Genomic DNA, 60,948 nt, shown 5'->3' on the forward strand with positions numbered 1-60,948 from the left:
TCCCCACCCATCTTTGTGGGACTGCCTTTCCTGATGGCCTCTGGGGACAAAATTAGGACTTTCTACATATTTCTGTAGTTAGTGAAGCACAATCACAATAAAGCCAGTTGCAATGATTGGTGTTCTGATAACTACTTTCTATCTGTGTGTTCTGAAACTCTAAGACTAAGAGGCATGTTGTTCTGATATAAGGAAATCAATTCAAAACTGATAAACATACATATATATCTCTAAGCATATCAGACATCACCCACTTCTTTCATTTGTATTGTGCATGTGGTTTTATGAGAAAGAATATGCTGAGAGAAAAAGAATAAAATTAAAATAACTTTCTCCTTGACCCTAACTTTTAGAAAGTGGGTTATTTCATTCCCACTGCTCTGCTCAAAGGAAGGGCATTTGAGAAAGCATTCAATCAGGAAGAAAATTACTTTCAAAGACTAGTCCCAGGCTTGTTTTCTCCTTAGACTATCACAGCTGATATGAATCTAAAGATTCACTTACAACAGAAAGAGTTACAGGGCAACCTACTTTCTACCTCTTGGCCACCAGCTAAGACACCTCAGGGCTTGCAACCTAGAAACTCCCTACTGCACTGGTGAGGGACCTCTTGATCCCATGCTTCTCTTCAGAAATCTGACAGCCCACACAAGGCTACCCAAACAGACATAAGAGCTTCCTTACTTCAGAGTAGAGGAAAGAAGCTCTCAAACCTGGTGCTTCACATGATAATCTCAAATGTAATGTGTACTCTCATATCACAACACTGAACCCCTGATTTTCAAAATAAGATCGGCATTTGATAGTCAATTGCTTTCATTTTCATAGCTGATTAGAGCACACTACTAGTATGGTAGCTAGTAAGTTACAATAAAACTACACTGTTTTGATACATGAATCCTACTTTAGTCGAGTATGAGAAAAAGCTCAAAATAACTCATCGTAGAGAAAGCAATATAGCTAATGTAAAGGAACAGAGCCACTAAAAGTTCATCATCTGTCCCCAGGTAATATCCTAAGATTCTAATAATCCATCACAAAGAAAAGGTACATATTTATGTATACAGTGGGTGTGTGATGACACATGCCTTTGAACCCAGCACACACACACACACACACACACGCATACACACACATGCACTGCAAGCACAGCACAGCACTCAGACACACATACCCAGCACAGACACATGCATACACACGCCCAGAACACATACAGCACACAGACATATGCACACACATGCACACACACCAGACTTGCTATATTTAATGAAGACACAATAGAGTGAGTTGTGGGTATCTTGTGATCCATTCCTTGGAAGGTGAACCACAAAAAAAATTGTACTGAAACCAACAGTGATCAAATATCCATCTAATTCTTAATATTTCACTATAGTTCACAGCAGATCTAAGATGTTTCTACTTATACTCACTTCTGCCACCACCCTACTTAAATGATTAATACATGTCAACATACACAAATCATGACTGCACAACTTTGTTGACAAAGATTTCTGTCCCACCTGGTCCCAAAGCCATTCAGTCCCAAAAAAATGCACAAAGGTCTACATTAATTATAAGCTGGTTGGCCTATTAGCTTCGTATTAACTAATTCTTAAATCCTAAATTAGTCCATTATTCTTGTCTGTGTTAGCTATGTGGCTTGGTACCTTATTCAGAGAGGCATTCTCATCATGCTTCTTCTGCATCTGGGTGACGGCTCTTTCCTCTTCTCAGAGTTCTCCTGTTCTCATTTCCCAGTCTCTACTTCCTGCTTGGTCGCCCCACCTATAATTCCTGCCTGGCTATTGGCCAATCAATCAGTGCTTCATTAAAAGACCATTGTCTCACAGCACAACTTGGTGTATTTTCACAAACTGGGAACATCCACGTAGGAAGGACATAATTCAGCAGTAGTCTCTTCTCACAAATGGTCTGTACAATGTGTTCTTTGAGCACTTAGCTATTCTCATCCAATCTTACATCTTAATCAATGAGATATTTCATGCTGTTTTGTATAGCAGCAAATCATCCATTCTCATTGCCATCTAACATTCCTTTGCATGACTGGGCAGTATTCCTTCCACTGTTGATGAGCCAGTGATCTTTTTTAAAAATGTAAATAAGGCAAACAGAGCTGTCCTGCTTGAAACTCTGCACTTGCTTTGCCTCGTAGATTAAAAATCACAAATCTGCTGGGTGGGCACAGTGCACACCTTTAATCCCAGCACTCAGGAGGCAGAGGCAGACGGATCCCTGAGAGTTCAAGGACAGCCAGAGCTACACAGAGAAAGCCTGTCTCAAAACACAAAACAAAATAAACAAACAAAAAACCCAACAAATCTTTCTCCGTGCTGGCCCGTCACTGTTCCACGCCAGTTTGCCCTTTCCTGCCCTATGCTTTGACGACGCTACCTTCCTCTCTGTCCTGTCTCTATCTCTGGTACAGGCTAAGTGCTTTGTTATCCCTGAGATGTTCTCCGTGACTGCTACCATCCCATCCTCAACATTCGACCACTGCTAGTCTTCATCAATGACACTCTAACGTACTTCACCTGCACACCTAGAAGGATCATAAGGGGATTCATGGTTTATTCTATTGTTTCAAACCTGTGAAACAACCCAGGGCTAGTTGTACTTCCTGCATTTCACTCTGAGGTCATCTTCTCAGCGATGGATTCATCAGTCTTTGTCCTCCAAATAGCCTTCCACTCTACTTCACAGCGCCTTGTTTGTTTGACTTTCCATTTTGTCAATGACAGGGAAATGTTACATACAAAACACCAACATTATTGGTAGCAGAGAAATATAATTTGATTCTTTTTCAAGCAAAGTTCCACCCAGGAAAAAGGGGAGATTTGGTACCTAGGGTGCAGCCAAACCTCAATTCATTGAATCAAGTAAACCAATTTAATAGAAACATCACTCTAGCTGGTTATACGGTGTAAAGTTTTTACTGTTTTTTGCATGGTTAACATTTCTTCACTTTTTAATCTGTTGCATTGGCATTATAAGCACCCGGTGTAAGACTCAAGGGCTCCAAGATGTTCCCAATGAGAGAAACATTAAGAACAAAGTCATCTTATTTGATTTCCAGACAGTTAACGAGATTTCTAAGGTGTCCTACAGAATGACTTGTGGGACTGTGGCCTGCAGTGAAGTGACACAGACTTCTCTGAAGACCATAAAGAGTTCCACGCACAACATCACGTCATCTGAAGAAGGGACGGTTTTAGATGGAGAGAATTGCATTGTTCTACAAGGTACAAAATGTTTCTGCGGAGAAAAATGAAACAAATTTTACTCTGGTTTTCAAAACTAAGCCAGAGTTTTCAACCAAGCAACCAAAGAAAGTAAACCAGCATGTTTAGGCAATTTTCAAGTTCTGGACATTTCTAATTAAGCAAAGAAAAGTGGTATATAAAAAAGTAATGTGTTTTTAAAGCATAGTAGAGGAATTAAATGTGTTCTGTAGAGGTTAACTTCTTGATGAAATGAGCTTCTTATCCTGGCAAGAAATGGGTCACAGCAATAAAAGTATGCTGTAAATTCAACTTGACAAATGAGAAAATTAATTCCGGAGGGAAAGGCCTATTAAAGGAATATTTTAATTTAATCATGCAATGAATATTTTGAGTCACTTATATACATGCAAGAAACTGCCCTGCATATTTTAGCAAGGCAGGGCCTAGCATAAGTTAATACAGTACTGATGTGTTCTATTGCTAACATCTCAATCATGAGATAGATGAAATCTAAGAAAAAAGGGTTAGTTCCTATACAGACACGCCAGCTCCTAATATTTGCTTATAAACTTCACATTGCAGTGTGGTCTTCCCCTGACTGATGACATGTGCAGAACATTATTCACTTTGTTGAGCAGAAAGACTGGCTGCTTCTTCAACATAAAATGTGATATGATGCCATCTTATGGCTGAAAAGTAAACCTGAAGGTTTGGGATATGAGCACTGATGACAGTGATTAAGATGAGCTCCCTCAGACCTGTGAAGAAAGATGCTGATTTCTACCAAACCTGCAAATTCAAAACACTCAGAACCAACCGAATCCTGGGGAAAAAATACAAAGCAGCTGGCTGCAAAGCAACGGTGCCACCCCTGGTTTACAGCAGCAATGCAGGGGTGCCACGCCTGGCTTACAGCAGTAATGCAGGGGTGCCACGCCTGGCTTACAGCAGCAATGCAGAGGTGCCACACCTGGCTTACAGCAGCAATGCAGGGGTGCCACACCTAGTTTACAGCAGCAATGCAGGGGTGCCACGCCTGTCTTACAGCAGCAATGCAGGGGTGCCATGCCTGGCTTACAGCAGCAATGCAGGAATGCCACGCCTGTCTTACAGCAGCAATGCAGAGGTGCCACACCTGGCTTACAGCAGCAATGCAGGGGTGCCACGCCTGGTTTACAGCAGCAATGCAGGGGTGCCACGTCTTGCTTACATCACAAGCCTCCAGCAGCCATCTGTCAGGAAACTACTCATTCGCTGGGCATCGCAGGACTTTTCACAGCCCTCGTCAGTTGAGCTTTTAAGTAGCTATTCTTGAGGCTGGTTGTTGTTGTTTTTTCTTTTGTTTTGTTTGATTTTATTTTATTGGGTGTTGCATCAACATTCATAAAAACAACAAAAATTAAATGTGCTATCAAATTAAATTTTTGGAATTAACTATATATAGTTTACTAAGTTTTATGTTGAATCATTTAAAAGTGTGATTCTTGTAGGCCCAAAGTTATCAGATTTTGAGGTTTTTCTTTTTGTTCCCTTTATAGTTACCGTAAAAGTAAATGTCACTTGGGGCTAGAGAGATGGGTAAAACCTATACGGATCTGCTGGAGGACTCAAGTTTTGTTCCAGCACTAATGGAGAGCAGCTCACAACCTACTGTTACTCTAGCTCCAGGAGATCAAACACCATCTTCTGGCACCCAAGGACATGGCAGTCACAGACACACACACACACACACACACACACAGAGAGAGAGAGAGAGAGAGAGAGAGAGAGAGAGAGAGAGAGAATTAACAATAATAAAGAGAATTAACAATAATAAATCTTTTTAAAGAGAATACAACTTTTTAGGAGTCAGTCAAAAAACAAAAGTACCAAAACTCGAACACTAAATAAATATAAGGGAAGCATAGTCTGACATGAACGTCAACCCCACCTCACTAACAAAGCATCCAACATTCACTCAGTGCTTCTCAGTGGCAGGCTGACCTCTCCCAGGGCACCATTTTCCCTCCGTTTGTTACTCTGATGTATGATTACTGTCTGTTTTGGTTTGGTTTGATTTTGGTTTTCAAGATAAGGTTTTTCTGTATAGCCCTGGCATTGGGTCTAAATGCATCAGGACAACGTGCAGAGCTGCCGATTGGCTGTGAGATTTTCTACTCTACATGATCTATTATGATCTGCCTACCTATTCAGACTGCTCTCTTTGTGCCCAGTTCCTAAGTGCCTAGCAAGCAGTTGCCTTTGTTCTGTCCTGGAACTTGCTGTGTACATCAGGCTGGCCTTGGACTCAGAGAGCTGTCTGTCTCTGCCTCCTTAATGCTGAGATTGAAGCCATGTGCCACCTTGTCCAGCTTCACAATTACTTTCATGTAAGGAAAGCTGAAATTTCTCTCAGTTCCAACTTTAAAATAAACATCATCAACCAAATTTGTGTAGACCTGGTGAATTCAAAAAGTTAAATCATAAATGTTAACATTAAGACAAAATGGATGAGGGGTATATGGAAATTCTGTATTGTCTACAACTTTTTGTGCATCTAAAATTATTCTTAATAAAGGGCTCATTTTTTTAAAAAAAAAGTATTCTTTGAAAAGTCAAAAAGAGCCACATGCATTAATTTTTCTGCCTTCTGACAGCTTACTGGATCAAGGTCTTTTGCACACTTATTATACATTCTATGCAGGGAGGCTTTCTTATGTCCTACGGGTCTGATGCTATCCTCTGACTGCTGTGGAGAAAGACCAGCGTGATGCTTCCCAGATTGAAGTTCCCTGCTCAAATACCAGTGTGGATGGAGACGCGCTTGCTCTGTGAGTTTAGCCAGGTCAACTCTGTCTCTGTGCTTTCCTTCCATCTCTTCATCTCACCCTAGAGAGACTAAGGTGCTTACCTTCCACCTCTGCGAGAAGAACAGGAGGGGTCAATGTAAATCTGGACATGATTTTAACTGCCTGTTCCATTCACAGTACAGAATATTTATATCAACTGTTTGGATCAGTCTTAGAAGAGAAGGCTCCTCAGGGCAGAACCTGCACTTTGAGTTGCAATAGACACACTGGAGCTCCTTCATAAATAATGACATCCTTCCATCATGAATTCCAGTTTCAGCCGTGAAATTTAGGATGTGTATAAAGCAACTTATCAGTTACTAATGATGACAGTGGTGCCAAAAATACACCCATTCTCTTTTTCTAAATGTTTGTTTTACTTTTGATAGAACACAAAGATCTAAAAACCTACTCTCAGAATACTGTTTACAGCCCGATAGAGGACTTGTGCCTAACTATTCAGGGGACGCTCAGATGCTCCCTTTTCCCTTCGGCTGCCATTTCACTCCTGCAGCTCTCTCTGTTTAACCTTTTGGCTCCTGGAGAGAAGTAGTCAAACCCACAGCATGGGAAATGGAGGTTCTTAGAAGTTGCTGAGATCAAAGGATCCAGCCTGCATGAACAGCATCCTCTCTTCCTCGGTGGTAGTTTTTGCTACTGCTCTCTGGTGGGGAAAGGAGAGAGGTTTTTGCTTTCTGTTGCTTTTTTTTTTCTTTGCCTCTCCCCCCTCCCACCCCCCAGCCACCGAAAGCTGACAACTGCAGAGGAAGAATTTAGAAGTTTTACAACAGGAAAAAAAAATGCCAAAACCTTAAGCTTTTGGCTGCTGGTGAGGTATGCATCTTCTAGGAGGACGACTGCATTTCTTGCAGCAAATGATGCCCCCAGCCTGTGTATGAAGAAGAAATCTATTTATCAAATGCTACTTCTCTGCCTTGCTCTTTCTTCCTGAAGGTTTTTCACCCTTAGGAAATGATTGACTTTTTCTTTGCTATGGGCCTAGGGTACATATTCTTGAAATTCAAGAAATCCCCACTTCACAACTCAGAGGCCCTCTTGACCCTCAGAACGCCACAAAGCAAGTCTTTCCTACATTCCTGAAAGGATAGATACCAGCCCCTCCTCAAAGGACCCAGAGGCAGGAAGGGCCTCTTCCTCTAATGCAGGAAGACATCTGGGAGTGCTCTACCCCTGTTTCCAAGACTGCCTGTACAACTTCCTCATCGAAAACTGAGCGGCACACACTGTGTGGAAGTTTACTATATTACACTGGATTTTATGAGTGTATATGCTTACGACATGCTAATAAAAATGATTGAAAATTCTAAAAATATTTGTAAAGAGTTCATTGGAAACCATCAACATATTGAACAACCAAAATTCCTCAGAATTTAAAGATCTTGCCAAGTTTAAATGTATGGAAATCACTATAACTACCAGCTGCATGTAGCTATTAAAACTGAAGTTAATTTATCGACAATGAATTCGATAGTAGGTTCTAAGTCCCACTAGTCACCAGTAGGGTATTTTGGTGGTTGCAGAAAGTTATACTGGGTGAACTGGTAGAGATAGTACATGGAGGTAATTCATACTCTGTAGGTCCTATTGTGTAGTCTTTAGTTCCTTCCAATGAACATTCATGGAGCATCATCTTCATGGGAGACATCGGACAAGGAGCAGAGGTGTGTCCAACGACAATAGGACAATATCTGGGCATCAGAAATTTGTGTTTGAGATTTAGAGATAGACATGGTCTTCTGGGCACAACATAGCCACTGCTCTCACAAACTCACTGCAGCCATGATGAGACACACCAAACTAACAAAAGGTTGGGCTCATCAGTATTTCATTATGGATGAGAGGCGGTCCCATGAGGCCCCACCCCTACCAGAGACACTATCAGTTTGTTGGGGGAGGGGCTTCATTTCTTCAGTGGTGTAGCCACAGAGAAGTTGCCCTTTCTTCATGGAATCTTCCCACCCTCTCCCAGGCAAGAAGAAGAAGACATGGAGATAGGAGGGGACTTATTGAAGAGCTTTGCCAGTGGAAGAGGAAGGAAGAGGAGGGAGGAGAACGGGGTGGGCACAAAAATAGCTAAAATTCATTATATAAGTACATGAAGCCGTCAAATAATAAAATCTCGGGCAGGGGGAGAAGCAGACATTTAGCGATGGCGAGATGACGCTGCAGGAGCAAGCGCATCCTGGCGCTCACAGGACTAGAGAGGTTTAGAGGTCACTTCACAGTGACCTTTGACAGTCTGGGGGGTCCCACGATAACAAGCGTGGTCCTGATTGAGAAGCCGAACATTTCCAGACTGTCAGCCCCGTGGAAGCAGCAGTTGGATGATTGATGCCAAAACTGATTGTGAAAAGCGCCTCCAGTAACATTCACTTTGGGAAGAAGGAAACACAGACGAAGAAGGGGCACCATGAGCGGTGGAAAGAACATAGCCCTCAGGGCGGGCCTATGAGGAGCTGCCGCTATACTGAGCTGTGTGCCCTTGACAAAGCCACTTAACTTCTCTGGGGCTTGGGGTCCCCATTTTCAAAGTTAGGAAAAGAATCCCTTCCCCATCTGCCCTGTAGAGAAATTTTGAGAAAAATAAAAAAAGAAAGAAAGTACCTCAGAAACAGTAACCGGTAACGTGTTGTGCTATCATTATTGTTCAACCGTGATGTGAAACTTTGGAGGATGTGGAAGCCCATGCAGGCATAAAAGTTCTGAACGGCATTTAGCAGACTCAAGTTCTGCACAACGGATGCGATCAAACTCCTGGTCTACAAATCTTTGTTTAGATTTGGAAGCAAAGGGACATAGTCTATCCAGCCCAAACCTACTCCATGTTGTTCTCAGAAGACAAGTTGCCCCAGGCTGGTTCAAAAGAGGTTGTGATGTCAAGGGTGAACTTAACTCGAAGGACAAATCATTTCTCATTTCCTGGGGAAGATAAGTTGACCAAGGATGGGAAGAGACATAGGTCTGTTTGGTACAAAGAAGAAAGCTATTCTGTAGTGCTATGGCCACAAAAAGGAAGGTGAATGGCCTCTAAACAAGGCCTATCTGTATATTCTGCTGATGTCATGGAAATTTTAACAGGAATTGCACACTTTGTAATCACAGGTTTTGGAATACACCTATGAAAATGTTAAATGGTTCTGGAAGTGTGAAATGGCACAGCTTTTCCTTCCTGCAGAGCCCAACAATGGCATGGGCTGATTTCTTTTTCAGCAGTGGAATTAAATTGATTTATTTTGTTGTTGTTGTTCTTTGTTTCTTTCTCAGATTTTTGGGAAATGGTGTCAATTTCCTGGTGCCATGCCTTCATTTTTGAGCACCTCCACAAACCCTTGGCAGTTCCTACAACAGAATGAAAATGTGGACGGTGGGGCATAGCCCTCTGAGCTATGGTTTCACCATGCTCGCCATGGAGCTGGCACAGACACACATGGGATAGGAGGAAAATGCGTGTGCTGCGGTGTGAGGCACCAAACAGCGTCAATTTCCAACAAAGAGGTCTAAGGTTAAAATAATAAACTCTAAATGAAGTGTGCCACATATGACGCTAGTTCCAGATGTAACTAACCCAAACCAAAATCTTTCCTTGACAATTTCGAAACAACATTGCTCTCCTAGGCTTCTGACTTTGATTTTCCCTCAATTGCTCACAGATTGCACTCTGATAACCCCAGAGACGGCACAGTGTTGTTTGAAACGCACATGCCGGGAAACCTGCATGATGCTCTGCACTAAATCATTCCCGACTCCTTCGTTACTATGGCCACTGGACCATTTCTACAAACAGACCGTGAACCTTTTCTTTTAGAGAAATATTTTAAATAATCACTATAAGTCAGTGGTGCACTGAATTCTTCTCCTCCTGGAAAAAAAAAAGAGACATTCTTTACACTATAATTGGCAATCTCTCCCAGATCTTAGCAATTTATAGCTCAATTGTGTAAAATTGAAATTGTAACATTTTAATGGCAAACACAGGCATCAGTTATGGAAAATCCAGAAATTGACTCCCAGATGCCCATATTTTGGTATGGATTTCATAACTCAGCTGAATGATCCTTTAGTCTTTTCATTATTTTCTATTTTTGAGGTTGTACTTTAAATTACTTTGAAAACTTTGAAACATGTATTTTATCTCTAAATGCTTTAACCTTAATGTCCCTGAGTTCCAGAACATAAACAACCACGCAATTAGCTATGACTCGGTTTCTTCTCTGCCACCATATCTTTGTGAGAAAGTTAAGTTTATCAATAGCCTGCCCTGACTATATTATAATAAAGTTTGCAGAAGATTTAAAATCACAAATAGGATTAATAAATAATGGAACAAAAAAGAGTAAATCTCTGGGGACCTGAGGTCCAGAAAACACAAAAATACAGTGATAGTTTATTTTATACTTTAAGCTATAAAATGGGCAAATTTTAAATAAAAATACAATATAACACAATAACAAAATATTAAAACAGCAATGAGGAGAAAGTCAACCACACTATTTGTAAATCATAGTGTTTTCTCAATGTGAGGTAGATAAATGGTAGCTTCCCTATCATTAGGATCACTAAAATCAAAATAATATATCTTCTATTCGAAAAAGTTATAAGGAATCACACTATTAATGATCTACCACAAAAAAAGAATCCTATGGTACACATAAGTCTGTGTATAAACATGCATATGCAGTTTAATCAAAATTTTCTCATCTGGTGTGAAAATGCTTTCTCCAAGAGGCAAAGACCAACTGAGCAGACATCAACACCAGGCATGAGAGCCCCCTCCTTTGAGCTGTCGATCAAGATTGTCCGAGAGACTCCTCAAACAATATATGCTACTGCTATCGTCAGTTCCCATTGCTGAAGAGGCTATGCACTTCAGGAAAGGGCTCAGAAGCCCTGAGCTGGACCTGGAATTCCTTCCTAAGGACTAGCTTTGGTACCAGGGGCTACTGTGCAAACATCCAAAGGAGGAAAGCAGCCAACAGTCCTATCCAGCTATGACACCTATGAACCATAGCAATGGCCACTATGACACAATAATGCGAAGGTTGCAATAGTAACACTCATTCCTTGGTGGGAACCAACAACTCCCTAATAGGACTTGAAATCTGCTTCACATGAGGGAACTCATGCCTAACAACCGAAACCCAGCCATCTACCCAAGGCTGGTGACATCGTGGATCATGGAGGAGAATCTGCAACTCCCACTTTACTCAATCAGAATAATCCCTAACTGCATTCTAAATATTTGCCCAGTCCACTGCTTTCATCAGATGGTTGTGCAACACCATTATATAGACAATTATCACAATAAAGTTACACACTCAAAAGAATAAAGAGGAAACATCAAAGTGGTTTGTTTTTCAGAGATTATTTGAAGTAACAAATGGGTAGGAAATTCTCAGAGCCCAAGGCCCTAAAGAAAACTAGAGTTTACTAACTCACAGGACAGTCATAAAATAAAGATGTTTTATTTTCTTTCAAATGTTTTGCCAAGCTACCCAAGTTTAAATGATTTTGGAGAAAAAAGGAAAATCATGGCATCTAAATTAATAAACATTGAGATTTTTAAAATAAGGAACTGTAACAAATCTGAAAGCATGAATGGGGGGATTTTTCTTTGTGTACTTGCCATAGTTATTAATGATACAGGCAATATCATTTGCAAGCACAGATAAATATTCTTCATTGATGCCAACAAACATCTTTGCCACCAGAAGTTACTAATGAACACCTTCTCACCAGTGGGTCCCTACTTCCTACAAAGAAGAAAAACTAATTATTTTGGAGAATTTTTTTTCAATTTTACATCATCTTTTTACAAATAAAAAAAAAAGTTCCACATCTATGTGGCTTTAAATCACCCAGTCTACTGCAGGAAGAAAGAGAGCATCTTTTAGGATGTCTTTATGAAATATGAAATATGCTAATACATGATCACATCTCATTTCAAATAACAATTTAGAACATTAGCATAGAAGTAATGTATTGGCATATTTCAAAGGTTATACATGATGAACCTATATTAATGAGAATTCTTTACACATAGGAAAGTCATGGCCCTTCTGATCTTTTAGGAACATAGGAATGAGCACAGATATTCTCCAACTCTCCCATTTATTATCAGTGTAATCAACCAATGGATGGTTGAAAATCAAATGTGATTATAAATGAGTTCAGAAGTGGGCCCATCACACAGATCAATGTGTTATGTGTATGCTCAGAATCTTAACTACACCAAACACAAAGCCACAAGTTCTGCTGTAGCTCTCAATGAATTCATTTATCCCATTCCATAATGATAGGCAGATTCTCTAGACCATACACAGCACCCTACTCAAACTGTTAGTCACAGAAGAACCTTGCCAAGACCATTAGTAAATGTCTTAACCACTCTGGTACTGAGGGGTTTTCTTTTTTGTTTGTTTGTTTGTTTGTTTTTCCCTTTCTTTTTTTATTTTTATTTTTCCATTCAATTATTTACACTTTCTTCCCTCCTCCCAATCCCCTCCCGCTCCCCCACACCCCCTCCTTTCTCTCCCACCCTGCTTGAGAGAGGGCAGGGAACCCTGTCCTGTGGGAAGTCCAAGACTTTTCACTGCATAGAGAGGCCCTGTGATAAATTAGTGGAGACCAAAAACAGGAAAAGAGTTCCAGTTCTGGAAGTCTTTTCACAACACAGAAAACTGTCCGTCTAAACAGTTCTAAAATTTATGTGGCTTGATCTGTTGTGGGTGGGGGCTGACAGTGGTACCAGGATCTACCCCAGGTACATGAAGCTGCTTTGGGGAGCCCATTCCCCATGGTGGGATGCCTTGCTCAGCTTTAATTATGGGGTTAGGGGGCGCTGGTCCTGCCTTAAATTGGTATGATAGACTTTGTTGACTCACCAAGTGGGAGCCTCTGAGGAGTGGATGGGGGATGGGAAAGGGAATGGTGGGAGGGTGGGAGAAGGGGAGGGAGGAGGAACTGAGGTTGGTATGTAAAAAGAAAAGTAAATTTTTTAGTCAAAAAATATGGAGAAAAAACAGCTCTAAAATTTGACAAGACATATGAAATAACTGTGCAGTGATGAGTCACAGACAACCCATGAGAGCAAGGAAACAAAGTGGGCCTAAGAATACTTGGCAAAGCTTGCTGTCAGATACTGAACAAACATATCAAAATCCATGGCCACAAGGGTACCATACTGGAGAGAACTGGGCTGCGATGCCCGGCTGTATCAAGTGCATAGAATTGTAAGTTGAGAAAAGGGCTGCAAGTCAGGGACTAAGAGTTCCACAATCTGCATCCTGTTCCCTCAGTCTTTGGGTAAAGACTGTATAGTAGATGTATGGAACAAGACACCACAAAATGAGGCAAATCTTGAGACTTTCAATATTAAACTCTCAACCTATCAAAACAGAAATGACCCTACTACACACTCTGAACTTTCAAAATCAGTATGACCTAGACCCAGTACAGTTACCCTCTATAAAGCCATCCTAACAGATGAAATCCAACCTGAAAAAGATCAAACTATGGCTGTTTTGCCAAGCATACCATGCAAGGTGCTAACCATACATGTTGTCATCAAGTCAAGGTCTCAGAGTGTGTTTATGCCATGCCAACTCAGAGAGTCTTATTCCACTTCTACAGATAAAACCCTAAGTGACTGAGATGTAAATGTTTTGTAACGAAGGGGCTACTTGTTGGTTTCTGGCCTCCCAGCTAGCTTAGACCTGAAATAATCACACAGAAACTGTATTAATTAAATCACTGCTCGGTCCATTAGCTCTAGCTTCTCATTGGCTAACTCTTATATTAATCTAATCCATTTCTATTAATCCGTATATCATCACGTGGCTGTGGCTTACCAGGTAAAGTTCCCAGTGGCTCCATGGCTTCTCCCTGACTCTGCCCTTCTTTCTCCCAGCATTCAGTTTAGTTTTCCCCGCCTAGCTAAGTTCTGCCCTGTTAGAGGTCCAAAGTAGTTTCTTTATTCATTAATGGTAATCACAGCATACAGAGGGAAATCCTACATCATAAATGGGTTGGGAACTAAGTGTAGACTGTGTTTTCTTTTTATATGAAATATTAAACTCTAAGTTAGAAGCCATGACTTGTAACTTTAGTGTACCATCACAAGAGGATTTTCAATCAATCTTGAAATCTTAAAACCTTCTTTGACTTTTCACTGATCTTTCCAACACTCATTAGGGTTTTTTTTTTCTTAAAATAGTAACATTTAGAATGCTTGCTGGTGAGCGGCAATTATCACCGCCCATCTCAACAGCTGGCTCTGTAAGGGGGAGTAACAGTAATCCCAGTTTTAGGTGAGAAAAGAGGCTTTGAGAAGTCCAGTGTGGTGTGCTCAATGTCACACAGGTTCTACAGATGAGAGGGGTTTCCAACCCTCAGCTGCAGGAGTCCATGCACTTCTTCCTGGCATTCCACCAATTCCCAGTGCTGACGCTGAACTCACAGTCTAGCCACAGACGATCTCATCTGTTGCCACAAGGAGAAGCTCTCGCGGAAGCACAGCAACCAAGCGAGGAAGCCAGGGTCAGACTTCCCTTTGGATGTTTCTTGCCCCACTCCTTGCCCTCCCAGACAGTCGGGGCAAACTAAAATCGTCTATGTTTTTGTTTTGGTCTGGGTGTGGGTGGAGGTATGGCAGCATTTGCAAATTGTAGCATCTGAAAGTTTTTTGTTGTGGTATTTTTTTATCAAAAATGGAAATTTCCAAAGGAGGACAAATTTATTCCGAATGCTGATCTGTAGTTTACATCATGCTCGGCTTTCTGTGTTGGTCTGACTCATCATGTAAAAATGTGGTAGGCAGTCTTAAATGTTTAAAGTTTCATGAATGACCTGTCTCCTGCAAAAGCCCACAGTACAACTTTATGTAAACCAGTGACTGCCCTGATCCTCAGTCTCTACCTATAAAGGAAGGACCTGGCATGGAACCATCTGAACTGCAGGCCACAGAGCAACCGTTCTTGGAGCTACTCCCCTCAAAACAGAAACATCAAATCGAAAAGAAGGAAAGAGACAAGCATATCCCCTATTCAGGGATTAATAGTCCACTAACAGTGGGTAATCTAAATGTATACTAAAGCCTCAGGAACAATCAACAGTAAAGAAACCCACTTAAAATTATTTACATTTAAATTTTCTAAACTTATTTGATCATGAAACAGTGCTGGGGGGGTGCAGCTACAAACACTTCAGGAAAGCACACACTACCACTTCACTCACTCAATGCATTGTGCTGGTGAAATGACTCAGCTTGTAACATGCTTGATACACAAGCAGAAGGAGATAATCGAGTTCAAATCCCCAGACCCATATAAAATTCCAGCCACAGCATTGCACCTCTAATTGCAGCAGTAGGTGGTGGAGACACGGGATCTCTGGGGCTTGCTGGCCAACCATTGTATCAGAATCTGTGAGCTTCAGGTGCAGTAAGAGACTGTCTCAAAGCATTAGGGTAGGGTAATTGCAGAAGAATCCTAACCTCCACAAACATTTGTATACACAAACAGATAACATATAAAAAATTTAAAAATTATATGTTAACCACCTATTGCATGCCAAAGATTGCACCGGGTGTTAGGAATGGCACAACAAACAAAATAAAAGCCTCCCTGATCTCTAAATTCTAGCTGGGAAGACAGATGATAAAGTACCAAATATGATTTCAAATTGAAGATGGAGAAAATTCAGATAAGATCACTTGAAAAATCACTCTAATAAAGCATCATGGTATCACAGTATTTTAGATGATATAATTTATGAGATCTTAGCATCATTAGAATCATTTAAGATATTTGAAGAATGAGGAGTCTCCCAGTGAAAAGCAGGGAAAGTCATTCTGGGCAATTTCCAGCATCCGAGAAAACACGAGGTACAAGATTGCTGAAGAGGTTCAAAGACCTGCAAGGCCAGTGAGGTGGAGGAAGAATCGGGGCTGATTCACAAATTGCTGGCATCAGCTTTATCAGATGAGTTAAACGATTTTAGAAGGGCGGAAGTGAAATCGATTTTAAGGGAAAATCTAGTGCTTTGTTTCAAGGAGAAACACAGATCACCTCTGAGACCTCTCACCACTTAAAAATCCTAAGAAGACCCTAAAAAATCGCTTTCTTTTCTTCAGAGATCACAATCCTGGAACTTTCAGGATTTAGTTTCCATCATCAAGGCAGCAGGCTATTGTGAGCACTATAGCACACTCTCACCCCTAGGTAGCAGGCTATTGTGAGCACGGCAGCACACTCTCAAGGGCAGCTCGCCCACTCACCGCATTGAGGTGGCCTGGGAAACTTCCCTTGGAGTTGTTGGTCAAGAAGCAGTCATAGCTAGCACCACATTCGGTGGAGAACAAAAGAAGGTTTTTCTGCCAAGATGCTGGATAAGACAGAAATGTCAGTTTATCATTTCCATTCTACATCTCACCAGAAGTACTAGCAGAAGCAATCAGATAAAGAAAAGAAATAAAAACAGCAAAAATCAGAAAAAAGGGAAGTGAAATTATTGTCATTTGCAAATGCTACAATTCTATAGGTCAAAAGTCCTACCAAAAATAATATGTTAGAACCAAATAGAAAGCCAGTGACATTGCCAGTTTCAAAACCAATATATAAGGATCAGTAACATTTCTTTACACGAATCTGAACAGAGAAAGAGAAGCTAAGGAACAGTCCCATTTACAGTAACTTTTCCAAAGTGGGACTGAGCTAAGGAGGTAAAGCCAATATGAGAGATTACCTTCCACCAGTGAGCACTGCTTTGTCAAACACAAGAAAGCCAGGTTTGGTGACACATGTCCATAATCCTAGGATTTAGCAAAGTGAGTCAGAATGATAGTAAATGCCAGCCTTGGCAACAGTAACATCCTATCTAAACAACAACAACAACCAAGATGAGCTAGCAAATGTTGACAAGGGTGTGTGAGGAAAGGGCCCTCTGCTGTGTATATATCCACCGGAGCTGCACTCTCCTCCAGGCTGGAAGGATACTTTCATTCCTGTGTTCATTATATCATTATTTACAGTAGTAAGATTTGTGGAAATAAACTAAGTGTCCATGTATAGACCATGGCTCGTGTACATATCACATATATGTGTCATATTTTCTTTATATTTCTCTATATATCACAGAGAGATGACTTATATTGCATATGTGTATTATAATCATATATGATGGAATGTTCTCCAACCTTAAAATGAGAGTCCTCTTGTCATTTGCCACCAAGTGGATGGACCTAGATGACCTTATAATTTTATGAAGCAAGCTAGACTGCATGACTGCACTTATCTCTGGAAGCTTTAACAAAGACTCAGATATACATAAGAAGAGAATAGCATAGCGGCTATAATAAAACCCTAGCTCAGGGTGACATGAAAAAGCCAGGTCAATGGATACAAAATAGCAAATGTAGGCTGAACGAGTCTAGAGCTCTGCTATGTAACATAAGAACTAAGTGTCTAGACCATTGATAGCTGGCCTACCTGGCAGCCACACCCATCCACCTCTTGTATGACTCTGCTATTACTCACATGGGCATCTGTTCCATCTAGAAGGATTGCTCAAGGGATCAATTGCAATCATTCTGGCATTATAAAGAGTAGGACTGAGAAAAGCTATGCTGAGAAACAGAAAAAGAGAGAAAGAAATAGACCCTAGTAACAGTCTCAGAATCTAGGGTAGCTTTCCCTTGTATGTCCCACATCTGGGGTAGCTTTTCCCTGCATGTCCCACAAATATTCTCAGTATTCTTGCTCAGGAAATACTGGAAAGAGAGATGAGGCAGCACAGCCACCTCCCAATTCCTGTGGTCAGAGCAGTTAGCAGACTGGTCCTGCCACTTAGGTTTTCCGTGTAATCATCAGTTACCAGCCAGCCATTCCCCTTAGCCACAAAGGACACATATCAAGTTCCCTGTGCCATCTGCTGAATCTCCTGTCTCTTGATTTCCGAAGAAGAAAGAAATACCTAACCACCCACTAAAAGGAGAAGGTAAGACTTAGCAAAGCTCTCCCCAAAGAAATTTCTGAAAATATTGAAGTCATCTCCACTCTCCACCCTTTGATGACCTTTGTGTGGGTGAGCAGTTCCAGAATCATGTAGCCGGTCCCTTGCCTGCTGCTTGGAACACTGCACACAGGAACTACGTGTGCTCTCAGAGTGCAGCGGCAGACGTGTGTCTGTGTCTTGGCAGAAGTTTCAGTTCTAACATTCTGCTGTACATGTGAGCTTTGCCATTGCAAATCCTGTGAAGGTTGGAAATTGTTGCAGTGTATTCAACGTTTTCTCAGAATTCAAAATGGAAGAGATGATCCTGGGATAATCATAGGTAAGAACCAAGCCCATATTTTTATTATGTGATGAACTTTGAAGGGTTTAGAGGAAAGATGATTAAGATATATAAAATCAAGGATAAAGAAATTATAGTCTCTTAAAAGTAAATATCCAGATATATTCTTCACATTCAAGAAAGATTGCACCCCAGGGGACAGTGTCATGCTGATTCATGTAAATTCATGACAATTTTGACTTGGCTAACAAAGCAGATGAACCTAAATCTTGGCAGAAGGAGTTATTAGATATTTTAATGGAGAATGGGTTTATTTTTAAGGTTTTTTTAAACAGAAGAACTTATTTTTCAGATAATTTACCCTGTAACTTCTTTTCTAGACTATGAATAGTTATATGCTCTATATAGCAAGCATGTAACTATTGTAGAGTCTGTCATTCTGCAGTCTTTCATTGGTGCCCTTCCTCTCATCTCCTTTCTTTTTCCCCATATGCCTTCTGTTTCTCAGTGTCTTGTGACAACAGAGGGTTCCCAGAAGACAGTGTAACTGGGAGTCGTTTCTGCCCACTGTTTAGAACAAGAAGGAGTAACACATTCTGCCTCCACACCTGAAATACAGTTCCACGCCTAGATTTATGATTTTGAACAACCTTGAAATGCTTCCTCGCCTCTACCACCCACAGAACTTCCTGAATTTGATTTTAATATCCTCTGGAATTCTGTAGTTAAAAAGGAATGCTTCAAAGGTTCTGAGAGTCTGGTTTCTGGAAGGTTGTTATTGGCTGTGAGTTATGACTGAAATTATCTATTTGCTATTCAGTTTAATATGTTAAGAGAGATTTCTAAATGGACTGCCTCGGGTTTTGTGGTGCTGAATAGAATAATAATGTCAAAGCTGCATGGCAGTGTAGGAGACAAAAGAAAAGGTCAGAGGAAAACAGCTCACAAACCACTTCAAAAACTGAATCAATATTTCAAAGCCTTTTTCACATATTTCTCCCTCTCCATCAACTCTGGCATCCTTTGTCTTTGTGCATATGTTTTCTAAGTATGGTTAATGGATTCCGACATGTGTATATATAACATGTACATGCACGCTACATACATATTCATCTCTGTCACACGAGGCATAGCTTCAAACTTTGGTGAAAGAAAAATGTATTTTTGGAGAAGAAAATCAATATTTGCATATAGATAAATAGTTTTCCATCAAACTCCCAACTTTTTATTTGTCTCAGCATCCTGAATTCCTTCAGTAAAGAGATGCCCAGCATTGTAGACCATTTTTCTTCACCTCAGTTACTGTATTGTGACTTATTCTACAGGTAAAAAATGAAGTATATTGAATACAAAGTGCAAAAGCTTTCACATGTAGGAACCACAATATGTACCACTGTCTCAGCAGTCCCAAACAAGTCACAAAGGAGAGAACATTTAAGCAAACTGTGATGAAATATTGACTGAGAAGATTAAATGATTCAATCGGATATATCTGCAAGAGCTAATTCAAAGGACCAAGACATCATTTCAGCAAATGAAGTTGAAAAGAGGTTTATCTGTATAATCCATCTTATTTCAGTGAGGTTGGCTTCTATAGCCACAGGCCTGTCAGCTTGGTAGCCAGCTGGTCTGGCTAATGAATACCAGGATCTGCATTTCTCTACCCCTATTAGCTAAACAGTCGAATTAGTTCAAGAAATTGTCTAAGAAGAAAACTACTCCCCCAGAATGTGTGCTATTCAACTCTCTGGCCAGCAACACCCTTGAGTAAAGTGATGATTATTCTTCGTCTACAAACCAGTCCTGGAGATCAGCAGTGGTGACGTGAGATTCCTTACAGCTGGAAGAAATGGGAAGCCAACACTACAGCTCTTTCAAACAGTGCAAACGGGTTTTCTCTAGGACCTAGACATCCTCAGCTGCATCTTCTGTAAATGCAGAAATTTGGTCCCCACTTCCCGTGGTTAATTTTGGTTGTCCAATGGTGATTAGGTTGAGAGAGACACAGGAGATTAGGAAATAACGCTTTGGGAAGTTTTTTTTATTATTATTATTAAATTATAAAAGTTTCCATTTCAGCCCCTCCTCCCAACACCCTCCCACTCTCCCCACTCCCTCTCCTCCTCCCTCTCTATCCCCTAGAGCAGTCAGGGTTTCCTGCCCTGTGGGAAGTTCAAGTTCCTCCCCCCTCCCTCCAGGTCCAGGAAAGGTGAGAGTCCAAACAGACTGGAGTGCCAAAATCCAGTATATGCAGAGGAAGCAAGTCCCAGTGTCATTGTCAATGGCTTTTCAAAAAGGCTCCGGGCCAGCCACATTCAGAGAATCTGGTTGGATCACGTCCTCGTTCAGTCCCAGTCCAACAGGCCTTGGTGAACTCTCATTATATCAGTTCCCTTGTATCAGTGGGTGCTCGCATCCCTCGCAGTCCTGATTACTTTTTTAATTTTCTTCATCTTTCTGTTCCTCATTTGGACCGTGGAGTGCTCAGTTCGGTGTTCCAATATGGGTCTCCATCTGTATCGCCTTCCAACGTCGGATGAAGGTTTCCTCTGCCCTTGCCTTCTTTGCTCACGTTCTCTTTCCTTCTGCCTCTTATTTGGACCTAGGGAGCTAGGTCCAGTGTTCCAACGTGGTTCTCCGCCTCCATCTCCATCCATCGCCAGATGAGGGTTCTATGGTGACATGCAAAATATTCATCAGTATGGTTGTGGGCCAAGGCCGGTTCAGGCACCCTCTCCTCTGCCCAGAGAACCATCTGGGGATCTCTCCTTGGACCGGGGATCCCCTTTATAATCAAGTCTCTTGTAAACCCTAAAATGATTCCCTTAGTTGAGGTATATACTTGCCTGATCCCATATCCATCCTTCCTCCCTTCCCCCCATCCCAGTCCCCCGATCTTTCCCCAATCCTCCCCTACTCCCTTCTCTCTAACCCTCTCCCTTTCCGACAACCCTCCCACCCCCCCATGCACCCGAGGTTACCTGGGACTCTTGTCTGTTTCCTACCTCCTGGCGGATAGCTAAATAATCTTCATCAGGTTCATCTTCTTATTTAGCTTCTCTAGGATCACGAATAATAGGCTCAAAGACCTTTAATTATGGTTAGAATCCACTTATGAGTGAATACATACCATGTTCCTCTTTTTGGGTCTGGCTTACCTCACTCAGTAAAGCGTTTTCTATTTCCATCCATTTGCATGCAAAATTCAAGATGTCATTGTTTTTTACCGCTGAGTAAAACTCTAATGTGTATATGTTCCACACCTTTTTTAACCATTCTTCTATTGAGGGGCACCTAGGCTGTTTCCAGATTCTGGCTATTACAAATAGTGCTGCTATGAACATAGTCGAACAAATGCTTTTGTAGTATGTTAAGGAATCTCTAGGGTATATTCCCAAGAGTGGAATTGCTGGGTCCTGAGGGAGGTTGACTCCCAGTTTCCTGAGAAACCGCCACACTGATTTCCACAGTGGCTGCACAAGTTTGCATTCCCACCAACAATGGATGAGTGTTCCCCTCATTCCACATCCTCTCCAGCATAGGCTATCATTGGTGTTTTTGAGTTTGGCTATTCTGACAGGTGTAAGATGATATCTCAAAGTTGTTTTGATTTCCATTTCCCTGATTGCTAAGGAGGTTGAGCATGACCTTAAGTGCTTTTTAGCCCTTCGAAGTTCATCTGTAGTGAATTCTCTGTTCAGATCAGTACCCCATTTTTTAATTGGGTTAATTAGAGTTTTAGTGTCTAGTTTCTTGAGTTCTTTGTATATTTTGGAGATCAGACCTTTATCTGTTGCAGGGTTTGTGAAGATCTTTTCCCAGTCAGAAGGTAGCCTTTTTGTCTTACTGACAGTGTCCTTTGCTTTACAGAAGCTTCTCAGTTTCAGTAGGTTCCATTTATTTATTGTTTCTCTTATTGTCTGCGCTCCTGGGGTTCTGCTTAGGAAGTGGTCTCCTGTGCCTATATCTTGTAGACTACTTCCCACTTTCTCTTCTATCAGGTTCAAAGTGGTCGGATTAATGTTGATGTCTTTTATCCATTTGGACCTGAGTTTTGTGCATGGTGATAGATATGGATCTATTTTCATTCTTCTACAGGTTGACATCCAGTTATGCCAGCACCATTTGTTAAAGATGCTATCTTTCTTCCATTGTATAGCTTTAGCTCCCTTGTCAAAAATCAGGTGTTCATAAGTTTGTGGGTTAATACCCGGGTCTTCTATTCGATTCCATAGGTCGACTTCTCTGTTGTTATGCCAATACCAAGCTGTTTTCAATACTGTTGCTCTGTAATACAGTTTGAAGTCAGGGATGGTAATGCCTCCAGAGGTTCCTTTATTGTATAAGATTGTTTTGGCTATCCTGGGTTTTTTGTTTTGCCATATAAACTTGATTATTGTTCTCTCAAGGTCTGTAAAGAAGTTTGATGGGATTTTGATGGGAATTGCATTGAATCTATAGATTGCTTTTGGTAGAATTACCATTTTTACTATGTTGATTCTCCCTATCCAAGAGCAGGGAAGGTCTTTCCATTTTCTGGTATCCTCCTCAATGTCTTTCTTCAAAGACTTAAAGTTTTTGTCAAATAGGTCTTTCACTTCCTTGGTTAGAGTTACCCCAAGATATTTTATGCTATTTGTGGCTATCATGAAAGGTGATGTTTCTCTGATTTCCCTCTCTGCTTCTTTATCCTTTGTATATAGGAGGGCAACAGATTTTTTGGAGTTGATCTTGTATCCTGCCACATTACTAAAGGTGTTTATCAACTGTAGGAGTTCTTTGGAAGAGTTTATGGGGTCGCTGATGTACACTATCATATCGTCTGCAAATAACGAAAGTTCAACTTCATCTTTTCCAATTCGAATCCCCTTGATCTCCTTATGTTGTCTTATTGCTATTGCTAGAACTTCAAGCACTATATTGAAGAGGAATGGTGAGAGTGGACAGCCTTGTCGTGTTCCTGATTTTAGTGGAAAGGCTTTGAGTTTCTCTCCGTTCAATTTGATGTTAGCTGACGGTTTGCTGTACATTGCTTTCATTATATTTAGGTATGATCCTTGTATCCCCAGTCTTTGGGAAGTTTTTGAAGCAGTGTTTATAGAGGCGAGAGGCAAGTGGCACATGAAGTAAGGAAGAAACACTCCAAGAATGTGGGCAGCACCATCCAATGGTAAAGAGGCAATTCTGAAGACTGTTTTACCTTTATTAAATCAAATCCGTGCACAATGATTACAAGACAGAAGGAGAAGTCCAGGTCACAGCCCCAGCTGCTCCACCGATCCTGCTGGGGAACCAGCTCTCCATGGCTACACCTTAACCTTGCTCCCGAGGAACCAAGGGGAACTCCAAACTGTAGCTCTGCCAGTTCCTCCACTGTCCCAGAGAAGGCGTGTGAGCCTCATCCTCAGTTCTTACCCAGTCACATACCCAGAGAAGACCTCACCCATAGGGCTAAGTCACCCCAATACCATTCATTTGCTTATTGGAACAAAGTCCCACAACACAATGGCTAGGAGTCCATATGGAACCAGAGCAGAAGGAGGGAGACCACCAATATAGACTTGCCCTCTACTCTCTGTTTGTCAGTTGCCATGAGGAAAGCAGCTGCCTACCTGTATGTTCTGTTGCCACGATGCTCTGCCTTATCACCAATGGAGTCACCTGGCCATGGGCTGATACCTCTGAAGTTGTGAGCCAAAATCAACTTTTCCTCCCCTAAACTGTTGCTTCTCGTGTGTTTTACACACGACCAGAAGAATCTGAAATGCCTTCCACAGGCTCATGTTCTGAGCATTTGACCCCAGCTGGTAGGTGTTTTTGGAGAAGTTCTATAAACTTTGGAAGACAGGGCCTAGGAGAAGGAAGTAAGTTACTAGAGACTGGGAGTGGGGAGTCTTTAGAATATGCTATCCCTGGGCTCTGTCCAACTGGTTCTCTACATTTTGGTCTACCATGATGTGAACAGCCTCAATGCTATGCTCTTGCTACGATAAATTAAGCTGAACTGCCACACCTTTCTTATCTTGATAGATAGAAACTAGGAATCAAAATATTTTTTTCTTCCCCTAAATCATGTCTTTGAGAAATTGTCACTGTCACAATGGCACAAAAGTAGAGCAATCTCTGTTTCCAGATACGATTCTGCTCCGGAATTGAACTATCTCCTCTGCACTGCATCTATTCCTCCGGATTCCTGCACCTCCACCTCCCTTTCCCAATGCCAGCCACCAGGTTCTAGACCTAGGAGGGCGCTCCTCTAAGCCAAAAGCCATAGAACTTCTCTGGCCCTGTAACTTAACCGCCTTCACTGTTTCAACCCTATCCTGAATTGGAAGTTAAGCATTCTTGTTATTAAACACTAAACTTATTAAAAATATACCTCGCATTCAAAAATACATCAGTAGGTTTTGTTGATCCTACTGACTTTCCAACCTTCTATTTAATTTCTCTTCTTTTTTTACTAAGCATGGTCAATAGAAAACTCCTGTCATTGTGGCTGAACTGCCACCAAATCCCGTGTTAAACACATGAGAATAGATTGGTTCTGCTTACTCCACTGAGCTATTTCTCTTGGAAGGTGACTCCATCTGTGGCTTCAACTATTGAATTTTTCTCACTATTCTCAATCTTTACATAATTTGAACCAGTTAATGATATTTCAGTTATTTCCTCTCTTGAATTCTGTGGCACTACTGTGAACCAGATGATTCCTTTGGTGACGATTTTCTCATTTCCTTCACTGATTCAATTGTTGTCTATTTACTAAGATTTTACTCTATATTCAATTTCTCTAAAAACTAATCTACTTCTATGTTTTCCATGTTGACAATCCCCAAATAGGTACTTGTGGTCTTCTAGTTATGGTGATGTCAATGAGGATGTTCTTCATAAACTCATATGTTTGAATATTTGGTTCAAAGTTGATGGAACTGATTGGGAGGGCTAGGAGGTGTGGCCTAGATGGAAGAGGTAAGTCACTGGGTTTTCAAGAGCCCACACTTCTCTCTCTCTCTCTCTCTCTCTCTCTCTCTCTCTCTCTCTCTCTCTCTTTTCCTTATGGTTGTTGTCTCAACATGCAATCTGCTGCTCTAACCACCTTGCCTGCCTGATGCCATGTTCCTTGCCATGATGACCATTTAAGCAAGACCCAATTGAATGCTACATTTTGTAAATTTTCTTGATCATGGTTTTTTGCTACAGTGATAGTAAACTCATAGACCTGGCTGCTGAAGCTCCCTCATTAGATACTGCTCTAATTTTCAAATCATCATAGTTAAAGTTGAAGATTTTATCTTCCTAGCCCTCAAGTGAATTACTTTACGGCCTTTCCTTCTTTAAGATGTGTGTGTGTGTGTGTGTGTGTGTGTGTGTGTGTGTGTGTGTGTATCCATCCTGCTGTGTACATTCAGGAGCTGGAGTTGTTGACAATTATGAGCTGACTGACATAGATAATAAGAAACAAATTCAGGTCCTCTGGAAGGGCAGGCAGCAAGTGCTCTTCACTAGTCAGCCATCTTTCCATTCCCTCTCCATTGTCTCTTTACTTTATCAGTAGAAGCGCCATCACGGAGATGAGGAAACATGCACTATATACTGTAGCTGGTAGAGATGAATTTATTAACTTTTTAATTTCAGGCGCCATACTAAGAACTAAGAATGAAAAAATAAAACACACCTCTTAAAAGGTTTACCATGCTGCATTTCCTATCACTTTTTTTAAAAACCATGATCCATTCAATTTAGACACGAAATACTTTTCCTGGAACCAGCTTCCTTTCTAAGCCATATACACACATAATCCCAAGGAATATTTTACTTCTTTCATATATTGGCCTCTCTGTTCTGCCAAATTTCCTTTGCGATACTCAGTCAATACTAAATATTTACTGGGTATCTACCAAATACTAACCCTTGTGTAAGGATAACATGAAGATAAGAACAGAATGTTCTGTCTTCAATCACTTCACAGTCCAGGATAAAGTTCTGATAAAGATAACCCCGGTAGCACAGACACTGAGAGAAACAATTAATAAATAGGACCTCTGGAAACTGAAAAGCTTCTATAAAACAATGGACATGGTCAACAAGACAAAACAACAACCTACAGAATGGGCAAAGATCTTCACTAACCCCACATCAAACTGAGGTTTGATCTCCAAAATACACAAAGAACTCAAGAAATTAGTCATCAAAAGAACGAATAATACAATAAAAAAAAAATGGAGTACAGACCTAAACAGAGAACTCTCAAAAGAGGAATCTAAAATGGCTGAAAGACACTTAAGGAAATGCTCAACATCATTAGTCATCAGAGAAATGAAAATCAAATCAACACCTGTAAGAATTGCCAAGATCAAAAACACTGAAGACAACTTATGTTGGAGAGGTTGTGGGGTAAAAGAAACACTCCTGCATTGCTGGTGGGAATGCAAGCTGGTTCAGCCTCTTTGGATGTCAGTGTGGTGGTTTTTCAGAAAATTAGAAAGCAACCTTCCTCAAAACCCAACAATAGCACTTTTGGGTATATATCCAAAGGATGCTCAATTTGTGCCCCAAAGACATGTTCTCAACTATGTTCATAGCAGCATTGTTTGTTATAGCCAGAACCTGGAAACAACCTAAATGCCCCTCCATCAAAGAATGGATAAGGAAAATGTGGTACATTTACACAATGGAGTACTACAGAGCAGAAAAAAATAATGACATATTGAATTTTACAGGCAAATGGATAGAGCTAGAAAACATCATTTTGAGTGAGGTAACCCAGACACAGAAAGACAATTATCACAGGTACTCACTCCTAAGTGCTTTTTAAACATAAAGCAAAGAAAACTAGCCTACAAACCACAATCCCAGAGAACCTAGACAACAATGAGGACCTAAGAGAGGCATACATAGATCTAATTTACATGACAAGATCTCCTGAGTAAATTGGGAGCACAGGGATCTTGGGAGAGAGTTGAAGGGGGGAAGGGAGAGGCAGGGAGGGGAGCAGAGAAAAATGTAGATATCAATAAAAATCAATTTTAAAAAAGTTCTGATAAAGATACAGATAGAGTAGTAAAGACAATGCTGTAGAGTAGGTGTTTGAACAGACCTAAGGCAGAAGCCGCTAACCATACCTGCAGATTCAGGACAGGCACCTCTAAAGAAAATGATGCTTGAGAGAGATGTAAAGTATCCTGCAGCCTGAGCCTATGAGACTTGAGCACTCCACAATGGCTGAGATTATGGGTTTCAGAGGCAGAAGTGTGAGCATAGGAAGTAAAAGGTGGGTGATTCCACTTGGGAGGTAGAAATGAGTCACCTCACACATAATAGTTATGATTTTAAAAGTCTTTCTAAACCTCATGCTGAAATCTAATGGCCTTGTCACAGAATCAAGAGGTGAGAGCTTTAAAAGACCACGAGAATAGTGAATTAATTAAGGGATTGTTATTATTATCAATAATGATATTGATATTATCATTTGAGGTATGTTACTAATTATGTCTATCTCATGCTTCTTCACCTGGCCTTCCACCATGCCATGGTATAGCACAGAATCTATCACCATATTCTAGCAACATGCTCCTGGACTTTCCAGCTTCCAGAACTATAAGGAAAATAAGCTCCTGTTATTTATGAACTGTCTAGTCTGTGATATTCTGTTATAATGTATTGCAGTTACAGTATATGGACTATACTGTGTACTACAGAATACAGTAAATGGACTAAAACAGAGTGCTATGAGTTGAGTGGTACATAGCAAAAAATGTATATTGAAGTCCTACTCCCCAGTACCTACAACGTCATCTGGAAATAGAAGTGCTGTCCATCACAGCTGAGAAACCATGGCAATCAATAGGAGCGTGTTTTATCTGCAGTCAGGAAACAGTAGGGAAAGCTGGCATTACATTTACATCCTCCTTTTTTATCCAGTCTGCGACCCCAGCCCATGGAATGGTGCTGCTCACAATTATGGTGTTTCTTCCTCCCTTACTTAAGCCAGTCTAGACACCCCTCACAGACATTCACAGAGTTTTGTCACCCGGGTAATTCAAGATCAGGTCAAGTTGAGAACATTAACTATCACAGAAGCTTTGCAAAGTAGTCAAGTGGAGGTTTTAAGCCACCAGATCTATGGTATTGGTTACAAAAGCCTTAGGAAATATGCACAGCTCATAACGGCAGTCGATATACACTCAGAGCCATTCATACACTCTGCTGTGGCAACTCACATAATATTGCACCAAACAGAACAGTCAATGATTTTAATCAATAAACATCTCCTTAGTTTCCATTCCCAGGTTCTCATACTAAATTGTTCTACTTTATCAACTCTAAGATGAAAACAATTATACGCATTTTGATATAACTGAAATAAACAAGGATCTTACATTCTATGGCATATAACTCTCAAAGCTTTCCTATAATTATGGTCAGTCTGAATAGAGTTTTCTTAGTTATTCTGAATCTTTTGCAACAAGTACTCGTTTTTGCAGTCTAAGTCTCCAGCAGCATTACTCTGAACCTCTTTAAATTAAACTCCTTGCTTTAGGTTTGTGTTGGTGATGATGGTGATGGAGATAGTTTGTTATATTTCTTATCTGAATGTGTATATGAACGTGCCCCACATGAGTAGAATAATTAACACTGCAAATCTGACCAAATGCTGGTGAACTATTCAAATTCTATAGGAATAGTTTTCACCATCACATAGTGCCAAGATTATAAATTTAAATATAGGGACATAAAAGTCAGTATTTATGAAATAAATATTATTTATAAAATAAATTGTATGTAGCAGAATGCTACACTTTTTACTGTCCTACACATGGTAAACTAGTATCCTCATTTTCTCTTAAACTGACAACTTAGTTCTCTGATGTCTCAGTTGTTGGTACGAGTTTCCCAATAAAAGTTCTTCGATTCTGTTTTTTCTTAGAAACACATGAAATATAGTGGCTCCTTTCTGACGAAGTAGGTATTGTGAATGCATATCTCCTTTTCAGTCAGCTTTGGGATATTCCTAATCAGGGCTGTCATAATAATACCCTAATTACTTCTTATAATATCCTCCTACACTTACTAAGTTTTGAAGCATCAACAATGAATAGAAATAAAACCAACGTGACCTTGAACAAATAACTTTACCTTTGGTGCCCATTTCCCATGCACAAAGGATGCCAAGATCACAGACACTCCCAGTTCTGTGTTGTGTATAACCAGCCACCTCAAACTTAGTGGCTAAAAATAACTATTATTTATTTCACTTATAAATGTGAAATTCAGTCTAAACAAAACCAAAATTTGGTGGTACAGCTTATCTCCACAGAAAGAGAAAACAATTGGTGAAATTAACGGGTTAGGAACTAGAAGGCTTGTTCACTCCTTGCCTGATAGCTGGCTTGACATCAGCTGGGATCTGACCATATGCATGCTTGCCTTCCTCACAATTGTGTTACTGGGGTCCTGATCAAATGTTCAGATGTGGTCTGCATCGCCTCTGACACAAGAGAAGTCACACAATCCTGATCTTAGTAGTGTTGGACACTCGTTACTAAGATCAGCCCAGGTAAAAAAAGAAAAGACATAGACCTTTGTCTCAATGAAAAGAGTGTCAGATAACTTGTGGATGTTTATAAGCATACAAAGATCAAGTAACGTGACTGGAGAAACTAGGCCAGGAAGAGACACACACTCAGTTCCTCCTCCCCGTCTCACTACTCATCCACACTTTATAAAATGGGAAACTGAGTTTGAAATACGGATTCAAAAATCCTTGGTGAAACTTTTCGTCTATTTGTTTGTTTGGTTGGTAATCCTTAATTTTCTTTACTACTTTATCTATTTTCTTATGGGGATGCAGACACATCCTACAGAGTGAGTGTGAAGGTCAGAGACAACATAAACCTAGCAGGAGTCTCTTCTCTCCTTCCTTCATGTGAGGACTTGGGGTTAAACTCATGTTATCAAACTTTGCTGCACATGCTCTTACGCATCAAGCAGTCTCACCAGCCCCACAGTAAACCTTCGTTCTAACACTTACTAGGTGGGTGGCCTATGGTATTTAGTGATCCATGACCCAATTTCCTGATTTGTAAGGTGTAGGCAATCATATTCTTTTTCTTCTGCAGACATGAAAATAGAATAAGACCGTGTGAAGCAGGCATAGCAGTTCCTGCCACTATAGCTAACTTAATTTTGCTGCACTGTTCCTATTGTTACTATCACTATTAATCTTGCTGCTACTGCCTGTTGAAATAGTACCAAGAGAGACAGGATGAGCTAGTAGATGAGAAATCTGAATCCTTCAGTGAAAGGCCAAGCAGAATGAACTGGTCAGATTCTTTGGGGCATCAACACTTTCAAGTAGGACTGGGATAAGCATGTCAGAGGAAGAACACAGGTCAGGAAGTTACTTTAAATCTGGAAAGGGGGCTCAATCAGAGAATAAACTAACCACTGGGTACCTGATCATGGACCCAAACTTGAATGAGGAATAAAAAAAAAGAAACAGAAAATAAACCAGCATTATTTATTGGAATAAAGACCAAAAATCATACATGTCAATTTTACAAGGAGATATATACCCATTCTTTCCTGCTCCCTTTTAAAGCCATTACTGACTTTTATTGTACAGTCATCCAGATATAGGACAAGGAGAGGAATGTCTAATCCCACAGTACAAACCCCTGTCATCTTTAGACTGGGAGTTTCTCTACTCTATTCTGGGGACTAAAGCATGATTAATAAAAACTCAGAGAGAGAAATTGGGGTTCAACCTGAAGATCCGAAAAGCAAAACAGTCAGTCACTGACTCTTCAGCTTCAGTTTGAAAATGGCAATCCTGCCTCCAGGAATCTCAGAATGAGACTGAGTTTGAGAGCTGTCTCCTCCACTTTCATAATCCTCTTTAGCTCTGGGATTAAAGGCGCACACCGCTACCGCCTGGTTTCTATGGCAAACTAGAGTGGCTACTGGGATCAGAGGTGTGTGTTAGTGTTACCTGGTCTGTAAGGATGGCCAGTGCGGCTGTTTCACTTTCCTGCTCCTCAGGCAAGTTTTATCTATTAAAATACAAGTGAAATGCTGCTACATTTTTCCTTTCTGTCTAAAATAAAAAGAAAGCTATAACTAATATAAGAAAAACCATATATAATATGTATAATAATAATATATATAATTTATACAGGCAACAAATGTATCAACAATGTCTAGTCCACTTGCATTTGACAAATGCAAAGAAAATACTTTATATTCATTCTATCTCGATGAGTCCAAAGTCTTGTACCTAATTTATTTTCTATCATAATTTGCTTCCTATGTCAGGTAAACAAGGAAAACTACAACTATCTAGTCTTCAACTCCCTCAGAAACCCAAGAAGGAAACAATATGAACTAAGTAAGCAGGTAGTACAAGCAAGCGATTTCCAAACAATGTGAGAAATGGCAGAAACAGATGGCTGCCTGGACAGCCACCAAAGTTCCTCTGTGATGCTGAGGCATCTATCTTCAGCCTACAGGCCTAGCATATCTGACAGACTATCTGTGAAGAAGGATATTTTGTGTTCTTCTGATTAGGACAGCATAATGTCAGCAGTTGAGGCAGGGCTATTTTCTTTCCCAGTGGCTTACTTTTGCCACAAAGAAAGTAAACTTCATGTGAAAGTGAAGTTTCTTTGATGCCCTTAATCTCCTCTGAAGTACATTGGTACTGCCAGGAGCAGACATGCCTCGTTGTCTTAAAAAGGAGTAACCTAGGTTATTAAAACATTTTAAATGCCATATTCTGTAGTTCTCTAAAGTGTTTGAAGAGGACCTATCTATCTAAAATATGTTTGTTTGATCTTGAAAACATACCTAATGTGACTACAAGCTTGATTATACTAAGTGATTAATTACTAACCTATATTTCCTAATTATCATAAACAGTTGGAAAGAACAGTTTCAAGGAATAGAAATTTATACTATATTGTTAAATGAGTTATGTAGGTACAATACCTTGAACAAGATTAGAAATATATGTACAGTATGTTTTAACAAAATTAATCTCAAATTTTTATCAATATACAAAATTTGTATACAAAAGTCCAATCCAATGTAAAACATTTAAACCTAGTAGTTACTTTTTAAAAGTAGATTTAATAATCTACCTTTTAATCTTATCATTTCTATATCCTTCATTTTTCATTTCAGAGTCGATTCAATAATCTACCCTTTTATTCTATAATATCTATAATATCCCTAATCCATTGAACAACCAAAAACCACCCATACTACCTCTTGGGAATGTGGGTATGACGTTCTTAAATTTACTTCCTGATGTCTGGAGGTGATGGTATCTTTACAGGATCCTGAAAGAAAAGTTTTGATTGATTGTTAAGACCTGGGAGAAATAGCTGTATCATTCAGTCAATGAATCATGAGAAAGTGCAGGGCTTGTCTCAAGTCCTAACTAGAGTAGTTCGTGAGGCTGGATCATCTCAACTAGCCACCTTTAAATTGTTCTGAGCAGTTTGTAGTCCAAACCTGGTCTTTAAGTGGTGCTATCAGCTGAATAGCATCACATGAACCAGGTGGAATCATTGCTGTGGGGCACCATCATCTTCCTGGAAACTTCAAAGATTACTATAGGAAAATTTATTGTTTACTGTGGAAAACTTAGACATTATTCATATCAAAACAGAAAGCTTAATTTCAATAGACATATATTCAAAGAAAGGTACCATAAGACAAAAATAGGTATGGGGAGAAGTAGAGTTTTGCAGAATTTTGAGAACTTCATCGCTAGATTTTATCTTCCTTCCGTCCCTCAGCAGGTGGTTCCTGATACGAGGCAGAAACTCTGGATTTTTCTTTTAACAAGCTTGGATGTAGAGAAATAGAACCACTGTCCAATTCCAAAGCCAGCTTTGATTTTTAAGTGAGCCACAACTACCATTATACTGAGGAGTAGGGAAATATGTATATTTAGGTAATGAGACTTTACCCTGCAGAGAATATTGGTATCATAAGTCAAATTTCTCTTTGCTTGGTGATTCTGGACAACTATCTTTTTTTCTTTAGGCATCTAGATGTCCAAGGTCTCTTGACTTTTTGAAAATGGGCATTTTTCTGCAAAGACAAAAACAAAACACTGCCCCAACCCTTATGAGGTTTCCTTACAACCTGTAAGATTGTCACCTCTGTGGATGAGTTGTCATTTCTCTTTAGCAAGAGGTTTCTCTTTTCAGACCGAATCTTGATTAGTTTTGATGATATCCATAGCTTTTCTTTTCCTGTGAAAACAAGAGCAAAACCCCTTCCTCAATGTAGCACTTTAAAATATACCAGCTGATTTAATTCAGAAATTTTTTCTAATATCCAATATCTCTCTCTCTCTCTCTCTCTCTCTCTCTCTCTCTCTCTCTCTCTCTCTCGTTTCTTTCTCATTATCATTAAAAATTCAAGGTTAATAAAGCACTATGCAATCTGTTTCGGGGGTTCCTTCTTATCCCTTTCTGTTTATTTATCATATCCTTCATAGTTCAAACTGATCTTTCTATTACTACCTGACTTATAGGATTTTGTGGTATACCTGTAATAAGCTTTATATTATAATAAGCAAAAAAACTGTTTAATTTTCTTAGAGACATATGCTGGACCACTGTCTATCTTTATTTGTTCAGGTATACCCATTATGGCCATAACTTATAATAAATGCATAATTTCTGAATCAGTCTTTTCAGAGTTCAAGACAGTTGTTCATTGAAAACACAACACAATGGTGTTGTGTACATATTTTAGTTTTCCAAATTCTACAAAATGGAAGACATCCATCTGCTAGATTTCACTCCTTTGAGTACCCTTTGGGTTACTTCCTGCAGGTAGTGGTGTTTGGTTGTACAAAGAACAAGTATGACATCTCCTTACAATTTCCTTGGTTATTGTCATGTGATGGAAAAGTCCTCTTTTAAACCTTGCTATTGACATGATGTTTTTTATGAAATTCAAAGGCCTTAATTCAATTTCTGCATTACTTTGTGCTAGAGGACTTGACAGACCTGTATGGGAACAGATGAGTGTTATGTATATGGGATGAAGCCTATTCCTGATTTTATCTTAAACCTGAATAGAGAAGCCAAATCTATATCATCTGGTATAAATTCAGTGGTTTCAATAGGCAAAACAACTCTTTCTGCATATTGTGAGCCCGTAAAGCTGCTGGGTTGCAGTTGACAGTCAGGGATGTGGAAGTGAATTGAATTGGTTACCTTCTGTATTGACCATGGTCTACTGATTCCAGAATATGCAGAGCTGTGGCAGATGGGAAGGCAGAGGGTGCTGAACCTGAAACACAGCTGGAAACTCAGCTACCATCTTCCATTATTCCATTTTCTATGCATGTGTCTTAGCTCCTCAAACCTGTGTCTGGAATGGTGCTTGCAGCTTCCTGCTTCCTCCAATAGGCTGTAAGAGCCCTGAGATTAGCATCATGATGGGATCATCTTTATAAATCCCAAAATTACACTTTAATTAGAGCTATTGATGATTATTAAACAGCAAGCCTTGAAAAGAAAGAAAATCCAGTCTAACTAATCTTAGATTCCTCAAGATAGTGGCTTGGTCACAGTCAGTACTTAATAAATAAAATAATTTTTGATTGACTTGGTGTTTAAATGACTGACTAACAAATGAATGAGCAGCAGATACTGTAAAGTCTGATAGCAGGCCCAGGAAACATTGCTATGTAACAGAGCAGCCTTATATCCAGCCAATTGATTCAGACATAGGGAAATCAAAGTTTTGCAGGCTGTGGTAATTTCAGAAAAGGAACCATTCTAGCCATTTCCTAAAACTAGTACTTCAAGATGGTAAAATGGAAAATGAAACTCCAGAATTTTAATGAGCTTGTTTTGAGCCAAACATTAGCCACTAAATGGCACTTTTATTAGTCATGGCTCTACTGTGGGAAGGAACTGGGGTCCAAAATTCTTCTCTAAGTATATAGGTTGAATTTTAGTTTGAAAATAAGTATATAAAAATAAAAGGCCTTTATTAATGTCAATTGTGATTATTTGAAGGAGACTAGCCCCCAAAGATTCCGACAATTGAATGCCTGACTCCCAGTTGATAAAGTTTTGGGAAGGATGAGGAGGTGTGGCCTTGTGGAAGGAGATGTGACATTGGGGATGGGCTTTGCGGCTTCAATATCTCACACCAGACAGAGCTTGCTTTTTTTTTCCTTGTTCTTATTCATCCTGTGGATCAGCTAGAAGCTCTCAGCTACTCCTCCAACACCGTGTGTGCCATGCTCCAGCCATGAAGATCATGGATTTATCCTCTGTAACTGCAAACAAGTCCCCAGTTAAATGCTTTCTTATAAAAGTTACTTTGGTATGGTGCCTCTTCACAGCAATAGAACAGTAAATGAGACTAGTTACACTTACTGTGTGTTCATACTCTGTTATTACTGATATTACTGTCGTGTATTACAATTCACTAAGACAATACTAAGCTATATTATCTGTAAGGTACTATAATATGCTAAACTTTGTCAAAATACTTTTCCAAAGTGTGATTCTGAAAGCTTTTAATAAATGAATGTGGAATGCTGAGCTCCACCCTACGTCCACAGAATCTTGGGCATCTGCTTTTAATAATCTCCCGGGGGATCTTACAGAATCTTTTCCATAGGACACAGCTATCTCTTAAGTCCAGGCTTCTATGGAAAATTCATTTGTAATTTCTAAAAGAAATTCAAAGAACACCTTCCCCACACACCACCAAAGTACCTTCTTACGACAAGAAAGACTCCCCACCTTTATGTTCCCAGCAAGGTTCATAAGCTAAGAAAGAATTTCCAACAGAGCTCAGGGGAAAGGAGTGTGATCTCCAAAAGTGTGAATAAAAGGATGAGAGGTCTCAGTAGGGCCGCCGTCAGACTCCAGGAGTCAAGGGTCACATTCACACCCGTGACCCCAGCACTCGGGTGACTACGGCTGGCAGAGCGTGTGTTCACCGCTGTTGTCTCAATTGACTACAGGCATGCTTCTTGTGCCCACTCGCTCCTCTGTATTGGTTACTCTTGTGCTGCTGTAATAAAACGGCATCACCAAGAGTAACTTAAGAAAGAGTTTGCTTTGGTTTACTGTTCCAGAGAGCTAGTGTCTGTAGTATGTGGGCCAGCTTGTTGGGGTTTCTGTCCCGCCCAGTATCCCAACAAGCCAGCAAGTCCCAAGGAAAAATCACACACAGGACTCCATAAGGTTATAAACTGATTGGCTCATTAGGTCAGGCTACTTATTAGTCCTTGTAACTTATATTAATCCATTATCATTATCTATGTTAGCCATAATGGCTCAGTCCTTTTCCAGCTGGGCAGCTTACATGTTACCTCTTCGGTGGTCTGTGCAGGAGTGGCAGAGGAACCTCTCTGCTTCCCAGAATTCTCCTGTTCTCATTGCATCACCTCTACTTCCTGTCTGGTTTTCCCACCTATACTGCCTGCCTGGCCAATCAGCGTTTTATTAAAATATGATTGACAGAATACAGATAATTCTCCCACATCATTTCCCTCTTTTTTTTTAAACAAAGGAAAATACCCATAGTCCATTTGTTGGGAATGTGGGCGTTGTATTTCAGGCTACTTCCTGCTGGTTGGGGGCGCTGATAATCCTATGGGGACCTAAAGAAAATTTAGAGTTATAATCAAGTCCTGACTGAAGTATCCTGTGAGTCTTGATCATCTCAGGCAGCAGTCTTGAACCTGTTCTGGATGAAGAACTCTGTCATCTGGGCCATCTGTTCCTGTTGGAGATTTCTCAGGTGGCCTCCCTTGGCCAAAGATGATTTTTCTTAACTCTGAATAAATCCATAGCCTCTCATTTTCTGTGGAAACAAAAGTACAATCTCTTCTCCAAAGTAGCATACCTTTTGACTCCAGTTTTGAAGCCAAGGTATTTTCAAAATACCTATCTTGGGTTAGTTCAGCAGCATTTATAAACAAAAGTCTTTTAGCAGCTGTTGCTCCTTCCTCAGCATTCAAACAATTCAAAGAGAGCATAATAGTATATAGTATCAAGATTCTCTTTGTATTTTCCATCTTTATTTTAAACTCTATTTCTTTTATTTTTACTTTTACTTTTTGAGACAGGTTCTCTGTATATCTTTGTCCTGGAATAACACTGTAGACCAGGCTATCCTTGAACTCACAGAGATCCTTCTGTCTCTGCCTCCCCAGTACTGGGCTCAAAGGTGTTTGCTACCACACCTTGAACTCACAGAGATCCACGTGTCTCTGCTTCCCAGGCATTGGGATTAAAGGTGTGTGCTACAGAGGTCAACTACCTCTGTCCCTTAAAGTCTCAGAGGTCAATATGCCTCTGCCTCCCAGGCATTGGGATTAAAGGTGTGTACCATCACACCCAACTACTCTCTTTCTTTCCTTTTAACTTTAAGAACTTTAACTTTAAACCTGCATATATTTTTAAAACACTGTAAACCATTTAGAGGTTTTCTTCAACTTTGAATCTTTCTTTTACTATATATCTCTTTTTCTGACCATATGAGCCTAAAACCGTGGCTTTGATGGCTGGATCTAGCCCATTCCTTAGCTTTCCAGCCCCGTGGCTGAGATACCAGCCAGAGCTGTGTTCACTGCCACAACTCTATGGCGTTTCAAGGTCCTTGCTAGCAAGCAAGCCGCAGCATTGTGCTCACAGACCACACTCAGTCGGACTGCCTGCCTGAAAGAGTCAGAGATTGCCCTGACAGGACAGCCCAGAAAGCCAGCATTTTAAAACAGTGCAGCTTTTTTCCTTCTATGCCTGAAAACAAAAAAGCATGTGTTCAGCTTTTCAACAACACCGTTTAAGTGTTTCGTGGCAGGACCTCTTAATGAGCTGCAAGGTTTTGCAGCTAAAGCTGAGTCAGGAAGCCTCTCTTAGATGAGAGCGCTTGCTTGCCTCTAGCAAGCAGAGCAGACCCGAGAAATTGCTGCCACCAAGAAAACATGCTTTATTCTATTCTTTCCCAAACTTTCTCAAGCTTTCTGTGGATTCAGTTATCCACGTGGGCGCCATCTGTAGTATGAGCTGCGGGCAGGCCTGCTTTTCGTCCCGCCCGGCTCCCGCATGGCTAGCTTAGCCCCAGAAATAATAACACATAAGTTGTATTCATTTAAATACTGCCTGGCCCATTATCTCTACAGAGTTAGTTACTGCCTAACTCTCACATCTTGATTAACCCATTTCTAATCATCTGTATCACACCACGAGGTGTGGCTTACCGGGAAAGATTCAGCATGTCTGACCTGGTGGCTGGCTCCATGGAAGAAGTTTGGAGAGAAATAACTACGTCCATATTCCCAAATATTGTTTATAAATGTTCTTTTACATTTAAAGGGGGATATGATATAGATATGAATAATTTGCTTTGTTATGGATTTTAAGGTCAATTTTGTTATATGTGTATATATTTCTGATCTTGATTGAGGTATTGTGATTGTGTAGTTTATTTAAAAATGCAATGTATAATTAAAAATATAGGTTGTTAATGGATAATACTAGCTTGTAGTAATGTTAGTCTGATTTTCTAGAAGTGCATAGATATATTTCAGATAGACATTCATATCTTTCAAAGACTACAGAACATGGCATTTAATGTTTTAATAACTTTGGACTTTTCATGACAATGAGACACGTCTGCTCCTGGCAGCACCAATCTACTTCAAGAGGAAGATGGGCATCGAAGAGGCTCCTCATGGAGTTGGTTAGCCATTTGGGCAAGAAACTGCTCTTGCCTGGACTGTTATATAAACTGGACACAGAGAACCCGCAGAGAGAGGACTGCTGAACTTGCCTAAAGGTGAGATGATCTTTCGGGGTTCCTGATTCATAAAAGAGTCTGCGAGACATTCTGCAGGACACAGCAGATAGTGACTGAATTGCCTTTGAAATTTCCTGCTTCATGGAAATGTCTCTGGATATTATGGGCCTGAAGGCCGAAGATGGGTGCCCCAACGATACAGAGGAACTTTGGGTGACTGGCCAAGCAGCGAGATGTCTCTGTCATTTCTAGAGTTTTGGAAGTTGCTTACTTCTTGTTTACTTAGGTAATATATCCTTCTGGAGTCTTTGATGGAGTTAAAGAATGGATAGTCATAGTTATAGTTTTCCATTATTATGATAAAGATATAGTTATAAATATTGTGACTGTAATTCTTGCTTGATAACTGTTTTGTTATATGTAATTTTACTATGTTAAAATGAAAGCCTTTCTTTTTTGTTTAAAAAAAAAGAGGGAAATGATGTGGGAGAATTATCTGTATTCTGTCAATCATATTTTAATAAGACGCTGATTGGCCAGGCAGGCAGTATAGGTGGGAAAACCAGACAGGAAGTAGAGGTGATGCAATGAGAACAGGAGAATTCTGGGAAGCAGAGAGGTTCCTCAGCATTCCTGCGCAGACCACGGAAGAGGCAACATGTAAGCTGTCACACTGAGAAAGGTAATGAGCCCATGTGGCTAACGTAGATAAGAATAATTTGGTAACATAAGTTATAAGAGCTAATAAGTAGCCTGACCTAATGAGTCAATCAGTTTATAACCTTATGGAATCTTGTGAGTGATTTTCTTTGTTGCTTGCCGGCTGTTGGGGTACTGGGCGGGACAGAAACCCCAACAAGCCGGCCCTCATGTTACAAGTGTCTGTAACAGTAAGGAAGGCATGTCAGTAGGAGCAGTAAGCTTAATAATAGCGTTCAACCACACACAGGAAACAGAGTGGATGGGACATGGCTATTATCTCTCAAAGCCTGCTCCCAGTGGCATTCTTAACAAGTTCTCTCTCACGCACTCACACACATGACACACACACAGAACCCCATCCAAGCGATCTATTTCTCTACTACCTTCAACTGATCTTGAGTACAAATTGAGTACAATTTCACTCCTTTCCCAGTCTCACTACACAACTCACAGTGTTTCTGTCCCTGAAGCCTGTATCCAAATTCTGTCTGATTTCCTACTATGAGTATGTGAAATATATAAATAGGTACTGAATAGATGACTCGGGGTCAAGAGCACTTGCTGCTCTTGCAGAGGACCCAAAAGTCCCAGCACCCTCATGGTGTCTCACAACCCTCTGTAACTTCAATTCCACAATTCTCTGGCATCCACAAGCACAAGGCATGCACACGCAACACATACATACATGCAGACACTCATACACTTCAAACAAAAGTAATTAAATAGCAGCTAAAAGCCTCTCCTATCTGTATTGTCCTATCCCGAATAGGGAGAATAGCCAGATTTAAAAAAAAAAAAAAAAGACAACTTCACCAAGTATTTTTTAGTATAATTTGTCCCAATTATCAAGGGAGTCTAATCACACTATATGATTAGCATATTATTTGTTTAACATTTGTTCTGTCTTTATTGTGGAATCTGCTCTGGCTGGAGCGATGGGCAGCGTATAGTGATCAGGTGATCAGATTACAGTGATGAGGTGATGTGCTCACCATCTGTGTACACAGAAGTCTGCAGTGAGAGCTGTCTACGTGTGAGGAAACCCAGACTCAGAGCCTCTAGGCATCTCACATCAGCCACACACCCTAGCAGAGAAGGGAAAGAACAGAAACCCCTGTCTAAAACAAAACAAATGAAAAGCCTATTGATAGAACCTGAAAGGCAAGAGCAGGGAAATGATTAAAAAAAAAAAAGTGGGGAGAGATGAAGGGTATTTCTTACTGGATGTGGTCAAAAATGATTTTGTACTAAGCCAGGAAGCGGGGTAAATGCCTCTAACCCCAGTACTGGTGAGGCATGGAGAGGTTGAAGCACGGGTATAAAGAGTTTGAGACTAGCCAGGGCTACACAGCAAGTTGTTATATTAAAAAAATTAAATAAAATAAAGTTTGATCAGTTTCTGCCCTGGGTCACTTTAAAGATGGCAGTCCTCAATGTCTGGCTAGAGAACATGTGAGATCCTCATGTCAGATCATTTTTCTAAGCAGCTCCTACTTCCTAGTGATACATGTATTGAGTGCTCCTGAAGAATAATCCATTCTGATGGAAGCCAACTCTGGTATTTCCCTTTTGCTGGAGAAGGAACCCATGGGAGTGGGAACACCAGAAGCACCTTATTACCACAGAGCTACATCCTTAGCCCTCGGGTTTTGTGTCTAAGACAGAGTTTCACTTTGTAGTCCAGATTGGTGTGAATATGCCTTCCTCCTACATACCAAGAGCTGGGTTGCAGGTGTGAGCCGCCATGTCTTGTTCTTTCTTATTGGAGTACTGGTTCTCTGAAGCAGGACGCCAGGGGTGAGGATGTAGGTCACCTCCAGGGCGGGGGTGGGGGGATTGATGAGAATATACAATCTCTCTCTCCTTCCTCACTCCCTTCCACCCTCCCTCCTTCCTTCTCTCCATTCTCCATGTCTTCCTCTCAATGATTTTGATTTTTTAACATAGGATCTAGACTCCCTGTGCATTTTCCATCTTTATGTGGCTTTTTCATAATCTTTTTTACTCTATTTCTTTTTTTTAAACAAGTTCACAATTGCTTTTTTTTCATTATGTATTCTTTTTTAATTTATTTTTTACAGATCAAACCCAGTTCCCCCTCTTTGCTCTCCTCCCGCTTCTACCTTCCCCCTGCCCCACCTCCTATCCATTCCTCAGAGAGGGTAAGGCCTCCCCTGGGAGGTCAAATAAGTCAAATAAGTCTGTCCCATCACCTTGTTGGGGCAGGACACTCCCGCCCCGCCATGCCTAGGCTGAGCAAGGTATCTGTCCATAGAGAACGGGCTCTACAAAGTCAGTTCATGCATTAGAGTTAGATCCTGGTCCCACTGTCAGTGACCCCATATACTGCCCAAGTCATACCATTGCCATCTGTATTCAGGGGGGCCTAGTTCGGTCCTATGTAGGTTCCCCAGTTGTCCGTCCAGAGTCAATGATCTCCTATTAGCTTGGGTCAGCTGATTCCATGAGTTTCCCCATCAGTCTTGACCCCTTTGTTCATATTAGCTCTCCTCCCTCACTTTGTTTGTACTCCCGGAGCTCAGCCCAGTGGTTAGTTGTGGATCTCTGCATCTGCGTCCATCTGTTTCTGGAAGAGGGTTCTCGCTTGCCTGGGGTTGTGGACTACAGGTTGGCTATCCTTCATGTCTAATTTCCACTTATGAGTGAGTACATACTATATGTGTCTTTCTGGGTCACTCCAGATGGTTTTTTTTAGTTCCTTCCATTTGCCTGCAAAATTTAAAGATGTCATTTTTTTTAATTGCTGTGTAGTACTCCATTGTATAAATGTATCACATTTTCTTTATCCATTCTTTGGTTGTTTCTTGGTATTCATTCATCTGTGTTGTTTCTAGGTTCTGCCTATTATGAATAATGTTACTGTGAACATAGCTGAGCAAACGTGCTTGTGGTGTGAGTGTTCCTTCTTTGGTATATGCCCCAAAGTGGTGTTGCTGGGTCTTGAGGTAGACTGATTCCTAATTTTCTAAGAAATCACCATACTGATTTCCACAGCAGCTGTACAAGTTTGCACTCCCACCAGTAACAGAGGAGTGTTCCTCTTACTTCACGTCCTCTCCAGCAGAAGTTGTCATCAGTGTTTATTGATCTTGGTCATTCTGATCAGTGTAAGATGGTATGTCAGACTTGTTTTGATTTGCATTTCCCTGATGACTAGAGATGCCTGCACCTAGGAAAGGTCCAACCTGCCCCAGACACCATGCGCTGGTTATGATGAAATGAGAAACAGCACTTTATGACATGGAACCACATCTGGAGATACTGATTTCAACTAACTTGACTACCCCAACTTTTAATTTAAACAGAATGCAGATAATATTATGAAAAATATACTGAATCTGGTACAAGTAGTTAAGCAAACAGGTTCTTTAAAAGTTTACTGGTGCTGGGCATGAAGGCACACACCTTTAATCCCAGCACATGGGAGGCAAAGACAGACAGATCTCTGTGAGTTTGAGGCCACCCTGGTCTTCAGAGAGAGTTCCAGGGCCAGCTAGAGCTGCACAGAAACCTTCAAAATCGCCCCCCAAAAGAAAGCACACCGGCCTTGACCAAGGTACATCACAGTTTCTATTTTCATTTTAACATAAAAGCATTTTGTACCTGTGGTTCTGTGATTATAACATATTAGGACTATTGCCAGTTTGTTCCTGAGCTTCTTTCTCCACAGTTTAATTTTTCTAAAAATTACAAAAGGAAAATAAGGATTTTTATATGGATTCACACACACACCAAAACCAGTCATGAATATCAAGGTAATAATGAATAAATTATATGGATCTGATACCCTTTAAAACTGTCCCATATAAGTATACAATCCTAAGAGCATTTAGTCTCCCATATCTTCCTTGATAGTGGTACTAATTGCCTACATAAATAATTTATAAAATCGACTCATATGAAGAGAGTTAATTTACATTGCTGCCTCTCATGCCCGTCACCTCAAAGACCTGACACTGACACCGCAGTGTCTGTCCTGCTTATCTGTTGGCTCTGCTTTCCTTCTCCATCTCCTAACAGTGAAGTCACCTAGAAACTTAAGAAAACACAGATGTTTGCCCCAGTGTGGAGGACTGTGTTCAGTGATCTGTGATAAGACTCCAGCTTCTGAAGTTTAATAAATGTCTCAGATGTCTCTGACACAAGTGAATTACACATCCCCTTTGGAGAAATACTGTTTAAAATGAGTAAAAGCAATGCCTAATACTTGGATATATTTTGTGACAGAATTTTTACAAGGAAAAAGTACAAAATTCATTTATGTCTATTATTGTTAAATATATAATCTAGTTGCTCATTTCATTCATATGTGAAGTAATAAAAATAAACATATGAGTCATTTCTAAAATGTCTGCTGAATTTATTTCTAAAATAATTGGCAGAGTCACTTTCTACTTTGACTAAGAAAGTACCAACAAGTATTCTAACTTCAACTGCTGTGCTTCCAAAATTATGGGTCTGTATACAAAACAAGCAAACAAAAATAATGGCTTGATTTCTGTACCTATTAGGTTGAAAAATAGAGAGTAGTAATATAAATTGATGATATTGCCCCCCCCGATTCATGAAGAGTAAAGGATCCTAAAGTAAGCTCATGGGGAGGACCCAGCCTCTACTTCCAGAAACCCCAGAGTCACAGTCACTTAGGGAAGACAGTTTCATAATGTGAGCTATAGTTTCATTTTGTTCCTAAAGACAAACTGCTTAGGTGAAATTTAGAAGCAAAGATCTTAGCTTTTATTTCTTACTCCATGCAATACACCATGAGACATTTTGTAAATCACCCCTTCTCCTATTTATACCCCCCACCAATAAGGTAGGACTAATCTTTGCCAATAACCTTGAGATTTAAAAAAGATACCATAATTCTATCTCTATCAAAACTTGAGACTCCAGGAAATAAATCACTAGGTATAACTGAAAATGTAATTATTTGCAAGTTTTCCCTGTTGCAGTCTTGGTAGAGTTCATATTTCAAACATAAATATTGAAGAAGACCGTTCTTATCATTAACATTAATAAATATTTATTGAGGTGCCTATCGGGTATTTGGCAATAATGCTCCAGTCAGCAATCTTACATCAATATTGAAATAGATTCGCATTGCAAAGAAGTATATAACTTAGAGTGTCAAAAATTGGAGAGTGGCCAGATTCTCCTCTGGGGATAAAGGAATTTAAGCACAAAGATTGGCTGGCCACTTGAAAACTGGACAAGCATCTTAATGGCTGAGATGAGACACTCAGTTGCCAAACCCACAGCATCACTTTGAAACTTCCTCTATAAAGTGATATCACTGCAAGCCCCACCAGTCTTGAGGGAGTGCTCTTTCAAACGCAGGACTTGCTTCTCTGAAGCCCCACAAGCCACACCAGCTCTTCATAGCAGCTCTCTAAGCCAAGTACCCCAAAGAAAGAGATGGCAATTTTCATAAAACCTCAAGTCTCCCCACTGAGAATCCTCTATTTAGGATTCTAGCTTTGATTTCTTGGATTATGAATTATTTTCTTTTCACCAATTTGTAGAGATTTAGTGAAGACAGGAAATAACCTATTGCAAAGAAATTATGCCAAGAGCTCCGCGTCAAAGTCTCAAACCCTCCTTCCTCCTTTGATACACCCTGGGAGCCAAGATCATCTTTTTTTCTCGAGATCATCTTTTTTTCTCATCTAGAAAATGGAAAGATGAGCCTAACTTACTTTGATTGGAAGCTTGTTACACAAAGAGACACACTTGCAAAAGTCTTTCAGAAATACCTGAGCTGCAGCAGTGTTAAGTCAGAGAAGTTGTGTCTGAGCAATGGTTACTTGTCTTCATTTTCACCTGCCTTCCTCTCTGAATTAGCACAGGCGGAATCCTGTATTTCCTCCCTTGAAAAACTGTTTTAAAACAAGTTTTAAATGCCTTTTGTATTCATGTTTCAAGTACTTCTAAAACTGACTTCCCCTTAGCATTCCATCTGAGCTAACAGGGATTCAGATGAGCCACCTGCTGATGGATCGTGGGCACACTGGCCTGACACCTGAGGAGGAGGCACTCAGTCCAGAAGCAAGGGGAGAAACCTGCCTCTTCCTACAAACTAGGCAGGCCCTTCGCCTTTTACTACAGACTTGGGGCCTTCTCAGTGCTTTCATGAATTCTTCTGAAACGAGACTAGCTTTGCTCAAGGGATTCGAGTTGGGATTTATCATCTCAGAAATTTTTCATTCTCTGTTTATTTTCTGAGAACAGTTCATTTATATCTATCATAGTTCACAAAGAGTTTCCATATTTGTTGTATACGTCCAACCAGTTCAGATGGGAAAGAATAATGGTTTGACACAATCACACCTATTATAAATGTATATGTTTAGCACGCAATAGATGGCTGCCCCAGGGCCAGATATTAAAAAGACAATCATTCTCCTGTACCTTTAAAATTTACAGCAAATCTAGGATAGAAATTAAAAGAATAAAATATAAAATAAGATACAAATTTGAGCTAAGGGAAAGTATTGTCTTGTTCCCCTTTCTTCAATCCAGAAATAGTATATGAATTCTTTGCAGCAACTTTCACTATTTTTCATAGAGAAAAAAGTAGAAAACACTATCTAAAATCCAGAGCAATAGATTTTACAATGAGACAAAAACTTAAAATGTTTGTTATTTAGTTTGCAACATCCCTGTGAGGTGTGTAGCACCTTCATCCCTCTTCTAGATGGATAAGTGAAAAGCCAGATGCACGCTATTGTCTGGTAACAAACTAAAACAAATCCAGGTCTAGACTTTCCGCACTGCATAAAACTGTTTAGTCACTAAAGATAAAGTGGGAAACAAGATTGGAAGAAGGAGCCAAGATCATTCCAGAGCAGCCGCTGTTTAGATTTGGAGAAAGCGTTTCTGTTTCTGTATTTTCTGTTGGCTGGTTGGTGTTTTAACTAGAGATACTTAGACTAGTCTGGTGTGTGTGTGTGTGTGTGTGTGTATGTGTGTGTGTGTGTGTGTGTGTGTGTGTGTGTGTGTGTGTGTGTGTGTGTGTTAGATTAAGGAAAAGATAGCATATCAGTCTAGATGTTAAAAACAATCAGGAACCACATAGTAAATTGAACACAAGTTTAATATAAAAGTATTTATAATAAAGGCGTAACCATCAAGATGTAAAAGAATCTGAAAAGAAATAGTACATCTGACGGAAGTACACAGAAAGAAACTGGTTCCAATACTCAAGTCACAGTTACCAGGTAACAAGAAATAATGTTGTAAGGAGCGAGAAAGGCTGGTAGATGCACACCCAGAGAGAACTGGGGTATAACCACTATAGTAGACCTAGAGCACACAGTATCCACAGACAGTGATAGAAAACAACATGAAGAGTGCATGTGCCAAGACTAGAGAGTCAACGAGTGGAAGAAATCACAGTGCCACCGTCAGAGGAGGTCTGAAACATGCCAAGGCTCACATTAGGACTGTAGCAAACAATCAAAGTCCCAGGTCACGGCTGCTAGTCTCAAAAGGACTGTGTATTTAGGGTACCTCTGATGACCCTAACACACACTGAGCAGCAAAACCAGACCCTGCATCAAAACCAGAGGATGATAAAATGTAGCACAGAAACTAGGAAGCAAAAAAATTTCTGAACTCCTTGGACACCCACCACCACCATCATTACCGGTATCTACAGGCAAAGCTTAACATCATTCTGACTGTCACAGCAAATGCCTGCAGAGTCCAATCCATGGCATTAGGATACATTTGGAGCTGGGAGGTGACTGATAACTAGATTCTTCCTTCTCTTCCTATAAACCAGAGAAATGAGGGCATAGGTTGCTACTGATTGGAAGCTTGATTTTGTCAAGGTCCCACAGCATTTGGCTGAGGTCACCACAGCCTTCACTTGGTTTCTTTAAAGAAATATTTGGTTGCATTTTAAATGATAATTCCAGTGTACTATCCTGGGTCACCCTCGGGCTTTCTGCTTCTCCCTTTCTTTGAGGGAAAACAGATAGGACAAGGACACGGGGGGGGGGGTGCAGGGGGAGACAACCATGTGGAGAGGGCTTGCGTTCCAGCACTCCCTCATAGACTGGGACTTTGAAAGCACTAAAACTTCAGTTAAAAACAACTTCTGATCCCCTAAGTGACTGATCCTCTTACCTGGTCAACAAATACTTTGGCTTCAAGTAGCTGGATCAAAACGCTTTTCCCATTGATCTCTTCAAGCTTAGTCTCACTCATTTAGGGAATGAAAGAGACCAAAGGGAAAAGGGGGGATTAAGGTAGATAGTCTTCACAAAGCCAGCACTGCAGAAGAGCATGTTCTTGCTCATAGTTTGTAAACAAAGGACTGTCTTGTGTAAGCTTCTCCACCCAGAATGTATTTACATGGATTTTTAGAAACTCTTTAATGTTTAGTGTTCTAAAGAACTCTATTGAGGAGCAAAGTCCAAAGGAAGAAGATGAAAACAAAATAGTATAAAACCTTGAGTTCTCCCCCTCACATGCAATGTACTGTTCTGTTCACAAACCATCCATTTTAAAGTAATTCATCTTTTACTCTATGAGTATATCCTTAAATTTTATAATACATACTAATTAAAGATCATCTTATTATTCAATAAAACAATATCATTTGATATTGCTGACCACTCACTCCTTCTAGTAGATTCAATAATATCATGCTCTCTTAATTTTCTTCTGACCTTGCCTTCTACCATAGGCCCCTTCTCTCTTTACTCTACTCATTCATGTCCTCAGTCATAATTCTGTGCCTTCAGTTCCCACCTACGCTAAAGATGTGAATCTATTCTGAAACCTATCCCTTCCTTCTAAACAGCACTGTGTTGGTTTGAAAAAAATTAGCACCCATGGGGAGTGGCACTATTAGGAGAAGTGGCTTTGTTAAAGTAGGCATGGCCTTATGGGAGGAAGTATGCCACTGTGGAGGTGGGCTTTGAGGTCTCCTATGTTCAAGCTAAGCCTGGTGTAGCAGTTTACTTCCTGCCACCTTCAATTCAAGATGTAGAACTCTCAGCTCCTTCTCCGGCACCATGTTTGCCTGCATGCTACCATGCCCCGCTATGACTATAAGGAACTAAACCTCTGAAACTATAAGCCAGTCCCAACTAAATGTTTTCCTTTACAAGAGTTGCCATGGTCATGGTGTCTCTTCACAGTAGTAGAAACCCTAGGGCACCCACATATCCAACCGACTATAAACACAGTCTGAATACTCCCATCCACCTCATAACTAGTAAATAAAAAGTTAAAGCATTAATTTTACTCCCAACTTCTTTCTGTTTTTTTTTATTTTTTAATTCAGAAAATGGCACCATCTTCACCCAGCCATTCAGCTAGAAACAATAAAAAGAACCACACTCCCTATTCATCCTTCCCTCTGTACTCCTGCAGCAAATTTTGTGTTCTAAATATTTCTGAAATCTACCCACCCCTCTCTAGTCTTCCTGAAACTCCACTAACATATGTCAGATTCTACCATGCAATGCTCCTTCCATACATTTCTCCACACGTCAGAGACACTCTTATAAACTAGAAGTCGACTCATTTAATTTCATGGTGAGAAAGGCTAAGGTCCTAACTTAGCACAAGGTCTCATATCCTATCCAGCCTGTCTCTTTACACTGACTTTCATCTTCTGTCACAGCATCTCCTGTCTCTAAGCTTTTGTACATGTTGCTCATGCTGCACACCCTTCCTCCTTCTGTCTAAACCCTTGCATTCAAGCTGCCCCTGCGTGTGCTATGACTAAATGCTCCTTTCCAGGAAGGTCTCCTTGGACCCTCTGATTTGTGCAGCAACCTATGTTGTGGCCCCAGAGGATTCTATACTCCCCTCAACCTAAGCATGTGTCACGCATCATTTTTCCTTAACTATTTTTTAAAATCTACTCAATGGTATAATTTGATTCTCCAACCTAAATGTAAACTCCACCATATTTGGATGAGAGTATTAGCTGTTTAACCACAACGATAATCGTTTCCATGAGGCCTCAAATCTCTGCATTGTTTCCAGCCAATCAGTCTTCTCTGTGTGCCTCGGACTAATTTGATTTGCTATCACCGTGCTTCTGACTTTCTCTGAAATACTACAAAAACAGAATCACTTAAGTGCAGCTCTTTACCACAGCAGAATGCTTCTGAAACTCTCCATGTTGTGTAGCAGTAATTCATTGTTTGTTGTTTCTCTCTTTTCCTTCTTGCTACTTGAATGCATGCAGTGTGCACATGTATTAGGCTTATGGGTGAGCACATAGGCCTGTGGAGATCTAAGGTTGATGTTGGGACCCTTCCTTGATTGCTCTTCTACCTTAGTTTTTATCTGAGGCAGAGTCTCTCTGTCACACCCAGAGTTCTCTGATTGGCTAGTCTCTCTAAAGAGCCTGCTCTAGGGATTTCCTGTTTCTCTGCCTTACAGGTGAATCGCTAAGCCCACCTGCCATTTACATGGGTTCTTGGGAACTGAACTCCTCTTCTGGTTATATGACAAGCCCTTTAACCACTGAGCTTTTCTATGTTTGTCTAGCATTCCATTATGATGTACCAATTTATTTATGTACTCATCTGTTGTTTTTAAAATGTTTGCTTCCTGTTTGGGACTATTAGAAGCAAAGTAGCCACAAATATTTGCTTTTAGCATCTTTGCACACGCACACATGACGCAGGAGGTTGAAGCAGGCTGGGTTACACAGCAAGACACTGTCTCGTGTATTATCTTTAATCATTGTGTCTAAATGGTACCTCTGTTTTCTTTATTTCTTTTGTTTGTTTGGAGACAGTATCTCACTCTGTGGCCCTGACTGGCCTTGAGATTATCATCCCCCTGTCTCTGCATCCAGAATGCTGCATTGTACAGTCATGTGCTGCTATGCTTATCTGATTTTTTTTATGCAGAAACAGGCTCTCCTTATTTTTAGTAAATCCGTACGCTCACTTTAGGATATAAACTTCATAAAGCTTAAAACTACCTCTCATTAATTTTAATTCCTCTATAGTTTAGAAACTTTTCTGGAATTTGTAGAAAATGTCTATGTCTATCATAGTACAGACAGAAATCAACTCTACTACTTACCAGCTGACAATAAATGCACAACAAAGCTAACACCCTGCTGATGTATAGGTTCCAGATGATGGCTCCACTAATCCACACACTTAATTAATCCTGAGCTTATCATAAATACCGAAGTTGGCAGGAATGCAGCCAATGTAGTCCAGACTATAATGGCAGAGAGTAAGTAAAGACGGGGCTGTAACTCGGGCCCATTACAAAACAGTCCAAAGCACTGATCCCTGGAAGGAAATTGCCAAGGAGATTTAGTAATTCATACAGAAATTTAGGTTTCTAAATAAGGTCAGAGGAAGGTCATGGTTTGTTTTTAGACATTCTTGATAAAGGTGATGAGAATGTTTGGCAGGAGTTACAAACGTGGACTTGGAGCTTGGCAAAGAGTTGGGCGTCGTTGAGTGTGCCTGGGTTATGGAGAAGGGAAAGAAAGCTGCAGACTTAGAAACAGGTAATGGAAAAATTAGAGCACATGAAAAGGAATATGTGGAGAGCCAGCTTTAAGAGGAAAAATAAAGGACAAAATGCTCCGAAAATGTAGAATCTGCAGCATTCAAAACACTTCAGAGCAGAGGATTTCAAGAAGGTATTAGCCACTACCACAGCCTCAGCAAAAAAAAAAAAAAAAGGAAGAAAAGAACTGGCCATCCTTGTCTAGGAATCAATGAGTGAAAAACAACAAATCCTTCAAGACTGACTCAGAAAAAAGGGCTTTAGCAGCTTCGCAAACAGACTTCGTATCAACAAAGCAAAGTAGATGAGGGGAAAGTGACCAGGAAGTTAGCTAGACAGTGTGGGGACCTCAAGAAGATCCAAGTTTATCAGGAAAATATAGCCTCTGTTTCTTTGAAATGTCTGCTGTTGCTTACAAAAACCACTCCTTGAAGTTGAAAACCATTCTGAATGCACTTCGTTTTGTGGATTTGGAAGCAGCGCCCTAGAGAGAGTTTAGTTTGAAAAGGAAAGTTGCCAAAAAAAAAAAAAATCCCAATTGCATAAGAAGCTAAATATAATCTTTCCTTTTGATGGCACTCACTGGGCATCCTCTGAAGCCACAATCAGGAGCTTCTAATTGATAAAGCTTTGATATCATAAAAGGTCACCACGGATTACTCAGGCCTGTTGTGAAACACACTGTGCTCTTCTGAAACATTAGCAATTAACCACAATAAATAATAGCGTGATTCACCCCTTTCACAAACGGAGCAGTGCCTTGAAGCCCTTTACCTGTAGTAAACAGCCATTGGAACTGGCCTTTATTAGAAAGCCTTTCCGTTTGCTTTCTGTGCACAGTCAAGCTCATTTCCGAGACACACTTGGTCCCCCCCCCGCTTAACATACCCATTTATACTGGAGACCTACTTATATTCCCCCACACGGTAAGAAACTTGCATTTTAAAATAAACATGCTGTATTATAAGCACTGTGTGTCTGAGACCCCTCCACTTTTGTAAATCTCTTTGATTAAATTGTTCCTCCTGTTAAGCAAGACCTTTCATTGTCTTAATGATTTATTTTAATTCAGTCCAGCTGGCAAGAAGGACTTAGTGGCACTCTGCTGTAGCAGGTCTCCTGCCCAGTCCAGTTTTGTTTGCAGTAAGTGTGCTACAGTCCTTCCCCTGGCAGTCAAGGAAACTCCATACAAAAGCAGCATTTATTTGCAGTTCCAACAGAGCCAAGTCATACATATGCTCTTTGACAGTCTGGAGTATCTGTTCTCCAGCATTCATCTGGAGCTGTTATTGGAACCATTAAAATTATTTTTTCCAGTTTTTAGAGGCCCAAGACACATTAATTTACCCTGATGGATGGTATGATGTGCTCATGTAAAAGAAAAACAAGTGTTACATAAAACATGACCAAGCTGCCAGCCACCTCTTTTACGTTCCCTCTGACTCTAATGTTTCATTTATAGTCTCAGTTGAAAATAGCAAGCAGTAAAAAAAAAAAAAAGAATAAATCTCCCATTCTGATTTATTCTTTAGTTTTCACAACCTTGATCACACTGAGCAATGCCATTTTTGATCTGAAGTAACAGTGAAACTTTTGCTTCCACCCAAAAGTAAACACAGATGGTCTGATACTGGCAGAGGACTTTATGACCAAATGCCTTGGTTAAGCAGGCCTATTCTGGGTCATATTTCACTAAATATGGCCTGTCTTGAAGTAGGCAGGCTCTCCTTCAAGGAGCCAACTTTTATCTTTATTTAAACCCAGAGTATGTGGCTTGTCTGTCACCGTAAAAGACGTTGCCTTCTCTGTACAGAGTCATCCATTGGAGCTGAAGAACAGGGTGGCCCTCTTCAGCCCAATCAGACCAATCCAACTGACAACCAGAGGCATCCAAAGGCCCTTGTCAGTCTATTGTAGGACCTTTAGAAGCATTTTGCAATAGAAACAATATTATACACAGTGGTTCTATCCCTAATGAAAGGCATAAAAAGCCTGCTTCACCCACTACATAGTTACACTAATAATTTAATAAGATCCAAAAAATCTTGTGCTCAATAATACCATAATCAGACAGTGTATAATAATGCTTCTGTGAGAATTTACTGACAATTCTACCGTTTTTTATACTTGTAGTATTTCTTTCTGGCAATATCTCCCGGAGTTACTCTTCCAAACCTCCTATGCCTCTGGGTCGCAGCTCAATGCAAAGCCAAATGCAAGCCAGTGGTATTAGCCGCTATCGCCTGGAGCAAGGACATTATGGTTTTGTCCGGAATGCCCTGCAAAGACCTGTGTATTAACGTCTTGATCACCAGCCTGTGGCACTATTGGAAGGTATAGGAACTTCAAGAGGTAGGCACAGTGGAAGAAACTGAGTCCAGAATATCAGATAACCTTTCTTTCTCTTTGTTTCCCAGTTGCCACGAGGCAACCACGGAAAAAAAACAAAAAAAAACAAAAAACATGTGTTGATTTTCTCAGGGATTTTGTCACAGTGATGGAAAACTAACTAATACATAGAACTTCAGGATTCACTCAAGGGATAATAAATAGAGGGACAGGGTCTGAGAAGTGAAGGTAGGAAAATCAGTCTAGAGAGTGAGGACACACCATGCTGTCAGCGACACGACACACTGGTTGAGCCTCTGCATCACCTTTCCTATTTCCCATCAGCCCCAGCTGTTCTGATTCCTCTTCACCTTCTGCTGCCTTCAATTACTTTTACAAACGTTTGCCTCTGCTTTCTAGTTGGCCAAGCTACAGACCATCAGCCTCAGATTGCTCCTTTGTTCCTCAGCTTTCTAAACAGTGCTGCAGCTGCTAACAAAAGAAACCAACAGATAAAAGAGCTCTCCTAAACTCACCTGCCACAGCCTCCTTTGTTTTTTTTTTTTCAGTTTAGATAAAGTTGAAAGAGACAAGTGTACAATTGGATGGTAATGAAAGGTTTTGAAGGACTGAATGAAATATGAATTTGTTTTACATATAGCCAGCGGAATTCACATTAAGCAGATATGTTCTGCTTGGGGGGATATATATCATATATATTTGTGTATTTATTTATTATGTATGTGTATTAATTAGATATACATTCATAATTGCTATAATAGCATATTTAATTATATATGTATATATACACATGTTATATGTGTATATGTGTGTGTATATATATATATATATACATAACATGTGTGTGTGTATTATCCCAACAGCTGGAGAGATCAAGATACTACAACTTGTGTTTAGAAGAAGACCTTCCTCCTGTCATATACACTCTAAATTGGAGGTAGGGTGATGATGTGGGCTTTCCCTCTGCATGTTATGAATATGTTTTATTACCATTGGTTAATAAAGAAACTGCTTTGATCTATGACAGGGCAGAATATAGTCAGGCTGAAAGAGATATAAAGAGAGAGTAGGCAGAGTCAAAGAGATGCCATGTAGCTGCCGAAGGAGGTAGGTGCTATGTAGCTGCCCAAGAAGCAAAAGGTAACAAACCATGGACCTAGTGGAAAAATGCAAAATAATAGAAATGGGTTAATTTATGATGTAAGAGTTAGTTAATAAGAAGCCTGAGCTAATAGACAAAACAGTGTTGTAATTAATATAGTTTCTGTGCGATTATTCAGGTTTGGGCAGCCGGGAAATGAACGAGCAATCTCCACTTACAGGGTGGTGTCCTGTTGAGTGGTAAATGGTTGTTATTCTCATGCCTGCCATCCTGTACACAAAAGTGATGCCCTTTGCCTAAGACCAACACCATTCAACAGTGGGACATGCCATTCCTCTGTCCCAGACCATTTGCATAAGCTTCTGTGACTTTTATAAAAGCTCGTCATCCACAGCACCATGTCCCAGCTCAAAGCGAAGAAGGATGAGTTTCACACCTCCCAAGGCTGCCTCCTAACTTGGTCTGTTATCGCTGAAAAACGAGTTAACAATTCTCTGCCCTCCTCAACAAACCCCAGTTATCTCCCACACCCACCCTCCCCCAGAAACTTCTAAACTGAGAAATATCTGCATGGTGGAGTTTTATTCAGGGACTGAGAACCCTCCACTTCAGTCCTCACTGTTTTGTAAGTCTGTCTTATAGAGGTTGTTTATAATAGACTGAAGGTAGGAAGCCTTGAATCACAGCATACTTTTCTGGGAATGGTGGAAAGAACAAAACCCTACATCAATTAACTACTACCCTGCCTCGTGTACTTCAGAACTGCCAGTCTTGGTTCTCTAGTTGTTGCATAAGTCAGCTGTAAAGTCTTTGAGATGTAGGTATGAGCAAAGACATGAGGGGATTCCACAGAGAACACACCAGGCATGAGGTAGCCTACCAAAGCTGAGGGTGAGAATTTTATGCCCCCTAATTTTCTTTTTAAATTTACTTTCTGTTTTAAAGCCAACATTTAAACAAGCTTACCACATTCTAAGCAGGACAATAAATGATTAATGTAGATTATTTTAACAAATTCTCACAAGTCACTAAAATATGCTGTATTCCCAGTTTATAGGTGAAAAAAAATTGACTTCATTTTCAAAAAGGAAAGAAGTTATTATATGAATTTATGGATACAAAGAGTTTATAACTATAAAAAGAATATTAAAAAATAAATCAAGGCAGGAGAGATAGCTCGGTTAATAGTGTTTACTGCCAAGCATGAGGACCTGCGTTTGATCCCCAGAAGCCACATAAAAGAGTCAAGCATAATGGCATGTGCTTGTAACCCCAGCACTGGGGAGATGAAGACAGGCAGAGACCGGGGCTCTCAGCCATCCCACCAAACTAAATGGTGAGTTTCCAGGGCCAGACAGGGATCTATCTCTCCCCACCGAAAAAACAATGCAAACCAGATAGAAGCTCCTGAGTAGCAACACCCGAGGCTGACTTCTGTCCCACACATCAACACCCACGTGTCCACACCCACTCGTGCACACCCACACGTCCACACCCACACGCCCACACCCACATGTCCACACACACACATCAACACCCACGCGTCCACACCTACTCATGCACACCCACACATGCACACCAGCACGTTCACAGCCACACGTGCACATCCACATATCTACACCAATATGTCCAGACCCACACGTGCACACCCACACATTCACACCCACATGTCCACACCCACACGTCCACACCCACATGTCCACACCCACACGTGCACACCCACACATCCACACCCACACGTGCACACCCACACGTCCACACCCACATGTCCACACCCACACGTCCACACCCACACGTCCACACCCACACGTCCACACCCACACGTCCACAGCCACACTCGCACACTGACTCTTTAGCAATTTTTAAAGAGCATAAAGTATAAGCTAAAATACAATATTATAATGCAGGCCAAATCCCTCCCGTCAGAGCTCAGGGAATCCTGCGAGTAGAAGGCAGAAAGAGTATAAAAGCCAGAGGGCTTGGAGGACATGAAGGAAACAAGGCCCTTTAAATTAACAGGATCAAAGTATATTCGAACTCATAGAGACTGAGGCAGCATGCACAGGGCTGCACAGGGCTGCACAGGGCTGCACAGGGCTGCACAGGGCTGCACAGGGCTGCACCGGATGGGTTAGAGCTAAAGCACAGCCCCATTCCTAACCCAGGAGCCAATTGACAACCACTTTCAGATGAAAATTAGTTTCTCCAAGGCAGTCTCGCTGGGGAGACAAACTATCTTAAGGGTAGACTGCGTGCCCAGCAGTCCACAGTCAGCGGGAGACAAACTGTCTTAAGGATAGGCTGCGTGCCCAGCAGTCCACGGTCAGCAGAAAACCAGCTCGGTAGCATCTTCAGAGCTTGCTTGTCTCATAAAGTCATGCCAGGACTTTTTAAAATCTTACTTTTTATTCATTCTTATTTTTTATTTTTCTGCCTTTTTACCATAAGGGTCCTTTGGTTATATAGTTAAGGCTTCCAGTTTAGTGCTTTTATGTTTATAGCATTCCTGGATATATGGATAAGTGGGTCTCTGTGTCTATATCTGCTTCTTGTGCCTTTTCTTCTGGTGTTTTGCTTTATTTTGTTTTGTTGCTGTTGTTGGACTTTTTGTATTCTGGTATATTAGGTTTTTTTATCTTATTATATTTTGCCTTATTATTCATCCCTTAGAAGCCTGTTGTTTTCTAACGAGAGACAGAAAGCAGGTTGGTCTGGATGGGAGGGGAGGTGGGAAGGAAATGGGAGGAGAAGAGGGGGAGGAAAATATAATCAGGATATACTGTATGAGAAAATATCTATTTTCAATTAAAGGAGAAAAAGATTTTAAAAAAGAAAAAACCAGACCGACAGTGTTAAGTCCAACTAAATGTTACAGGGTAAACTCTACTTGAAGAGCTCTAGTTTTAGTAAGAGCCCGCACTCAGATCTGAGACTGCACTCGGACAGTTGGACTGCTTATTTTGTGAATGAGACTGCACTCAGACAGTTGGACTGCTTATTTTGTGAGTGAGACTGCACTCAGACAGTTGGACTGCTTATTTTGTGAATGAAAGGCCATCGTGTGGCACTGTGAGGGTGACGCCTGGCTCTGTTGCAGACCTCACGATGTTGCAGATGCCAGAGTCATGGATTCCTGCCAAGGAAAGCTGCAGACTGGGTGTGGAACCCGCCCAAGAGAGAGAAGTGTGTCACAGTCAACAAAGCAGAAAGGAGCTGGGGATCTGAAGAGTGCTTTGACGTCAGACACGGAACTGCAGAGTTTGGAGTTTGCTCTGCTTGGTTTCAGTCTTGTTTTGGTCCAGTACTTCCTCACTGTGCTCCCTTTCCTTCCTTCTGGAATGATAATATACAGTCTATGCCATTGTATGTTGGAAGTATATGATTTGCCCTTTTATTCTGATTTTATAACGGATTGTATTTGAGAGATTGCCATGAGTCTCAGAAGAGATTTTGAACGCTGGACTTAAAAACATTGTACTGTGGTAGCCTATAAGGACTTCTGAAGTTAGATTGGATGCATTTTGCATTATGATATGGCTATAGGCCTATGGGGATTAGGGAGTAGAATGTGGCGGTTTGAATAAGAATGGTCCCCACAGGCTCATATATCTGAATGCTTAGTCACCAGGAAGTAGCACTATTTGAGAAGGAATAGAAGATTAGGAGGTGTGGCCTGCCTGGAGAAAATGTGCCATAAGGGTGCTCCAGCACCATGTGTATTGCCATGTTCCCACTATGATGAAAGTGGACTAAACCTCTGAAACTGTAAGCAAACCCCAAATTAAATGCTTTCTTTTATAAGGGTTGCTTTGTTTGTGGTGTCTCATTTAAACAATAACTAACAGCAATGCTTCTTAGACTATTCCATAAAACAGATAAATAGAAAAAAATTCTACAAAAAATTATGAGCCCTCATATCAAAACCAGATAAACACACACACACACAAAGTACATACATATGTGCATACATGCATACATACATACATTCATACACACATAGTATTAGAGGGTTTAGATATGCCTCAGCAGTTAAGAGCATTTGCTGTTCTTGCAGAGGACCTAAGTTTGGTTCCCAGCATCCACATCAAAATGCTCACAACTGTCTGTAACTACAGCTCTGGGTAACTAAAGCTGTCTTCTGGTTTCAGTAGGTACCTGCACACATACACACACACAGTTGAAAATATTAAGCCTACACACATTGTTAAACACACTATAACCTGTTTAGGGTTTTTTCTGTCTAAACCTGATATGTGTGTGTGTGTGTGTGTATAATTTATTTTATTTTTAATTAAAAATAAATAATAGCCAGGTACGATGGTGCATGCCTTTAATCCCCGTACTTTGTAGGCAAAAATAGCCAGATCTCTGTGAGTCTGAGGCCAGCCTACTCTACATAGTTCCAGGACAGCCAGAACTACATAATGAGACCCTTCTTCAAAAAGCAAAATAATTGTAATAATAGTCTTTAGAAGTATAGACCAATGACTCTGATAAGCATAGGTCCCAATATTCTCCATAAAATACTTGCAAATGAAATTTAAGATAATAAAGTTGGCTTCATTTCAGAGACACAGGGTTGATTCTATAAGTGCAGATCTATAAATGCAGTACATCACAAAAGTGAACCTGAGGACAAAAATCACAGAATCATCTCAGTAAACCAAAATAGGCTATTGACAAAATACAACCTACCTTAACGATAAAGAGCTCTGGAGATACTAGAAATAAAAGGAACATACTTTAACTCAGTGTGTGCTTGTGCCCTTACATCATACACACACACACACTACACACACACACACACACACACACACACACGCAGAGAGAGGAGGGAGGGAGAGGGAGAGAGAGAGACTGCATATGACAAACCTACACCCAACTTTCAAGCCTAAAAAAGAAAATGGTATGTCATTGGCAAAAAAAAAGGGTGGATATAGCTGGAGATGATTATATTAAATGAATTGAGTTCAGATATTTTTATACAGAAAAATAAAATCATGTATGCATATATGACATGAAAATAAAAGCCAAACCATCTAGGAGAGTAAAGGGGATTGTGGGAAGGGAGCAATGAAGAAAGGAATTGGAGGGAGAATGTGTTCAATGCGCAACAATGTACAATATAGACTTGGACAGAAAAGTCCTTATGTAACACAGTACTGCGTACAATGAATATACACGATGAAAAATATTTTAAACAAATAAACTGTCAATTTTATCATGAGTTAATAATTACTGATGTGTGATAATGAGAAAGTCAAAACAGATTTAAAGAAGAAAGAAACTTGATTTCAAAGGTGGGACTAATAATGGCTTATGTCTCATCTCTGGTTAGTTAAGTCCATGGTTCAGATCAAAAATACAGATATTTCATTCTGCTTCTTTGAGTTCTGTTGAGATACATGAATTTGTGTGAGATGGGGTTAACGGATTTGATAATAACCTTTGTATTAGTTATAGCAGTCAACAGCATACTAAGACAGTGTGGAAACATCATTGTCGAAGAAAATTCTCTATGGATCTCTCGCATCTGTGCTCCTCTTAGAAAATAAGACACCAACATCATTTATTCTGTTATTTTACCAGGGATGCCTGTTCAGTGAACAGCCTGAGAAGACAAAGTATCTCCCTTTGAAGTGTCAGAGTACAAGGAAGCTTACTGGTTGTTATAAAAGTTATGTGTTTCCTAAGCTTGGCGGTTCTCCGTGCAATTCACCAAGCTGTGTATGCAGATGTTACCAGGCTCTCTTCACATTCCCTGGAGGACAAAGGATTCAGAGAACTACTACAAATCCTAATTCTCCAACCAAAGTAATTGTTGTGAATAATAAACAGTTCTCTGTTTATGACCTAGGGTCCTCTTATTTCCTAATAACATCGGTAGTGGGCTAATTAATTGTCTTGCAAGCATGCTAAAATCTCAGCCCACTCACCATTCCTCATAAATATCTTGAAAACACATTTTGAAAGCCTTACATATAGACTGGGGAGATGGTTAGTGTTTATGGATAAGCATGAGGATTAACAGTGTGCAACACCATGTCTGATAATTTCATCTTATTTTACTTATTTTATTCATTTTATTTTTAT

The 60,948-nt window shown here is 40.4% G+C and overlaps 1 long non-coding RNA gene across 2 annotated transcripts; it reads left to right on the forward strand.

The window, feature by feature from the left end:
- Positions 1 to 17,910: 17,910 nt before the first annotated feature.
- Positions 17,911 to 58,838, forward strand: LOC125400014 (uncharacterized). Of its 2 annotated transcripts, none has more exons than XR_015736807.1 (4): positions 17,911 to 18,419; positions 53,538 to 53,756; positions 54,617 to 54,690; positions 57,953 to 58,838. It is a non-coding gene; the product is annotated as an uncharacterized LOC125400014 (long non-coding RNA). The 2 variants fall into 2 exon arrangements; XR_015736808.1 differs by having other exon boundaries at positions 17,911 to 18,082.
- The last annotated feature ends 2,110 nt before the right edge of the window (positions 58,839 to 60,948 follow it).

Source organism: Myodes glareolus, chromosome 27 (genome assembly GCF_982192425.1).
Source record: "Myodes glareolus chromosome 27, mMyoGla1.1, whole genome shotgun sequence".
Classification (NCBI taxonomy): domain Eukaryota; kingdom Metazoa; phylum Chordata; class Mammalia; order Rodentia; family Cricetidae; genus Myodes; species Myodes glareolus.